This window comes from Lactuca saligna, chromosome 6, assembly GCF_052625555.1.
Source record: "Lactuca saligna cultivar CGN05327 chromosome 6, ASM5262555v1, whole genome shotgun sequence".
Classification (NCBI taxonomy): Eukaryota; Viridiplantae; Streptophyta; class Magnoliopsida; order Asterales; family Asteraceae; genus Lactuca; species Lactuca saligna.
In genome coordinates, this window is record NC_136422.1 from 49,321,290 (window position 1) to 49,393,378 (window position 72,089).

The 72,089-nt window shown below is 37.4% G+C and overlaps 1 protein-coding gene across 1 annotated transcript; it reads left to right on the forward strand.

The window, feature by feature from the left end:
- Positions 1–6,947: 6,947 nt before the first annotated feature.
- LOC145000301 (putative CoA ligase CCL7) lies at positions 6,948–16,383 on the forward strand. Its single transcript, XM_078959500.1, has 6 exons — positions 6,948–8,010; positions 14,776–14,965; positions 15,056–15,201; positions 15,309–15,376; positions 15,833–15,935; positions 16,004–16,383. Exons 1-6 carry the CDS (start codon positions 7,015–7,017, stop codon positions 16,115–16,117), a joined length of 1,617 nt encoding a protein of 538 aa, XP_078815626.1. The 5' UTR covers positions 6,948–7,014; the 3' UTR covers positions 16,118–16,383.
- The last annotated feature ends 55,706 nt before the right edge of the window (positions 16,384–72,089 follow it).

The following is a 72,089-nucleotide window of genomic DNA, read 5'->3' on the forward strand; positions in this document are numbered from 1 at the left end:
CCTCGGACAACAAGGTGATCACCTCAGAATATAGATTTGATGCGAGGTGGTGTCTGAAGCGATGCAAGGGTCTCAGATGTGAGAGGCTTCGGTATGGGAGGCCTCTTCAGACATAATGATTTTGTCACAATTCAACAGTAGATGACAAAAGATGTCAGAGCATTAAATAAAAAGGGACAAAATGCTGAAAATTTCATAAGTTGTCCAATCCCCATATCTCTCACATGTAAAAGTCAACCAATAGGACAAAAAATGTTTTCTATTACCATAAATGCATTTAATGTTCCTTTGATCCACATTTTGAACATGCATGCATAAACAAATTGTACTACATGATTGATCACCTTGTACACTCCGAGATCAAAGTCCGAAACACGCCAAAAGTTCATAAAATCCGAAATCACAACATCTGAACGAATCTTTTATCCCATAACACTTTTGTCTTATTCAAAAAACCTTTTATACGGGGATAACAAGAATCAAACACCACCTTTTTTTTACAAAAACTTCATCTTCTTTAGCATAGAATAAATTTATTCATAAACTCAAATTTAACTGTAGCAAAATGTAATGAACAGTAGCAGCAAAATATTTATTTTTCTAGCAACATCCCCAACAATACAGTAAATAACTCACAGAAGATTTTTTTCAACTGCGAAGGCTGAGAAATGCTTCAAGAATGACAAAAATCTTCAAGATAGCAAATCAATCGGGATCGTTCCCTTGAACTAATCGTGAGATCTTCAAGGTCTCGCTCTGATACCATTTGTAGGTTTCCATTTTCTTGTATGGATTGACGCTATGGATTGACGCGTAATAATAATACGAAGAAGATAATCGAATGAACGTAATATGAACAAGAACATGTGAGTAAAATTGTAATATGAACAAGAACATGTCTACATAGTACACTCATACAAACAAATAACACTCATCTTCACTTTATATATTAGTAGAGGGAATATGTTTTCCATATAAGGAAATATTCTAACCTAATAAACATTTATCATTGTAGAAGATTTTCATATTCTAAGAGAGAGTTTACAATGTTCAACAAACAGTAATTTGTTTATAATAAATAGCAATGACTGCATTCATTTGTTTATAATAAAAAAGTCGATTGCGTTCATTTGCTTATCATTAAAAACACGTGTTACTAACACATCTATAAAAGATTTGTTAATAACAATATAAATAATTCAAAAAAATAAGAGTCATTAAAAAAATCAAGAGATTAATAACCCATGCATTATTAGTGAATACCAAGGTTCTAAAAAGTTCGTCATGGCTCCGCCATAGCACGCCATGGCTCAAAGGCTTGTATATACCGCCAAGCTTTACCAAAACGCCGCCTTGACTCATTTATGTGTATAATAATGAATACTAGTAGAAAATACATATAAAAATATGAATTTTATACAAAATTGTTGCCTTAAGTCACGCCTTACAAACGACGTGGCTCGCCAAGGCTCACAAAAACTTGAGGCTTGACATTGCCGTCAGGTCACGCCTTACGTTATTTAGAACCTTGGTGAATACTAAGGTTATGTTCAAAAAAAAATCCCACTACTTTGACTAAATTAACTGAAATATAGATGATAGCAGATTAGCAGGTAAATGTGCCAACACTTTTACCCGGTATCATATCAATCTCTTCTAATAAATGAAGATTTTTTTGTCACTTGTCAAACTCTCATTAGTTTTGACACTTGTCATTTTGTAGTATTTTTGAAGTAAATATTAGGGGTGAGCAAAAACCGCACCGTAACTAAAATTAACCACAAAAACCACATAAACCGCAACCGCAATAAAAACCGATGGTGAGGTTTTCTGTTTTTCAAAAACCGCAAATTTGCGGTGCGGTGTGATTATTAGTTTCCAAAAACCGCAAAAAACTACACCGCACCGCATATATTATATACAATTTTTTTTATCAATTATTAATTTATTAAATATTAAAAATAAGACAAGTTTCATGAATGAAAGATAAATAAAATACTATAAGACAAAAGTGTTGCTTTTTTCTTTTGTTTAACTATGAAAAAAGGATGAAATTAGACAATTTTAAGATATTTATTGTTAATTACTATTGATTTGATATTTTTAAGATATTAGTTTTTTGTGATTTAAGTTAAATACTTAATTGCCTAATATATTATGTTTTTTTTTTATTATTACAAGTAATATGTTTAAACTCTTAAAACTATTTGAGCTCTAAATTGTAGTTAAAAAACCACACAAAATAACCACACCAAATCCATGTGGTTAATAAGCGCAAGATAGAAAAAACAAAACCGCACCGCAAAAATAACCGCACCATGCGGTTTTGAAAATGGATTAACCGCATTTGTGGTTAGTGGTGAGATTTTGGCTAATAACCGCACCAAACCGCACCACGCTCATCCTAGTAAATATTATCCACTTGTCAATTTCTGGTTTGTTTCAATTTTTAAAATCAAAGTCATATATTTATATTTACTATAATAAATGAATATAATTTTGTCACATGGCAATTTCTAATGAGTTTTGACACTTGTCATTTTGTGATATCTTTTAAATAAATAATATCCATATGTCATTTTATGATTTTTTTTTCTATTTTTAAAATTAAAAAGCCACATAATACTTATACTTATATATGTAAACTATCAAATCTAATAAATATTATACTAAATTGCAATTAATATGTTTATTATTTCAAATTTTCATTCTTTATTTCAAAATTTTATTTTAAAAAATACTTATTATTTCCATTTAATATTTTATTTTTTTTAATCAACCTGTGTAATACATGAGTTTTACATCTAGTTTGTTAAGAAAAATGATTTTTTTTCATTAATTATATCAAAATATTAGTACTTTTATAAAATAACCCTTTAATTAATATCCCAATAATATTCTCCATGTTATGAATTATTATTTAGTGAATGACTATGTGATTTTCCATATTCCCCATTACTCTCCATAATTAGTGAACATTATAGCAAACATTATTATGAGTTTTATGAGTGTAGTTATGCACCACTATAATAAGCATTCATATCATACATCACCTTTTATCTTCTTTGTCTAGTATAAATAGTGAATATTAAGTATTGTAAAGTTGGATGATTCCATCATAAGTATTGGAATAAAAGTTCTCTCTACTCTCATGTCTTTCTTTACTTTATAATTACAACTGGTGATGCATTATTTTTATTAAAATCACCAAGAAATTTATTAAGTTTTAAGGATATTCGGTCTAACGGATATCCTATTGAAACAACTAATGATGGTAATAAAAATTATCTCAACATTACAAAAATGATATCGGATAAGAAAAGCTTTTTGGAAAATTACTTGTATTGTCCTCCGGATTGTACTATACAAATATTACAATGATTCATGCTATTGAAAATACTACAATAATTCATGCTATTGAAAATAAAAAAAGGTATGATATTACCTTCATAGTTTGGCATGACCGGTTGGGTCATCCCGGATCAATTATGGTATGTAGAATAAATGAAACTTCAAGTGGTCATTCCTTGAAAAACCAGAAGATTTTTCAAAATAATGAATTGTCTTGTGTTGCATGCTCTCAAGGAAAATTAATTTTCAGTCCATCATTGAACAAAGTTGGGTATGAAAGTCTTAGTTTCTTACAAAGAATTCAAGATGATATATATGGACTAATTCATCCAACACCATGTGGATCATTTAGATATTTTAAGGTTTTAATTGACGCGTCAACTAGATGGTCACATGTGTGCTTGTTGTCTAGTCATAATTTGGTTTTTGCAAGATTACTTACATAAATAATTTGCCTAAGGGCACATTTTCCCGATTACCCAATTATGAAAATTTGACTTGACAATGTTGGAGAATTTACATCATAAGCTTTTAATGATTATTCCATGTCGATTAGGACAACTATTGAATATCATGTTGCATATGTTCATACACAAAATGGTTTAGCTGAGTCGTTAATTAAACACCTTTAATTAATTGCAAGACCATTACTAATGCAATATAAACATCCTGATCAACATAAGGGGATGAAATTTTACATGCAACATCACTTATATGCATAATGACAACTAGTTATCATGATTTCTCCCCTATTTAACTGGTTTGCGGTCAGGAACCAAATATTTACCATCCAAGGATGTTTGGATGTATAGTTTATGTATCCATTTCTCCACCTCACTTCACAAAAATGGGTCCTCAATAAGAATGAGAATTTATGTTGGATATGAATCTCCGTCTATAGTAAAATATTTAAAATCATCAATTGGAGATTTATTTACAGCTATATTTGATGATTATTATTTTGATGAATCATATTTTCCAACATTAGGGGGGGGGGGGGGGAAATAAAGAAGCTGGAAAATAAAATCTCTTGAAAGGAATTGTCACTTTCAGTTTTAGATCCTCGTTTAAGTCAATGTGAACTTGAAATAAAAAAGATAATTCCTTTACAAAATGTAGCAAATCAATTGCCAGAAGCATTTACTGACCGTAAGTGAGTAACAAAGTCTCATGTACCAACTATACTTACTCTAGTTAGAATTGATATCCCAGAAGGAAAAAAAAATACAACTGCAAATGAATCTTAGACACGCCTGAAGCGTGAAAGATCAGCCGGTTCCAAATATAAAAATCCTCAAAAATGAAATGAAGCAAATGCAATTGATGGTCCAAAAGAGAAAACATAATCTCTTGAAAAGATTAATGAAGCTCCAGAAGAGCCCAATGACATAACAAAAGAAATCGGGGTACCTAAAAAAATGAAAATGATTAGGTGTCAATAAATTATGTCATGACAGGAATAAGATGGAACCAAAATAAGATAGACATCGACGATAATTTTCATATCATGTTTCGCGCGCGATTATAAAGAAAATGAGGATCTTGAACCTAAATCTATTGAGAAATGTATGAATAGAAAATATTGGTCAAAATGGAAAGATGAAATAAATAAAGAGTTTAATTCTCTTAACCAACGAAAAGTTTTTGGACCTGTAGTCCGTACACCAAACAAAGTAAGAACAGTGGGATACGATGGGTATTTGTACGCAAAAGAAACGAGAAAATGCAGTTGTGAGATATAAAGCAATATTTGTTGCACAAGGTTTTACCCAAAGACCCGAAATTGATTATGAAGAAACGTATTCTCCGGTAGTTGATGCAATTACATTAAGTTATTTTATAAGTTTAACAACATATGCAAAACTGGTGATGTGTCTAATGGATGTATTTACCACCTATTTATATGGTTCACTTGAAAATGATATTTATATGAAAATCCCAGAAGGGTTTAAGGTGCTAGAAACACAAACTTCTAATTCTCGTGAAGTATATTTGGTAAAATTAAATAAATTATAGATTGAAACAATCTGGCCGTATGTGCTTCAAATTAAGCACACAAAAATGGATTTTTGTACATTAATATCTAGAAAAGGTGCTAAAAAGGTTTTATATTTATAACTCACATCCATGAGTAACCCGAATGTGGTAAGGCACTTAGATGCCAAAAATGACCAATTTCAGCATCATAAAAACATGAAACTCTTCTTGTTCCCGAAGAACTATATCTTAGTGCTATTGGTGCACTAATATATCTTACTATTAATATAAGAGCTGATAAATCTTTTGTCGTAAACTTATTAGCAAGATATAGTTCTTGTCCAATAAGAAGATACTAGAATAGAGTCAAACACATTCTTTGATATCTTTGAGGTACAATGGATATGAATTTATACTAATCAAATTCATAAAATGCGAAGTTAATTAGTTATGCAGAAGTTGGATATTTATCTAATCCATACAAAGCTCGATACCAAATAGGTTATTTATTTACTTGTGGGGTAACTTAATTTCTTGTCATTTTATTAAACAAACAATAGTTGCTGCTTATTCTAACCATGCAGAGATTATAACAATTTATAAGGAAAGTCATGAATGTATTTGGTTAAGAAATTTAACTCAACACATTTGCAAGAATTATGGTATAACTTCTAACATGTTCCAACCATACTATACGAAGATAATACAACTTGTACAGCTCCATTCAAGGAAGGATTTATCAAAGGAGACAAAACCAAGCATATATCACCAAAGTTTTTTTCACTCATGATCTTCAAAAAGAGTGTGACATCAACATCTACAAAATTCAATCCAGTAACAACTTTCCTAATTGGTTTACTAAATCACTTCCTACATCGAATTTTGAAAAAGATGGTACGAAACATTGCTATGCGGTGCTTCAAGAAAATCAAGTGATGTGCTAATCAGGGGGAGTTGGAAACATATTGTACTCTTTTCCTTAGCTATGTTTTCCCACTGGGTTTTCTTAGCAAGGTTTTTAATGAGGCAATTGTTTCCAATATCTATTATTAATCATGTACTCTTTTTCCTTAATAAAGAGTTTTTCCCATGAGGTTTTACCGATTAAGGTTTTAATGAGGCATGATACAATCGTCATTCAATGGGGAGTGTTATAAATTACTATTTAGTGAATGACTATGTGATTCTCCATATTCCCCATTACTCCCCATAATTAGTGACCATTATAGCAAACATTATTATGAGTTTTATGAGTGTAGTTATGCACCACTATAATGAGCATTCATATCATACATCACCTTTCATCTTCTTTGTCTAGTATAAATAGTGAATATTATGTATTGTAAAGTTGGATGATTACATCACAAGTATTAGAATAAAAGTTCTCTCTACTCTCATGTCTTTCTTTACTTTATAATTTATCTTTTTATTTGATCATATGTTGTAACACTCCACGATTATTAATCTATTTTCTTTCACGAAATTAAATAATAAATTATTTAAACTATAAGTTAGTACTTGGATATATATTATTTCAGAATTAAAATTTAGATAAAAAAATATGAGTGAGTACTCGTCACTAGCCAAGATTGAGGAGTATATAAATGTCAAAGATACGGAGGTGATGAGCACTTGGATATCATTTGGTGCTAATTGCTCACTTATCAAAACACATAATTAACGTTGATGGACAAATCCGGGTATGGCCGTGACGGAATATTCCGATCACTCCGACCACCGGTAGTCATCCCAGCAAAACCCCACACATCAATGGTTTCCTTCCTCTTCCGTAACGTTTCATCTTACCCAAACAAACCTGCCTTAATCGACTCAGACTCCGGCGAAACCCTCACTTTCTCTGAATTCAAAACCACCGTCGCCAAGCTCTCTCACGCCTTGAACACCCAACTGGGTATCTCCAAGAACGACGTCGTCCTCTTCTTCGCCCCCAACTCAATCCAATACGCCGTCTCTGTGTTCTCTGTCATCGCTCTCGGTGCCATAGCCACCACAGTCAACCCTCAGTACACTGTCGGCGAGCTATCCAAACAACTCAAAGACTCTAAACCCAAACTCATCATCACCATTCCAGAGTTATACCAAAAAGTTGAAACCTTTGGCCTTCCGGTTGTGTTTTTAGGATCAGAAAGTTCAAGAAAAGGATGTTTTTCATGCAAAGACTTAATTTCAAAGTCTCCATCAGTCTCAGAACTGCCTGATGTTTCGATTCAAGGAGATGATACTGCGGCCTTATTGTACTCTTCTGGGACAACCGGTGTTAGTAAGGGTGTCGTTTTGAGCCATAGGAATTTCATCTCAGTTTCACAGATGATTACTTCCGATCAAAGATTAATGGGGGAGAATGATGGCAGACACGTATGTTTCTTGCCGATGTTTCATATATCTGGACTTGGGGTTGTACTATATTCTCATTTACAGGAAGGAAATACCATCATATCTATGAGGAAGTTTGATTTTGAAGGGCTACTAAAGAACATTGAGAAATATAGAGCGACACATTTATGGGTTGTTCCCCCGGTTATACTTGCTTTGGCTAAACAGGATGTAGTAAAGAAGTTCGATCTATCTTCTTTAAAGCAAATTGCTTCAGGTGGAGCACCTTTGGGGAAAGAATTAATGGAGGAGTGTGCCAAAAAGTTCCCTCATGTTGTAGTTATTCAGGTAAACTTCCATTCCATTTGAATTGTTCGATTGTTTATGAATCATGCACATGGCAAATTAGTAATCATCAAATTGTTTTTTTCCCATGTGGGTCATGATATTTTGGTCTTCTCATGGGTGCCACGACATTTTAGACTTAATTTGGCACGTAATGTTCTTGATCTTCATTTTGACATAAATCAAAATAATGTTATACTAAATGTTTTTAAAACTATTTTTTCGGAGTTTCCAAAGTAACTTAATTTATAAGATTTTTTTTAAAACTTTTTCCATCTTTGAAGAAAAAAAAAAGCTTTTACAATATTTTATTAACTTTTTTTCCAACTTCTACAGTGTCTTATTAGCGAATCAATTTTCTTACCTGTTGTATGCACTTGCATTTAATGAAATAACAAATATTATACACTTGGATTTGATGAAATAACAAATATTATTTAAAATGATAAGAAATAATAAAACAGCGATTAATCATTGTTTTCCTTTGATTTTGAGTCATATATAATTTCATCAAATCCAAGTGTGGAATAAATATCGAGAAAAATTGATTTGTTAATGTATATGAGACAATATAAAAAACAGAAAAAAATTAAAAACCATTATAAAAGACTTTATAAAATGTAGAAAAATAAATTAAAAAAATAATAAATTTGGGGCAAATTTGTAACCAAACTTTAAATTCAAATAAAATTAAATTCTAGCTCAAAATTGTAAAATTTGAAAGATAGGCAACCTATTCAACCTGATATACCATGTGACTATACGGAAAACCTAAGATGGTTACCATTTTAAAACATCAAATCGGTTACTTCGTAACTTTAAGACATTTGTAAAGTTAAGTTCCAAAAAATAGAGATAGCCCGTCAAAACACGACAACAAAATCAATAAATCATTACCGACATCTTGAATAAAAAATCACTCTTGATTCTTCAATAATCGTTGAACTCAACATGGACCACTTTCCAAACATGTCAGCATGAAACATTCACCGAACTATGAGATCGATAGTTTAGAAAAAATTAGATACGCCGATTAGTAAAAATAATGGGAAATTCTATACGTGTATCCAATTGCTTTGTGTACCCCTATGTGAATGTAATAGTGCTTGTGTTTCCCATAATATGACGATTTATGTGAGTTAAGGGTACATATAGTAGCAGCCAAAATAATTAGTTTTTAAATAATCAATAAAAACGTCACTTTTAAAAGAAAAGTGTGACGTTGTCGATTATCAACGCCATGCTTCACAGTTCACAACGCCACACGTGGGGGCTGGTGTTTGTATGGGGATGGTGTTTGCGTGTTATAACGAGTGACACATATGAATACTCCACCTCAATTTATACCCACACCATATTGCTTAAGCATCCAACCTTTTACATAAACTTCCCCATTATGTGTAAAAGTATTAACCTTTCTGGTTGTATTTTGTAAAGGAAATCTCCAATAAAGTCCCACTATTTTGGAGGAATTTATGATTTAATCCCAAATTAAATTTTATTTACAAAAAATGATAGAATACCAGCTAAAACTTCAGAATAATCCTTCGTGACCGGTTTCGCAGATTTAGCCAGTATTCCGGGTTTTTTCATTAATTGATCAAAATTTTGGAGTTTTTCATTAGTTGATCAATTACCCTTAAACTTATTGTGAATTTTAGTCATCCGCATCTCAAACTACTACTCCTTTCTGGTTTTCACTATTTTTTATCCACCTCTCCGAGTCGTACTCTTTCAACTTATTTAGTGTTTTAATCTAGTACGAAATGACATACTTCTAAAGTCTATACTCTAAACCAATCAACCTGACACGAAAATAAATTGATTGACACGAAAATAAATGGCTTGAATCATGCACTTTAACATGCTCATGTTAAACCCGTACCTCAATTTGCTAACAACAGTAGCAACATCTTGGTAGCAGCTACTTTTGTCTTGGATAGACCATAAAACACAGATTCGTTTGAACTATGATACCTCATTTCACACATGCACACACACGTTCCAGATCAGAAACTTTTGTGCATGTCTGCACATAAAAAGGAAAGACAGTGATCTCTCTAAAGGGTGTGTGTATTTATCCCTTATCATATCATTCCCAATTTTGCAATAGATAAAAAAAAAACAGGAGAAAAAAGGCAGATGGATTAATGTTTTAAACAGCCAATAGAATGAAAAAGAAAATAAGTACTAACGAGAAATGTTATCTTATAGATTTAAGTATACATGATTAGTGTTATCATGTATGTTTTGTGGTTATCTCAATACTTAAACTAATGTTGAAATCAAAAGAAAATATACAATATTTTTGTATGAATTTCATCTTGTAATTATGGAACACTATCTTTAATAAAGTTTTTCAGACAAATTTATGAAGTTTGTTAGTTTTTTGGATTGTATAGATACTTTTTTTTTATAAATTTTGACTTTAAAACTACATATATAACGTTGTATAAAAAAGAAATGAAAAAATATACTCATTTAAAAAACAAATCATTTTTAATATATTGATAAAATGGTTATTCTGAAGTTTTAGCTGAATTAACGAAAAAGTCCCAATATTTTGAGGAATTAAGGAAAAAAGTCGGAATACCGGCTAAATCTGCAAAACCGGCCACAAAGGGTTATTCCGAAGTTTTAACCGGTATTTTGTCCTTTTTAGCAAACAAAATTTAATTTGTGATTAAACCGTAAACTGGTCTAAAATGTTAGGACTTCATTAGAGATTTCTCTATTTCGTAATGTTTAGCAAAAGTAATATATATATATATATATATATATATATATATATATATATATATATATATATATATATATATATATATATATATATATATATATATATATATATATATATATCGTTTAAGAACCAAAAGCTCATCGAAAGCTTTTTTGGTCTTATAGAAACACAATGAACACAATGAGAAAAAATTACCAAAAACCGTGTATATATATGAGAGGTGCATATATGCACCAACATAAAGAAGGAACAAATTCTTAAAAGTGCACATATGTATTTTTCATTAATGCATGTTTTTCTTGAGATATTTTTTTGCGATTGGACTTGTATAGGACTGACTTAATATCTTACGTTACCTTTTAGAAAAACATATCACACGAAACATTCAAGGGAATATATATATATATATATATATATATATATATATATATATATATATATATATATATATATATATATATATATATATATATATATATAGGACTAGGTTATACATGAATGACATCTATTGTGTGGTTATAAGAACAATTTTAGATCAATTGATAAAAAATAATAAATGGTTGTGATACGAGGAGATAGGATATTACAATGAAATAAAACATATCATATAATCATACATGTTTAATCACAAAGGGTATTTTAGTTAATTATACACTATCTTTAAAAATGGAATTTTTTGGATTTTAGGGGATAATTCATTCTTTTAATTTCAAATTCAATTTTTTTAATATTTCAGTCTAAATTTTAATATAATTTTTAATCGTAATTGGTTTTATTTTATCATAATGAAATTCTATTAGAATTTTATTATATGAGAATGTCATCCATAATCTAATAAATATTTTGAATCTTTAAAAGCATGGGTTTATTTTCGCTAAGAATGAATACTATATCATTATTCAAGAATAAATCTAAATAGTAAAAATATTAATGTAAAATAGTTTCTAGTAGAATTTGTTTACAATTCTATGAGGATAAACTTCAAATAAAATTAGAAACAAAAATAAATCTAAAGAATAAAAAATCTTTAAAGCATTCTTGAAATTCTTGAATGAATCCCCTCTCATTCTTGGTTGGTTCTCAACATATATTTTTATCAAGTACAAAAACAAAGCTTCATTTTTGAAATGATACTTTGTCATTGACCTGCAAACAGAATAAAAAGTATTATGTAAGAATGATATAAAATTCTTTTAATGTTTAATTTCAAAAAAAAAAACTCTAAAAGAATAAAACTATAAATTCCTATAGAATATTGTAGATATTAAAAAAATATAATTTATTCTTTAGTAAGCAACATAAAAGTTCTGATATAATATAATCCTCAAATCACTTGATTAGAAAATAAACTGCATAAACTAAAGAAAATATATACAAATATAATAAAAATTGATGATAAATCATAATATCTCCTGCTATGAACATGAGAATGAAAACATGTAACAAATAAACATGATTCTGCAACTCAATAGGATCATACTATCAAGAAAGACACATGTAGCCCTTGGTGTAACTTTGCTCAAATTCTACACAGAGATGTAAAAGGCATAATTCTACTTAGAGATGTAAAAGGCATAACTAATACATGCACTTATATTCCTTAAATTGAGAACAATATCCATTATTTCTCCTCTTTGTTGAGTCATATTACTCTTACATGTTATGAAAGTAGAATGAAGAAAGCTCTTTAACCCACGCCTTGAAGTCATAGTACTTGTAGAAACACCAATCACAACAAATGTAGTTAAAATCTAAATCATTAGATGTTAGGACGTTATTAAATCAAATTCTAGCAAAAATTAAGAACAACCAAATTGTTTTTACCTGGGACGTAACCCTAGCTTCCAAAAAAGTGAAAATCAAATGAATTTGTTCATATAGCTGTTGCAATCGTGAGTCTTTAGTGTAAAATAAGGAGAAGTTAATATTTTGAACTTAGTCTGGTAATAGATAAAGTCCATTGGAAAAGAACATGATTTTTGAGATAGACAAAGAGAAAGAGAATCGGTGTTGATTCCATCTTCATTTCCTCGTATTTAACCTTCCTCTTCAATTGATTTAAAGTTCTTAAAAGGAGATATCGAGAAAGAGAGAGGCCTAAGAAAAATAAGCATAGACATTAAATGGAGGTTGCGAAAATCGAACTGACGAAGGTTTTGACGTTCGGCCTGGGATTTTAATGAAAGAGATAGAGAAAGATAATTAAGCTTAGAAGAATTTGATTTTAGTGTTGATGAGTTGGATACTTAGGGTAAAAAGTAAGCGTGGGGCGAGAGGAAGTCAGTGGCACAGCCACAACACAGCTACAGGGAAAGAGGGTGGCGCCGGTGGTGGAGAATGAAAGAAGAAGGTACTAGTATTACCAATGAAAGTGAGATTCTTATCAGGTTACCTCCTGAATTATAGGTTTGATAAAAAATTAGTTACCATAATAAGATGATTTATTTAAATTAAAATAATTTATTGATTTGTTTGTTTAGCAAACTACCCTTAAATATTTGATTAATTAGCAAATCTTAATAATTGAAATGGTTGGTCCATATTAATCCTTACGTCCACAAAATATTTATTTATCCATATATGAACCTCTCTCTCTCTTTCTCTACATATATATATATATATATATATATATATATATATAGTTAGGATCTGTTGAGAGCTCAAAGATTTATGAAAACTCGAGACCTAACATAAAAGACACACACACACACACACAGATATATATATATATATATATATGTGTGTGTGTGTGTGTGTGTGTGTGTTTCGATGTATGTGTATAGTGAGGATTGTTTGTGAACCAAAAGCTTCTCGCAAGCTTTTTCGAGCTTACAGAAACACAATACGAAAAATCTCAAAAATTGTGCATATATATGAAAGGTGCATGTATGAACCAACATAAAAACCACATATTCGAAGAAAATGCACATATGCATTTGTCATAAATTAATGATTTTCTTCACAATGTATTTGTGATTTAACTTCTATAAGACGGACTTATTGTCTTACGTCACTTTTTATATATATATATATATATATATATATATATATATATATATATATGTGTGTGTGTGTGTGTGTGTGTGTGTGTGTGTGTGTGTGTGTGGTTAGGATGTGTTGAGAACTCAAAGATTTATGAAAACCTAAAAACTAACATAGAAACATACAAAAAAATATTTAGAGATATCTAATCCATATTTTTTCTTCGAAAACATAAAAATCATGTATATATATATATATATATATATATATATATATATATATATATATATATATATATATATATATATATATAGAGAGAGAGAGAGAGAGAGAGAGAGAGAGAGAGAGAGACTAAAGTTTAAATTGGATCAAAAATATTTTAGGATCTTTAGAATCGCTTTTTCAACTCTCATTTGAGAGCTTATAGTATATCGAAAAAATATCTAAATTCATCATTTTTCAACCTTTTTCCATATTGGTATTAAAAAAATTTACTATGAAAAATGTGCACATATGCATGTTTTTCATTAAAAACTCATTTTCTTGAAGATGTTGTGAGCCTGTGATACTTAATCGTATCTTTTATTATTCAAAACTATATAATTTAAAAAACATTATTATTTAAAACTTGTTATTAGACAAAATCATGATTTGATTGAAAATGTTATGATCCTAAATTGCATGATCTTAAATATTTTATGATTCAAAAACGTTATTTTCATCAAGTTTATAATACGTAATTTGTAATGATCTAAAAATATTTTTATTCACATGTCATGATCCTTAATTGAATAGTTTATAATTAAAAATTTATTGTGATCTAAAACTTGTTGTTAGACAAAAACTTAATTTGGTTGAAAAGGTTGTTCATCCAAAATCATATAATCCAAAATGATGTGACCCCGATGATCCAAAAGGGTGTATGTAAACTTTATACAAAAGGGTGGACAATATTATAAGCTTGAGTTTTGAACACAATTATGCTTTAATTTTACATTTTCTTTAAGAATCTTAAAATTATTTAACAAAATCAAAATACAAAATAGGGATATGGTATGACTGAAACAACCGGGATTGTCACAATGGAGAGCCCAATCATGGGCCCACGTCTCTCTGGTTCAACTGGGAGGCTAATACCTGGAGTTGAGGCACAAATAGTTAGTGTAGATACAAATAAGCCTCTTCCTATTAATGAGATGGGTGAAATACGGGTCCGAGGACCTACCATAATGCAAGGTATGCTCATCTTATCATTTTTGACACATAAAGCTCGAATCTTTAATATATTTTTATGACATATAAGCTTTTTTGGATCTTAATTTATAGGTTATCTCAACAATGCACAAGATACAAAGCTTATGATAGATAAACAAGGTTTCATGCATACCGGGGATCTTGGGTATTTTGATGATGATGGTCAATTATTTGTCGTTGACCGAATAAAAGAACTTATTAAGTACAAGGGTTTCCAGGTAAAACATGTTATGGTAATTCATATCTTCCGAAGATCCTATTTTGAGAGGGTTTTTGTTATCTTTTTTTCATGACATTAACAATCTTTAATCTTGGCTATATTAAGATTGCACCAGCAGAGCTTGAAGCACTTTTGCTTTCACATTCTGAAATATTGGATGCTGCAGTAATTCCGTAAGCAATAAGACAATCTTTACAAATTTTGAAGTTTATTCACTACACTTTTTACCCGTAAGCACCTTTCATAATTGTATGATCACAACATCATTATTTGAATGCCGCATAAGCAAAAAGTTGGAAAACAAAAGAAATTGTTACCTGTTACCTGTTACTTGTTTTTCTGGTTAAAAGTGTTGTTTCTACCATTAGTAGCAACACACTTTAACAATTACTTGCTGTCCACATAAGAAAAAAAGTAAATCAAAAATCAAAATCTAAAACAATTACTTTTTTTTCCAGGTTAAAAATTGTTGTATTAGGTAGATACTATAAGTAAATTGCAATTATACGTAAAACTTGAGGTATATAATTTCCCACATTGGTAAAAAGGGAAAGTGCATTGCTCTTTCCTTCAATTTCTCACTTTTAGATCCGATATGATGTAACTAATCGGTATAAGTACTCTGGTAGGTTTCCCAATATGGAAGCTGGTGAGGTCCCGATTGCATTTGTTGTTCGGTCTCCAAACAGTTCGTTGACCGAAGAAGATGTTAAGAAATTTATTGTTGAACAGGTAAAGGTTTGTAATATTTTATTTTAATTTTAATAAAAACAATACTCATGGGAATATAATTGATACAGGTTGCACCTTATAAAAGATTAAAGCGAGTGACATTTGTAAACAGTGTGCCAAAATCTGTTTCAGGGAAACTTCTAAGGCGTGAACTTATTGAAAAAGTTCGATCCAAAATGTAAGATTTTACGAAATCAAAAACTTAGAATGTTTTGTGTACAATAAAAGTTATGAACTGTTTTGGATCTGTTTTTTAAAATATTCATGTAAAAATTGCTAAACTTTAACCAACACTTTGGTAAAGTCAATAAGGAGAGTTGGTATAAACTAATTGGTAGCAAGGATGTAAACAAACCACATCTTTCCAACTATTTAGTGGTAAGTTCATGTATGATCCTTTATTTAATATGTGAATGAACAACAACAATGTTGTTGTTCGTTCGTTTAAGTTTGTTTGTGTTGATTTATGTTTGTATTTATTTTTATTTTCGTAACTCTTTTCTGGTAATATCTGTCTAAAGGGTTTCTTCTTGGTTGGTCTTCTCTATTATTAGAATACTAGAAAGCGTTTCAAAGAAGCTGTTTTGTTTAGTCGATTGTGCCTATACATTGATAGTATTTCTTGAACCCAAAAGGTTCTTTCTTGGTGACTCTAACTGCCAATATTATAATCGTTTTTTCTTGTTGCCAATAAACTTTCAAGCAATTGTTGTTATGGATTTTCTAAACCTATTAATTTGCCTCATTAATCCATTTCTAAAAGCTCAAGGAAACCACAAACCATATGTTAGCCACCATTGTTGTTTTTATCTTGAAGCTATCATACAAATCTCTTTATTGATTTTCTTAAGCCATTAAAAGTTGTGTTTATTATTAGTTGATTTTTTAAGCCGAAGTATCAGCCCTATATATCAATTTTTAAAAGATATATCATAGCTCATGCTCATTAATTGATATATAGAAGCTCCTCATCGTTTTTCCTTAAGCCTTTAAAGTAAAACCAACCGCAAATAAATATTATTGGCCTATTTGTATTAGCCGCTTTATTTAAATTTAAGAAAACAACATCCCCTTTATAATCGTTTTTCACCAATAATACCCTTTTAAATTTTTATCTTAAGCTTCATATACATGCAAGATATATAATCATTTTATTTTTCCTGAAAGCCATACACAATTTGATAGTTGATATACAATTTTTTCCCAGCCATATAGATAAATTTTTAGCCCTTATGAGTTGATTTTCTTGATTTGTATAAATCGATGATTAGCTGTATTACAAATTATATGTACATCATTTTTTTTTTCTCATGGCTACATTAAAATACGACCTTCCGCTCTAGATTTTCACAATGGCAAGTGAAGGTGAGAGATCATTTGGCTTCAACGGATTTCGCTTGTAGGTAAATCTAAAGCTACTTGGACTCCGAATGAAAAAAGAAAGGACCATCAACCTCTTGCTCGTATTTGGCTTTACATACCCAACAACATTCTTCAAAGAAGTACTCAAACAAAAGTCTCCAATTGCTCTTTGGTTAAAACTTGAATCATTTTTATGAAAAAAAAAATTCTCACAAACAAGATGCATTCGAAACAGAGGTTGTTCTTACACACACTTCAAAAGTTGGAGACTTCTTACCCATATATCTGACCTTAAAGAAATTATTTATAATCTGACTACATTGAAAATTAAGTATGATGAGGAAGACCCTAGATTGATCATTTTATGTGTTTTTCCGACATATTCCAACCGTGATAACATTCTTAATATTCATGATTCTCTTACTTTGAGTAAAGATTACGATGACTTGCACTCTAAAAAAATATGAAACTAATAGTTTTTAATGACATATGAAGCAGTTTACAAAGTAAAGGGTTATTTGTTTTGGTTCGTTCTAATGAAATGGATTTTTAGGGAAATTAAAAATATTTGATCCAAAACACAAGGTAAAGCCAAATCTTGCTGGTATTTTAAGAAAGATAGTCACCTGATTTTTATCGTTATAAGTTATAGAACGAGCAAAACAGGAAGGCCTCAAATAATTCAAAGGTGAATTTGCAAACCTTGCTTGTGACAATAACTTTGATGAAGAGGTTCTTACCATCGTTTCCGGAGTTGTAGATGATAATTAGGTTCTTGATTCAGCTTGCACTTAGCATATGTGCTCTCATAAAGATTGGTTTACTACTTTTAAACCAATTAACAATATCAAATTGTATTGTCAAATCGGGTATGTATTCACATCAGTGACTAGATCATTGATCAAAAGTATATAGTCAAATCGGGATATATTTTCTAAGGTTTTCATCTAGATAAAATGTTGTTAAATTTCAAACCACAAGACATGATAAACCTCCAAATAGATGATTTTGTAACCATCGATGCACCATACAGAGCAATACTAAGAATTACAACAATACTCTGAGCAAATTTACAGTTTCACTACAAGAGCAATGAATGAAAGTGGATTTAACGTTCAAGAGATGTTTCGTTCTAGGAGAATAAGAACTTGAAGTAGAGGATGGTATATTAGTCTATTGATCAAAATAATAATATGAAAAACTTTAAAACCGTTAAAACAAGGATTTAGACAAATATGACATTTTACAAGTTTATGTTGGATATTAGAAATTAGGCTAGAAAAATATGATATTTTGATGTTTAAAAAAAAGATATACAAAATTTGTCCTTATTTATTTGATTCAGTCTGAAAATAACATATAATAATGAGATGTTGTTGTTGGATTAGGTGTCTAAGCTCATAACTATAATTGGTATATATTTAAATTGATAGTAGCACAGTTCTTTTGGGTTGCCTTCAAACCTGACAATTGAATTGGATGACTGTTAGAGAGAGAAGAATGATTTATTAATTTATTACATGGTTAATAAATTAATTAGAAATCAAAATAAATAATTTATTAATGTATTATGGAAATAATAGATTGATTAGAAATCGTATTATTGAATTAATATTTAACTAGAATTTAATTTTGAATTAATTTTGAGATTAAAGGAATTAATTAAAATTGCAGGGACTAAAGGTGACAATGTTCAATAGTTGGACATTTGGGCAATTCTAGAATCTCCTTAAAGAGGGGGGGGGGGGGGGGGGGGGGACGAAATCTAAACTGCTCCTAGGGTTTCCTTGGGCACTAAGGGTGCTTTGAATGCCTTAGCGAGGAAGTTAACGATTAGGGTTATCTTCGATACACCTGCCATATCCAATAGCTTCCTAACACCTATATAAACCCTCCTAAGGGTTAAATTTCGGCAATGACTCCTCCAAGAGCCTAAGGTCCGAAATTTCTCTTCCATTACTCTCTCTCTCTCTCTCTTTCTCTCTATAGTATTCATTGGTTGCTTGAGTTTGTTTGTGAACCATTAGAGGCACGACACTTGTGACATTTGCTACCAAAGGTCTTTCAAGCAAAGATTCAAGATTGTTTACAATAACAATCTTAAAGGTATGAATGATAACCCTTCTTATGTGATTTTTGATTATTATCCGTAGATCTAGGGTTTATACTTTGTTGTTCATTATTGTATGTTCAATTAGAGAAAACGTAGATCTTCAATTTTGGTGTACATACACATAAGATTGTATGTTTTGCTCAAAACCCTTTAGTAGTATCAGAGCCTGGCTTAGTTTTCTATTGAAATGATACTAATATGAACTTGAATAAGGAGGAGAAAAGAGAATCGTCATTCTGTTCTTTGAACTCGTTGAGTTGTTCTTTGAAGTCGACATGTTGGACTGCAACACGGCGTGTTGGTCCTCCAACTCAGCGGTTTGTGTGTCAGATCCCGATTTTGGATTTTCTTGTCTAACTTGATTTATCTGGAGGATAGGAGCTTAACCTATTAAGATGGCTCAACAGACTGAAGAACTCGTCGAGTCCAAGGAGGAACTCAATGAGTTAGGTTGAAATGTCCTGATTCTGTAAAAGGGAAAACTTGACTAGTTTAAGGATGACTCGATGAGTAGAATGGGAAAGTCTCGATACCTTGGATAGGAGGAACTCGTCGAGTTGTGAAAAGAACTCGACGAGTTGGATCGTGATTTCGGGGTCTTCTGATTTATGGAACTCGGCGAGTTGATGGACCAACTCAACGAGTTGAGTCAACCAGCATGTTGACTTTGACCAGAGTGTTGACTTTGGCTTTGACTTGGACTTTGACCAAATTTGACCCTTAAGGGGTCATGTATATGAAAAGGAGAATTAATGGAATATTTCATGTGCAGGAGTTGAGTAAAGAAGATTTCAGAGCCGAGGACAGTACAGTTACTTCACAACATTTGAGGTGAGTTACCTTCCAGTAGAAGTGGGTTGAAGGCACCAATGTCGACCCACTAGTAGTTGATTATAGTTGAGATGATTATCTTTGTGATAATTGTATGGTATACCACTATCTGTTATGTGCTAATATGTTATGATATTTTATGAAAGTAGTAGGAGGGGTAGGATAGGCCCCAGTACCGGTTGAAAGGTGTTACACCCCCAAATCGGAACGACGGAAACGTTCGAGGGCGGAGGACGTCATGTTTAGTATCACAAGACATGCATCATAGTAATCAAAGTAGTAAACAACCATTTCATTAGAAAGAAATTGTTTACAAAGTATGTGGTTCACATAACATAGACTACACAGTAAATAACAAAACAAGACTTGAAGCTATACTGCTCCATCTTCTGAATCCCAATGCGCGTACATGTCTACTAGTTTCATGAGAATACAAGTTATTTTGAAAGAGTTGATCAACATTTAAGCTGGCGAGTTCATAAGATTTTAGTGATGTTAAGTAAGTTGTAAATCCTTTTCAGAAAAGTTCTTCTGTTCCTCCAGAAAATCCTATATTTCCTGCTTTGATGAAAGATAAGTAAAAATAACCCTACAATCCTTTCTATGAGTACTAAGTGGGTACAAGTTATATAAAACCTAGAGTAAACAAACAATCGATTGTGTGTATCTCCCCTAAGCTCACAACCAAACAAGGAACAGGGAATGATGTGAAAGGCACACCTCCCAATTGTTTGTTAGATCATTGTTGTATATAACCCTAGCGTATTCACTTGGTACTCACGGAGTTAATTGTAATAGTTCCTTTATATTTGATGAAAACATTCTTTAAAAAAACCCTAATTTCTTTTAGTAAAAATGGTAACCACGGTGGTTCCTTTTATAATCACTTAGTTTATACTAGCCATATATAATCTAATATTGAATAGATAGTTAATTGTGTGAATCTTCCCTAAGCCCACAACGAAACAAGGAATAGGAAGTAAGGCGGAAAACACACATCCAATTACCTATCGGGTATTAATTATATATAACCCTGATGTATAGACCAAGGTATTATAGAATTAACCACTTAAGGTCCTTTAAGTTATACTAGTTTAATAAAATGGATTAAACCCTTTAATGGTAAGTTTCTACTTTTGTCTACCAAATGTTCAACTTGAAAAGTATGTTTTTGTATTAGAAAACGATGTATTAACTTTGTATACTAAGACCTGACCCATACCTGGTACCCCTTATGATTATTTGGTGTATACGAAATATATATAAAGCTAAGATCATATAGATAGTAGACTGGGTGCATCTGCTCTAAGCCCACAACCAAAAAAGGAACAAAAAATGAAGCGGAAAGCACACATCCAACTATCTGCTAGACCTGATTCATATACATCCCTAATGTATAAACTGAAGAATCATAAAGTTAGCATTATAGGTCCCTTTCTACTGAATGTACTATGACTCGACTATTATGTGTGTCGCTTGTAAGAATGTATGTTTGCAGTTGTCTTTTCAATTAACACAACTGAGGTATTGAATACCATCAAACTAGTTCGTTTTATTACTGTCATAATGTGATGTGTAGTGCCCATACTATACGCTCTCCCTGCAAGAGATTCTGGTTACCAAACACGACTTCAGCAAACGAATTGCTATGTCGTGTTGATCGTACATTATAGTTATATGATCATGTATACCCAATATGTTATCACCTTTTGTTTAGAATAATGCATTAATGATTATTGGTATAATTAGATCCTGTGTTGTTATATGCTATAGCATTTAGTATGTTCTTTCAGTTATATTATCTTAGTATGTTCCTTCTGTTATCGTGTATTGTATCTACCTCCCTGTTTCTCTTTATAGTATGTTCTTGCATCTAGTATGAACTGAACTCCTAAACTATACTCATTATAGTTTATTGGTAACTTGAACTGTTATTGAAAAGACTCATTTATGCACTGATGCGACATCGGCTCCGACCACCTGCTCTGAGGATGTGTTTCTACGCCGGAGACGAATCTGCGAGGTCACAACAGATAAGGCCGTTAGAGCCGCCCTAGGGACTGTGCCCCGGGAGCAGACTCCGACGGTCAAGTTAGATCAACTGGAAGATCTGAGATGGTCCTCAATAGTTGGAGGGAACCATCTTGGTGCTGGTGGTGGTGTATAGTGGCTGACAGCGGCGGGTGGCGGCTGAACCACCCAGTCGGAGTATAGTGTGGTGGCTGAACCATGGGGAAGAGTCTAGAGGAAAAGTCCTCCTTCATGGAGGAGGCACTATTCTATTTATAAGTGACAACTAGGTCAAGGAGAATTAGGTCAGTCCTTAGGCCAGCCCAATTCAGGCTAGCTAGCAAGGAGCTGGGCAATGCCACCCGAAGGTGCCAAACGGAGCTGGTGGGCACGCCCTAGGCAAAGCTGGCTGGCGCGCACCAGGAAAGGCTGGCAAGGGAGCACCAGGCGAGGGAGCACCGGGTCGGGCCGGCAGGAGAGTCCCCAGCAGGACTGGCAAGGGAGTCCCCAGGCCGGGCCAACAGGAGAGTCCCCAGCAAGGCTGGCAAGAGAACGTCAGGCAGGGCTGGCAGGAGCGCGCCAGGCCAGGCTGGCGTGCTAGAGCAGTCTAGGCCATGCTAATGGACCATATATCTGTTGGATTAATGTCTAATTCCATAACTATTTTGGTATGTACTTGACCCGATTATAAGCATGGTCCTTTTGGGTTGCCTTTGCCATAGCAATATGTAGGATGAATTAAGGAGAGAAAGGTTTAATTATGATTTATTAATATATTATGATAATAATATATTAAAGGAGAAATCAAAATGTTTAATTAATATTAGTCAAAGAAATTAAGAATTAATTTTGTGGTTAAAAGATATTAATTAAACTTAAGGGACTTATTGTGTAATTATAAGATAATTACATAGATGGGCTAATGGACTCCATAGAAGTTGGAGTGAACGAATTCTATGGGGAAACCCATTAGAAATCGTCCAAGGCTTCTAAAGAGGAAGTCAATGGGCTGCTTACGGCTTAAGCAGTCAGATTAGGGTTTCCTAGCTGTAAACCCTAATAGCCAGCATATATAAGGAACCCTTATGGCCCCAAAAAATGTGGTGAATACTTCCTTCAGGGTTTCCAGCCGTTTTTTGTGCCTCATCTCTCCTCCTTCTTCATCCAAGTTGCTTCGTGGTGTTTGTGACTCCATTAGAGGTGCAACACTTGAGGCACTAAGTTTTCTGAAGCCGAGGATTGATTGTTATTGCTATATAACAATCAAAGGTAAGATCTAAACCCTAATTCCAGTTATAGATTATTAGATCTAGGGTTTATGGCTTTGGATAATCAATTACATGTTTATTAGACAAACTAGATCCAAAAGCTATTAGGGTTTGCATGTACACCATAGGAATGATGTAGTGCTTAAAACCCATCAGTGGTATCAGAGCCTAGGGTTGTTTGTTAGTGAACTTGATGCTTATTTGATCGAATTTTGGCTGAAAATCGAAATTTTTGGGGGTTTTTTGACTTGATTCACCAAGTCAACTGGGTGACTCACCGAGTCCATAGTGAACTCGACGAGTCCAAGCCTGACTCAACGAGTCAGAGGGTCAAATGTAGGATTTTTCGGGATTCTTGCCTATTTTTGTTATGGGATAATTACCAAAACGTTTTTTATTGGTAGAAATCAGATTTTTATGATATTGGGTGATTATCTTTGCCATAATTAAAGATATTTTCATATTAATTGAGTAATTGCTTCCTTATATGATAAAATTTAATTATTCGAATTATTTGGTGAATTATCTTGCAAGAAATTGGACTACGTCAAAATTAGATAATTGCCTTATTTGAATTGTTGATCTAGAATGTTCTTGACAAAGTTTGAATAGTTTCAAATTTTCCTTTTTAGGTTTTATAGTTTAAATTTGAACTTAAAAGTTTTGTTTTTGAAATTTAAATAGTTAAACCCTAATGTTTTGAAAAGTTTCAAAAGTTGCCCTCAAGTTTTGGAATTTAAATTTTTTGATTAAAAGTTTAATTTTGAAATATATTTAAATTCTAAACCCTAATGTTTTGAAATGTTTCAAAACTTGCCCTCAAGTTTTGGAATTTAAAAGTTGATTAAAAGTTTAATTTTGAAATGTTAAATTCTAAAACCCTAGTATTTTGAAAAGTTCAAATTACACCCTCATGGTTTTGTTAAATTAATTAAATGTTTAGTTAAAAGAGAAAGTTAATAAAATCACCTAGTATTTTAAAAGTGTAAAATACATCCTATACTATATATATGTAACATTAAAAGTCTAATATATATATATATATATATATATATATATATATATATATATATATATATATATATATATGAGTAAAGAGTCAATCTTACCGTTAGTAGGCCTCATTCACGAAGCTGGTCTATAAGGGGTGTTTAAGGAAATTGCCTATAAAATGGCGATTGAATGGGTATCCACTCTTACCCACTGCATTCTTGACTAGTGGAGGGTCGTTAACCGAACGGGTAGGATAGGACAGAAACCTTCCATTATAAGTATAATGAAGTACAAAGTAACTAAATGTTTTTACAAATTCCCAAATCATAGTTACTTTAGGCAAAATGTGAAATTGTATGCTAATCCATGGAATTGCACTTCATACCCTTGTCAAACGTTAGTGGAGCGTGTGTGGTTAACCGGCACACTAATTTTGGGATGGCATTGGTAGCGAAGGGTGACTCGATGTTTGTCATAGATCAATGGAGTGTGTGTGGCTAACCGGCACATTGATTAGGTGATGGTAACATGATGGCACCAAGTACATTCGCATGGTTATTCACACCTTATTTGTGATCCTCGGCATCCCAGTCACAAATAAAAGGGCATAATCGAGATTAAACATGCCATTGAAAAGTTCAATGAACTCAAAAGATCTAGTAGTTTCAATTCATTTAAAACTTAAATCTCATTTTTTTTTCATGGTGGAAATTGGTAAATCGTCATTTACCTACCTTCAAATATTCTGCAACTAGATTACGGCAACCTTCTTCTAGGTTGTAGAGTATTGTGTTGGATCCTAGCCTTAATAACTCATTTGAGTGTTTTATTAAGGACTCAATCAAATTAACTTGAAGTTTCTCTCATTTTGTAGATGTCTAGTTCTGACAATCATGGTATTCCCAAATCCCATAGAACAAGCTTTCCAAATGAAGATGATATTCCATGATATAATCGAGGAACAAGAAATCATGCTTCACTTCCTCCGCCTCCTACAATTGTTCTCCCTAACCCACAAGTTCGAAGACTTGAAAAGTTCAATCTCACTCAAGCCCTTTTGGCAAGTAAACACGAAGATGGGAAACCTGTGTGTGCTCACGCCTTAGAGATGAAGTCACACATTGATAGGTTAAGGATGTTGGGTGTCGAGATTTCAGGTGAGTTGGCTGTTGACTAGGTTCTTCAGTCACTTCCTGAATCATATAGTGATTTCGTTAGAGAGTACTATATGATGGATCATGATGTGACCCTCATTGATCTCACCTATTTACTTATAGCTGCTGAAATAGCAATGATTTGGGATGCTGGTCAAGCAAATTTGTCTGGTGAATCAAATTCCTAAACTTCAATGGACATTGAAAATGATGACATTGGAGATCCAGAAAAAGGTAAATTCTAAGATAGTTCCTTGTGACATTCCAAAAGAGTCCATTTGCTTTTATTGCCAAGAGAAGGGGCATTGGAGACGAAGCTGCCCTATTTACCTGAGAGATCTAAGAGATGGGAGAGTCAAGACGTATGGCTCTACTTCAGGTAAAATCCATTAACTAACTATTTTAAGTTCCTATTCTAAATTCTTAATACATGATGTGATAAGATTACATTTTGGTTTTTTGTAGGATCGAAGAAAAGAGAGGAAGCTTAAAGATTGGATTTTTGAGCTACTACTTGGAGTTAGAATAGATTGCTAAGAAATATGTAATAACATAGTTTTTCAATTGAATTGCATTGTAAGGACAAATTTTTCCGCAATAAAATAAATTTGGTTTTTTATCTTATTTATTTATCCTTGCAATGGCGTGTATGAAAAATTGATGTTTGAAAGTTTCTATTATTAGCAATAAAGGATTTGATTCTTAATTATGTTATTTGTGGAAATATCGAGAATTTACCAAATAGGGAGAGTTTTTCATCGCCCAAGTTTCAATTGGACAGAAACTTGAAATCATACAACTTGGTTGCGTAATGAATGAGAAACTTCACATTTGGAAATTAGACTAATTCTTTGACAAAGTGTCAAGTGAAAGGACTAGGAGATCGAGTACACTAGGTTATGTGTTGATCAAGTCCACCACAAGAGTGACAAAGATATTCGTCATGATTTACTAAAGTTTAGTAAATATGGTTATACTTATAAGATTAAGTATAATTTTGAGTTGGTTGAAAAAGTTTCAATGAATAGCGGAACAGATAAGAAGAATCAAGTAGGCAGAAAGATAAAAGTCTCTCCATTCTATGAAGAAGGGAGAGTACCTTTTATTGTGTTTTATAATAAGTCTTAATGATTAAGAACCATATCTAAATTGATCCTCTAAGTGAGTCTTAGTGCATTTGTATGTCTAAGAAGAGGAATCGAGAATTGTGGAAATGGTTAAATCAAGAAGTCAATCATACTTCATTCCAATATCAAGTCTTAGAGTTATACTCCAAGATTGTGAATTGAGTAACACATATTTAGTAGGTTTATAACACTCAACAAATGTGGAATTGGAAAAAGTCTTCTTATTCATGCACATTTGAGATTGGTAAGTTGTGATGTCTTGGATAAGACAAAGACCAACTAGAACCAATTATGTGAAGTGATAGTCTTGATAAAAACTACACTAACTTTTAAATATTTGTTTTGTCAAGGAATGTTTCTTGACAAGAGAATCTTATATGTCAATGAGTCAGTGGGAGTCTTAATGGTCTTGAAAGTTTTCCAGAACAAATCAACAGTTAAACCTAATTGATCATCACTAGCACACGACTTGAGGTTTATAACCTATCGTGTTCACATAATTTTGTTTCTATGCCGTTCCACTTAGTCAATTATGCATATGAGTTCTATGAGTTCTCATTTGAATGTATAAAGATATAGCGCCTTGATCAATGAAAGTACATTGATATGTAAGGGAAAGTTGTTGAACTACTTGGAAGACATGGTGGGCACTCGTGTTACCATAAGGCAAGAAATAAAGATTAAGAAAGTTCAATCCATATGGTTTTGGATTTGTCGCAAACCTTGGTTTTGGCAAATTCACATGGATAGGAATGCATACACCACAAAAATCTAAGTGTCATAAGATTCCCTCCTTCTTGAAAATGACTGTGAGGAAGTGCTTTCACTAAGAGAGATTTTAAAAAGATAACAATTGTGAAAATTGTATTCTCAAATTCGATTATGGTTACGACATCCCTTTCCATCTTTCGAATTGTGAGATTTGGAAATTGGTCTGAACATCTGGGACTTAGTAACATAAGTTCTGAATTTGTTTAGACACACATGTGAACTTTCTAAGGTAAAGGTGTATGAGTTTAAGACGCTTAGATAAAGGCTTATCAAAGCATCAAGTATTAGAAATATGAACTTAAGGAATTCAATAAGCATTGTTTTTTGGAAGTTCAGTTGTTTTCTGAATACATGTCAAAGCTAGTGTGTAACATCCCGAAATATCAAGAGTAGAGTGGAAGGGCTAAAAGAGTAAATTGGGAAAGAGTGACTCGGCGAGTCCATGGATGGACTTGGCGAGTAGAGTCACGATTTGGTCGCGTGCTAAGTAACCGACTCGGCGAGTCAATGAGGTGGACTCGGCGAGTAGGCGCTGAGTGGAGAAAACCCTAATTCTCGGGGTTGAACCCTTTATAAAGAACATTATGTGTTCCTCCCAGCCTCTTTATCACCCCTTGAGTCCCAGGAACCCTAAAATCGTGGAGAGGCACTATTGTTGAGCAAATTAGAGCTTGGAGAGGTGGTTATTGAAGAGATCTTAGAGAAGGAGAGGCTTGGAGCAAGGGGCTTTGCATGGATTCAAGTTTCATTGCAGTTGGGGCGTTATTTTGAGGTAATATCTCGTCTTTGAGCTGCTATTTCCTTGGTGCATCATTTTGGGGGTATTAGAGATCATATAATTGGATATGTTGGAGTTTAGAAGTTAGATCTGAGGTTGGTACCTCAAATCTGGAATAGAGAGAAGTTGGAATGCATGAAAGTCCCTGTGTTGAGTGTTGGATGAAGCTATCATGTCCCAAACCTTAGCACTAATGTGCAAAATGCATAGATCTCCTTGGATTCACGTAAAGTTTGCCACTTTACGTGATGGATGGGTTGTAGAAGGCTAGATCTATGTTTTGGAGCAATTGCATGGCCTGGAATGCTTCTGTATGGATTCAGACCGGTGGTACTTGGTGAGTTACATGGGTGTACTCGACGAGTTGCTTGAAGGTGAGCTGGAACTCGACGAGTTGGAAGAACAACTCGGCGAGTTGGATGAAGATGGCCTGGAACTCGGCGAGTTGTATTAACAACTCAGCGAGTAGGTTGAAGAAAGCCTTAGACTCAGCGAGTCTATTCTTGGGCTCGGCGAGTCTTGTCGAAGAGTCCTAATATTTTCTGGTCGAGTTAAGAATCGGTGAGTCAAGGGATGACTCGGTGAGTTGTGTGCGAGTGGACTCAGAGTTGTTGAACTCGAAGAGTCTCGGGGTGACTCGGCGAGTTAGGTCGCGGATTGAGGGAAGTGCTGAGTATGGGGACTCGGCGAGTCATCGGGATGACTCGGCGAGTAGAGTCAGTCAGGGGTTGACTTTGACCTTGTCTTTGACCAAGGGTTGACCAGTGGTTTCCAGGGGCATTTTGGTAATTGTTGATTATTGTTTTGAGTTCAGTGCATTGGTGGTTACCCAGTGGTGGAGATCATATCAGTGAGCGGAGCAGCTTGGGTTATCTGTTCAGTTGGCAGTTTCAAGGTGAGTTATCCTCACTATATCGATAGGGTCTACGACACCAAGGCCGACCCTTTTATCGGATGGAAATCCGGATAGTTGTTTTGTATGGCATTATGATATGGGCCGGAAGGCGTTATGATATGGGCCGGAAGGCATTATATATATTATGTGGACCGGAAGGTCATGGCCTGGAAAGGCGTATATGCGTAAGTAGTATTTTGGCTGAGACGTAGGGTAATGCTATGTTCGTGACCTGTTAGGTCGGTATCATGGTTAGGATTATGATATGCTATGTGATCTGTTTGATCTGCTTGTTGACTGTGAATTTCTATATGATTGTATGTATATGTGCACATGGTTGTTTGGACTGGAGTTGGGTTGAGGCGGGTCCTGCTGTGTGCTGTAGGCCAAGATACCCAGGGCGGACCGGTTGTCCCGAAGGCCCAGCGAGCGGCCTGGATAGGCTGTAGGCCCCGAAGAGGGCGGACCAGACGTGCTGAAGGCTCGGAGAGTGGACCAGATAGACTGAAGGCCCGATGCGGGCGGACCAGTCATATTGTAGACTCGATGTATGTGGATAGACTCAGAGGGTGGACCAGGTGGACTGTAGGCCGGTGTGGTGGACCAGTCACACAGTAGACCCGAAGTGCATGGTTGTTCTATGATCGGATATGTTGTAGCATGTTATGCGTGTATGGTATATGTGGTTGGTATTTTAGGGATATCTCACTAAGCTTTCGGGCTTACAGTTGTGGTTTTATGTTTTTCAGGTTTTTCAGGTGATCGTGGCAAGGCGAAGGCGTGATCGTACCGCTCCTCATGATTTTGTGGTGTTGTGATTCTGTAAACACGTTAAATGTTTTGTACTGAAAACGTTTTTGTAAAGATTTTATGGTATCGAGATGTTTTTGAAAAAAATTTAAAATTGGTTGTATTTTTCGGTCGTTACATAGTGGGAGCATAAATGTTATGCTTGTAAGGAAATAATCATTGTGTTAGTGGGAGCATGATTATTTTTTTAAGTATTGCAAGTTAGCAATATTAATTACAGAAAAACAAAGATTCAATTTGCAAAGTTGCATGGATTGAAAAGTTGTTTTCGTATAATTAAGGGAGAGAATATTATACTTCATTTCAAAATCTAAAGCTTAGATTGAGAAATTTTAATAAATATAGTCAAAGGATACATAGTGTGTTCTCAAATTTTGATTATGATTACAACATCCCTCTTCATAGATCGAATTGTGAGAACGTGACACATAAAATATTATGAAAGAAGATTGATAAAGTATCATATCTTTATGTAAGACATTATGCATCATGTCCCATACGCTTGGGGTATAGGATCGATTGCAAATGCTATAATATTTACCATTCTAAAATTTTCCAAATGGCTAGCGCATTAATAGGGAAAAAGGAATAGAATTGTTTTTTAAACAACTATCAAAGGACGATCCAAAGTTCGCTGAGGATTGGTCGCTTGTGAGTAGTTGGAAGTATGGTATTGGATGGACCATATCAACATTTTTATGAATAGATAAGGTTCTATTAAGAATGAGTTGTCATATGGAAAATATGGAAATGTTTCCATATTAGGATTTAGATATTGAGAGTCTATGTCTAGATTAGAAACTTTTATGCAAGAAGGATGTCCAAAGGAATGTACTTTGAATGTGAGACTTCGCGTCTATGGAATTGTCTTGTAACGATTTCTGATAGTGTAGTTGGTAATTTCATTGGCCAAGTCTTGGTGACTTTTGTGATAGGACTTTGCGAAAGGATCGTTGCATAAAATGTTAGAATCCAACATATTCTAGTAGTGATAGGAACCTTGTGCTCTTACACTAATGATAAGGATTGGGAATTGTGAAATGAGCATCATTAGAAAAGTTTTTCAATTGATCTATTTCACAAAGTAAGGACCCTAGGAAACATAGTGTGCATGCTTGGTGCATGGGACAACTATTGTTGTAATTTGAGTAATAAGTTGATTTTCTAAAACAATAAACAATGAATAATGAGTAATCAATATGGTGTTTAAATAAGGGTGTTTTATTTACGCTTAAAAGTTTTGGGGCCATATAGGATTAAATATTATCATTGTGTCTCACTTTGCATGTTTTGACTTCCAGAATAACCTAGTTATTCGAACCTCCACAGTCGGTCATACGTTGGAAATAGGTATGAAGGAAGACTGTCATGAAGAGTCTGTAGATTGTCTGAAGAGTTTAGACATAGCACAAGTTTGCTGCAGAGTTCATAAGAGCTTTGATAAGATTAGAGTATTGGATTAAACCCACGCTCACATGAATCACTTCATGGATTATATCGCGAGTGATTGTGAGTCGATAATATTGTATATTCTTGAAACCGAGACATGTGAGTTGTTATTTATTGGTCGGTTGCACATTGATAATAAGTAAATGCACCAGTAACTTGGTGTTATAAAACTTATTGTTGTGTGTAATTCGATCAGTAAATGCAAGCGAGCATTTAAGTTAAAGTTTATCCATTCCTTTTACCCAAAGTGGGATAAAATCAATATATGTGGGCCCCTCAATGATTTAGTGATGACACCTAATCGCTTGGCCAAGCCGAGACTAAGTTGATGTTTTCAATTGTATTCTGTTGCCAGTCGTCATAAATTGGAAGTCGAGAAACATTATAGAGAGAATGATTAAAATTCATGTCTTATGTCTATACGATATCTTGAGAATGGGGGAATATATGATCCCTTATCTAAAGGACACGCGTATCTGATAATATCAGAGTTGACAGCGGCTTTTGAAAGCTATGATTGCTGATCAGGTTCTGAAGTTATACAAAATAGTTATTAGACTTATCCAAGTGGGAGACTGTTGGATTAGTGTCTAAGTCCATAACTATTTTGGTATGTACTTGACCCGATTATGAGCATGGTCCTTTTGGGTTGCCTTCACCATAGCAATATGTAGGATGAATTAAGGAGAGAAAGGTTTAATTATGATTTATTAATATATTATGAGAATAATATATTAAAGGAGAAATCATAATGTTTAATTAATATTAGTCAAGAATTAATTAAGAATTAATTTTGTGGCTAAAAGAGATTAATTAAACTTAAGGGTCTTATTGTGTAATTATAAGATAATTACATAGATGGGCTAATGGACTCCATAAAAGTTGGAGTGGACGAATTCTATGGGGAAACCCATTAGAAATCGTCCAAGGCTTCTAAAGAGGGAATCAATGGGCTGCTTAGGGCTTAAGTAGTCAGATTAGGGTTTCCTAGCTGTAAACCCTAATAGCCAACATATATAAGGAACCCTTATGGCCCCAAAAACGTGGTGAATACTTCATTTAGGGTTTCCAGCCGTTTTTGGTGCCTCCTCTCTCCTCCTTCTTCATCCAAGTTGTTTAGTGGTGTTTGTGACTCCATTAGACGTGCAACACTTGAGCCACTAAGCTTTCTTAAGCTAAGGATTGATTGTTATTGCTATATAACAATCAAAGGTAAGATCTAAACCCTAATTTCAGTTATAGTCTATTAGATCTAGGGTTTATGGCTTTGGATAATCAATTGCATGTTCATTAGACAAACTAGATCCAAAAGCTATTAGGGTTTTCATGTACACCATAGGAATGATGTAGTGCTTAAAACCCATCAATATCATCAAGTCCCCCCCCCCCCCAGTTTGATGTTATTGGTACGCGGCCAATGACATCAGACTGGACTTAGTCATATAAATTGTGTGTCGTCATGCACTAAGTTATGATTATACTTTTAAAAACGGAGTTTTATAAAATATAAAGTAGCATAACTTAAAAAGAGTTTTTAAAACGTTTTGATCACTTATAAAAATATAAGCAATCCTTTGAAAGATGTTTATAACAAACATTTACACAATTATCATTGTCTTCAACTTGTATTCCCCCCCCCCCTAAAAGTATTTAGAATATTTTAAAAGATTCATTATAGGGGTATGAACTCACCTTATGTTGGTGATTCAAACAAATATGCGCATAAGGATGAGAAGTTCCACGAGTGAAGTCCCGAGACACAAACGAGTCCTAAATGACATATAATGGCATATATTGGCATGAATATAGTGTTTAGAAGCAACCACGTGTAAGGAAACACCTTTAGGGACTAGGAAACACTTGGACCAAGTGTTAGAATCACATGTGATTCATCTAAGGGGAGTGTACGACCACAAACAGAGTGTTTACGGCCCTAGAGTTCACGGTCAAGGGAGTTTACGGCCAGGGAGTTTACGGCCGTAAACTCCTAGAAATCATCCACAAATCGTTTGATCTAGGCATTAAGGCTAATGATTCTATTAGATACCAAGTATATGGAAGGAATACTCACGATTTAGGAGCCTTAGAAGGTGTTTTCGGCCACCAAGAACAAGTGTGTGTTCATGGTGAAAGATGAAGATTTGAAGATCTAGACAAAAAGGGGTGCTTTCATGTATGAATCAAAAGATGATACATGATTAAGAAGGATAACAACAACTAGAGGGAAGAACACTTATGTTTTTGGAGGATTTGGATGAAGAACTTGATGATACTTGAGAGAGTTTGAGGAGATTTCGGCCAAAGAAGGAAAAGAATGAAAAAATGGAGTGCTCTCATATATATATATATATATATATATATATATATATATATATATATATATATATAGGAGGGGTTTACGGCCATGGTTGAGTTTACGGCCGTAAACTCCACATGACGGAGTTTATGGCATTGTTTAATGGTTTGAACTTCAGTAGCTATACCCTAACACTCCTTCCTTGAATGTATGAGACTTAGAACACTCAAACAGACTCTAAACAGTGCTAAAAGATAGCAGGAGCGAGTCTGACTTAAGGTTTATTGGCTAGACTTATAAGGCAAAAAATTTCAGGTTGTCACAAAAGGACTGAAGGGGTAGGCTAGCACCCTAGTATGCTAGGTAGTATGTGATTATATGTTAGAGATCACCTGGTAGAAGTAGGGTGTGAAATAGTCCTCAGTACCAGTCGAAAGGACCGAAGAGGTAGGCCAACACCCTGATATGCTAGGCAAGATACCGGCCGACAAGAGCGAAGGGGTAGGCCAGCGCCCTGATATGCTAGGCAAGTTACCGATCGAAAGGACTGAAGTGGTAGGCCAGGACCTTGATATGCTAGGCAGTTAGCGGTTGAAAGAGACCAAAGGGGTAGTTCAGTACCTGAATATGTTAGACAATATGTTTGTAGTATGGTATGTGGTATGATGGGGAAACTCACTAAGCTTCGTGCTTACAGTTTTTAGTTTTTGTTTTAGTTCCTTCTTCTTCGAAGGGAAAGGAGCCAGCACGATAGCAGCGCATCACACATATGATTTTTCGCATTCTTCGGATTTGCACTCTAACATTATTTTGATATGATATGTTTTTGAGATGGTTGACTTATGGTTTTCATGATATGAGATAACATTGATGGCATTTTCAGTAATCTGCTTTATGAATCATTAAATTAAAAATGAAAATTTTGGTCTTGAAATTTGCAATGTTACAAAACCTATGACGAGAGATTTTGTTACATCTATCACGAGAGTCATGGGTCTAAAACCACAATAGAATCGCTTAGTGATGGAAACCCAACTTGACATTTGTAACATCCCAAAATCGAGATCCAATTTTTTTTCTTGTTTTGAAGTATATTACTTGTAAAAATAGTTAACGGAAAACAACATTGAAATCATTCTAACCATGAAGTCACAATCATAAGTCTCAAAACCATATTAACAAATAGTATAATATCAGAGTACTATCCCAAGTTTCTCAAATGCGGAAAATCATGTGTGAAGGTGTGATGCGTTGCTACCCCACCGACTCCTTCCCCTTAGATGAAGATGTACCTGAAACCAAAACTAAAAACCGTAAGCACAAAGCTTAGTGAGTTCCCCCATCATACCCATACCAAATAATGCATAATCTTTGGTATCTTTCAGCTGGTAATTGGAAACTAACCTCCCCTTCAGTATCTTTCAACCGGTAACTGGGAGTTACCCTCCCCTTCAGTATCTTTCAACCGGTAACTGGGAACTAACCTCCCCTTCGGTATCTTTCAACCGGTAATTGGGAGTTACCCTCCCCTTCGGTATCTTTCAACCGGTAGTCGGGGACTATTACACCCCTTCTACTACTAGTACATATCAAACACAATATTTATATCAAGCACAGTAATCATATCACGTATCAATCCTAGTTGATTATCACAAATACAATCATCTACCCATCACTCTTACTTGTGGGTCGGCATTGTGACCGTAGACCCACCCCTACTAGGAGGAAACTCGCCTCAAAGTCGTGTAGTGTCTACAGTGATCTCGGTATGAAAACCAACTCTCCTTGAATCCTTAATTCCTACACAACAACCTTGCTAACTTAGAAATTCACACTTACAACCCTTATAAGGGTCAACTCAAGTCCAAGGTCAAAGTCAACATCCAATTGACTCGACTCGCCGAGTTGGCCCGCCAACTCGTCGGGTCCCCATGTTAACCGAATAGCTAAAATCTCGTCCCTACTCGTCGAGTCTAGCAAGAGCTCGACGAGTTCCCCTTCAACCAACTTTGGGACCTTCTTCATCTAACTCGTCGAGTTTGTCCTTGAACTCATCAAGTCCATCTTCATCTGTATGAATGTGTTCAGTCTTCGACTTGCCGACTTCATTCTTGAACTCGTCGAGTCCACCTTCATGCGGTTGGGACATTGCCTTGAACTCGCTGAGTCTGTTCATCCACTCGCCGAGTTCCATGAATTCTAGGCCCCAAATGAGCCTAGACAACTGGGTGTCCTTTATCTTAGTGTTTGGCCCCTCAACAGAAAGGATTTGATGAGGAACATGGCCCGACTCGCCGAGTCCCATGAAGAACTCACCGAGTCACTCTATGTCCAAAACTACACAGTCGATTATAATGGGTCTTAATGCAAAAAAACCATAGATCTAACCTCCTAGGGTCTATTTCATATGTAAAGCTACGAACTTGATGTCCATGCATGGAGTTTTTGACCCAAAAGACCATAAAAAGAAGTCCACAAGGTGCATGGGGTGATTATGGCAACCAAGTTGGCACCTTTATGCCATAAGGACCCCCAATGGTCCCAGATCTAAAGTGCAACACTAATCACACATGCACAATCCGATTATGGCTACACTATCCTCATAAAAAGGGTAGAAATGGCCCAAAATCAAGATCTATACGATAAGATCAAGGTTCCAGCTTTTTACCTTGAATAAACTGAGAATGGGGAAAAACCTCTGGATCTTCTTGATTCTACTAGAACTCCCAAGCTTTCTTCCTCCTTTCCAACTTCAAAACACCAAAAGAAAGCACCAACAAGCTTGAGAACACTCAACAATGGCTAGGGTTTCGAGTTAGGGTTTTCTCTTGGTTGGAAGGAAAAATGGGGGTAGAGTTGGGTGTTATAAGTTGTTTAAATAGGGTGCGAACCCTCAATTTTTGGGTTTCATCCAGCACAGATCCTACTCGCTGAGTCGGTCTTCCGACTCGTCAAGTAGGTCACTTAAACCCCCGATCAAAAGTCGAGTCTACTCGACGAGTTGGGCCTTCAACTCGCCGAGTCCCAGAGTAAATTACAAAATTACTTGAATTTAAATACATACCAACAACCAGGTGTTACAACACTAGTGCTCCTAATGCTCATGTTTAAAGGGTAACAACAAAGTCACTAACGATAGAAGGTACTATCATTAATGATAGATCTATGTGAGGTAGGATAGTACGTTGCTGCTGAGATCAAGGTTAAGTTACGACTCTTAACAAAGTTTTAGAGACATCTAAGCAACGAAGATGTTGTAAAACTTTGCCTATATGATCTAGAGGTGGTGGCGCCTCAAGTGAAGATTAGTGGTTTATCTTCTAAAGGGTCATGAAAATGATTTATAGCACATGGCCATATTAGCGCTCAGGGAGAACACAAAGACGACTTATGATGTGTGGGAGTAAACCGGAGAGGTGATAAGGTTTGTGGTTTAAACATATAAGGAAACCATCGAATTGGTCTCTCTTTGTTTGTTCTCATTAAACTAGGGTTTTATCTTCGTGACACCCAAGTGACATCATCTATCTGAATGAAAGGAAACTTTCCAACTTGGTGGGGGATTGTTGGAAATTATAGAGAAAAATTTTCAAGTTGGTATGTTCCCTCTATCCCACATTGGTGGGGGAAGAAACTTTTAATGGTTTTATAAGCATAATCCCTTGATATGCCTTCAAAGGCTTTAGTGGATCAAGGAATGGGCCAAGCCCACACGCGCGCCTAGCCTAGACTAGCACTAGCTAACACTGCGAGTGCGTGAAATGGCGCGATTTAGGTGCAGTTGGTACTTTGCATGACGCATCGGTCGCTGGGAGCTGAGGAGCTTTCATTTTTGGCGAGTTCGGGTCAAGTTGGTTTGACCGATCTGGTCAAATGGTTGACCAGCGTTGATTTCGTGGATAAGGTGGTAGAATATTCTGGAAGGCTCTGAAAACGGATTTCATGGAGAGCAAGTCATCGCCCTAGGGTGTCTAGGGGTCGGCCTATGAGAGCCTGGTTCATGCCACCTAGGGTTTCGACACCTATAAATATTGCTCCCTAGGAGCCGTATTGACTACTCACGAAAATTGAAGCTCTCTCCCACTCTTTGTGTTTTTTCTTCCAGTTTTCGAGTATTCGTTTTGTGTTTATCGATTTACAGTGCTGTTGGAAAATCGATAGATTTGCATTAAATCCTCGGGTTTTACTCTATTGCTTACAGCCAGTAGACACAAAGTAAAAACCTTTAAGGACAGGTGTAACACCGTAAATTTTCAAACAAATTTTTCATTATTAGAATCGTATAGTTCTCATAACACATTTCACAAAAATCCCAATTGACTAATTTACAAAACAAAAACTCATATTTGTTTGATTAGTAATTTAGGATCCTCAAAACATAACTCTTTTTCTCTCGTGTGTACAATCAAGTCGGTACCTTTCCACGATCCTGAGAAGTACCTAAAACACATATGACCTAACATGGTAAGCATGAAGCTTAGTGAGTTCCCCAAAATACCACATACAACTCAGTAGCTACTCTAGGCTATAACTCAGTAAGACCCTCTAGTCAATGCATCTCAGTGGGACCATCCGGTCCCACAGCTCGGGTGGACCCCCGATCCTAACTCAGTAAGATCAGAATAATACACAACATAAATCACATAGACATAATGCAGGATATCACAATACTCAATATAAGCACATAAGACCCTCTGGTCACACAACAGTTACCACTCTATGTAAAATACAGTGAGAAGACTCACCTCGGATGATGAACAGCTCCTAAAGATGTTGCTGCTGCACCAACCTCTAACATTGGACCAAATATCTACAATTACCCCCATTAAAATCTATGCCCTGAATCCTCACTCTTTAGGTCTAAAGGTAATCCACTAACTAGCCCATCAACAACCTAAAACTCATTGGGCCAATCAAGGCCCAATAATGAATGGGCTCTCCCGAGGCCCAACTCTCAAGTCCAAGTGACAAGCACAACTCAAGGGCCTATGGCATAATTATAATATTTCTCTACTCAAGTCTCTAGTACTCAAGCCCAAAGATCCATGCCAAAACCTTAAGGCTCATTATATGATCTAACCCAAAAAGCCCACTGTGAGGTTATGCGGGGCGTACCTCCCTTGGTACACTCAACGTACACTAGCATGCACGAATCTGATCGGGGACACCAACCCAGTACGCGGGGCGTACTGGAATTACGCCGAGTGTACGCTCAATTTTGCTTAAACCACTCTATTGGTCTTACCCCTTAAGACCTTAGCTCATATCTCAGATCAGGACTCCTTAAAGGCTCTAACTCCATAAAGTTCATGACTTTAAGCCTTTGCATGGCTGTTAAGGTCACAAGCACCCAAAACTCTCATTTTCTCATCTCAAAATGCACATATCTCATGCATGGGTTGATTCAAACGTCCAAGTCTCGATTTTTATGACTCTACACCTCTCAAAACACTTAAAGGAGCTGATAATAAACTCTGAAGCTCAATATCTCATAATGCATCAGACTTTGGGACCAAAACCCTTAAATAAACTAAAATGATACACAAATCAAAAGGGAGAGAAAGCTTTGTGCTTTATACCTCTAACTGAAGCTCCAACCATAGATAAGCTCAGATCCAAAGCTTGGATTCCCACTCCTTCCTCATCAAAGCTCCTTCTTCACTCCAAAGAAGCACAAGAACACTTGATAGCTCAAAATGGACACATCAACTCAAAGGACGAGAAATTAGGGTTTGAGGGGGTTGATGTCTGGAAATGGTGGCTGGATATGAAGACATAATGTTGCTTAAATAGGTCACTCCAAAATATTAGGGTTTCTTTCTGGACCTAGTATGTCCAGCGTATCCTCTGGTACCCCCAGCGTACAGGGTGACTCCGCTTTAATTTCACACACATAAGTATGCTAAGTGTACACATACGTACGCCCAGCGTACTCCGCTGCCACCTTTCTCAATTAAGGGACTTATCTTGCCTAATCTTCAAACTGTCATAACTCCCTTGTTATATGTCCGTTTCCCATGAACCTCATATCCCCAGAAAGGTGACGAGAAGCCCAACGCTTATAGCAACTTGTCATAGCCCCGAGACTTCCTCATGCCCGATTTGCAGCCCACGAACTCTAAATCACAGACGCTCTAAAACAGGATGTTACAACAGGAGTCCGATCCGTGCAGTTATTTGATGTTCAATATCAACCATCAACAGGTCGGTTTTACTTTTCTATCTTGCGTTTAATTTCATCCAACAACAAGACAGTCTTCTTCTACCTTTCTTATAATCAGATCTAATCGAGAAGGATTAATATGGTTTTGGACGAAACTTGGTAAATATAATAATAATAATTGGATCTATTATTTGCAACTAATCGATATATAATTTTCAATATTATTTTTCGGTTTCCTTACGTGTCTATTAATTTGTTTCTTCAACATTTTTAACATCCAATATATCTGCTAAGAGCTTATGAACGATCATCTTCCTTGGTGACAAGCTCACAACTAAACAATTCATCAACAATTTCTTCTGAAATAGAAGTAAACCCTTTTTGGCTCTCATATCCAAGCATTGCTAACTCAAGTTCATAGCTTATATACAAGATTTCAAAAGGGATTACAAGTGATCAGTGACAAAGAAGAGATCCAACACCCTGTTTGTCATTACTTTCAAGCTTTTGAATTGTGAGCTCAAGTTGACAAATCACTTTTGTAACGTCTACAAAATTGGAATTTTATATGTCAATTTTAGTTTCGGAAGGAAGAAGAAAGGGAAAAAGACGGAATAGTGGTAGTGGTTACCATGGATTAATCATTTTCGATCAAGGGGGAAGACCTTTAGCACATAAAATAGAGGTGGTTTACAAGAATCAAGTAATTGATTGAGATGGTAATTGACTAAAACACAGACAAAAACAATGGGCACCAAGATAAAAGCCATGTTTTTAACCGGTGATCCTATGAAGACGGCCAGAAACCTCATCTCAAAGGATTCCTACGATTTACGCTTTTGAATAGATAAGGGTATTAGGGTCTAGATAAGGGTATTATTGTCTATTTTATTATTATTATTTTTTTTCAATTTTAATAATTTTCAAATGATTATTAAATAATAAAATCTGTTTAAAAAATAGATTTTGACAAATCGGATATTTTAAAACATTAGAAATGATAAATTTGATATTATAATTTAAATCAGATAAATAAGATATTTAAACGTTTAATAAAGATAAATGGTTTATTGTTTTTTACAAACCAGCAGCAACACGAACAAAGATAACTTTATTTTATTAATAAGAGAAATATGAGCAACTGATCTTGAATATTGGCAATAAGTAAGACGAATCAATACATGCATAAAAATAAATGCTTAGCGATGAAAACTATAACGGCGACATAACTACATCATTATATGGTAGTCTTGTGTGATGACATCATGACACGTATTTATTGAAAGATTTTCAAAATTGAAACTTTCAACCACAACATGCTATTAGTCTACGCGTACAGCACATAGAATTAAAAGTAGCAGAATTTTCTTCCGATCTTTGCTAAAGCTACTCAAAATTAATTGGGATGTCCTAGGAAATTTATTACCAAGTTTTGTATAGATATATTTAAAAAAAAAAAAGAGAAATAATTAATCTAAAATCTAATTTTCTCATTCAAACAAAATCACTATAAAACGTTATTTTTTTCTCACACAAATTAATCTATAAATATTCATCTTTATCTAATTCAATATTCAAAGTTTACTTAGGACGTGTTCGGCAAAATTAGCTGGTAGCGGATAGCGGGTAACGTTTAATTTTAGAACGTTGTGTTGAAAGCTACTTCATGTATCTTTTTATGTTGGAGCGTTTTGTTTAAGTTAAAAGTTAAACGTTTCAGTCGCCGAACGAGTCTTTTTCTTTTTTAGTAGCGTTTTCTTAAAAGCTAGAAACTATAATCTTCCAAACGCTGCGTGCCAAACATGTCCATAATGGACGTTTTATGTTTTCAAAATTAAATCTCCATCGATTTTCCTAAAAGGATTAAACCACATTGATATATATATATATATATATATATATATATATATATATATATATATATATATATATATATATATATATATATATATATATATATATAAAAGTGAATATAAGGCTTTAGGTATGTAATCTTACATATAAAACTTATAAAAAACTACATAATTTGGATTAAATCTTTCATAATAATAGCATATTATTTGTTTTTTAACATATTCTCCTAGTTAATCTCCAAAGTAGGCATCTTGGTCTTCAATTCTATCTATTCACTTTCTTCATGTCTTCATCTAATATATACACTAAAGTCCCAACATTTTCATCGATTTGATAAGAAAGTTTTAAATTTAATTTTTTTTTACAGTAACATCCTCACTATTGGCAGTTGTTGACACATTTACCATTTTTCCGATTAGCCGGTAATTACAACTTTACTGTAAAAAAATAAAGTTTAAAAGTGTTTTGTCAAATTGTGAATTAAGATTTTACTGTCAAAAACATAAAGTTTAAGACTTGCTTGTACAATCCTTGAAAGTATTGTGACTTTAGTTTATTTTCGTATCTCAAGACCTTTTAATTGTGATTTCCTTCGCAACACCACTGCTTTTCTTATCATTATCATTTTTACCATGATACAATCACGATCGGGGAAACATATGTGATGACGCACCCCTCAGAGCTGGCCAGAAGCAATCGAGCCCCTGGTGAGACGCGCACAGCGAGATGTTGGGCCAGCGACCCGACTACCTTAGCGACCCATGACTCCCACGAGGTGATCGCGCAGGAAGTCCGTCCTCACCAAGATATTGTCCTTTAGCTATAGTCAAAGGATAATGACTCCAGGCGACAAAGGACAAGACTAAAGCATTATCGCATGGACCAATCGTTGAGCCGGACACAAACGTGGAGCATGATCCTCCATTAAAAGCAGCAGATCCTGTCGGAACTGCAGCCTCTGTAACTCGTACGGACCGAGGAAGATCGTTAGTATAAAAGGCCGATCATTTTGCCTTGGGAGGGAAGCTGTTCAATACCAATCACTCACCTTTATACCCCATATTCGCGTCACTAACTTGACCATGGGAGCGTTTTTCCGGGACCTCCTCCCGGAGAACGGATGACGCTTTTTTTTTCTCTGTGACCTCTCAGGTTCTAGCCGGACGCCGTTCATACATAGCTCAGGTGGTTCAGCTCCATGTCGCATCATTTGGCACCATCCGTTTGTGCGACAGTAGATACGTAAACCCTTTCTCTTTCGTTTTTCTCGTAATCACACATGATGAAGAAAACGAAGGATGAACCATCGAAGCCACCACATAGCCCGATACATACGATGGGGTCGTTGGAAGTAACCAACACTCCGGCGGCACCGTCCTCCGGTGTTCAGCTACCAACATCAGAGGACCAGCCGTTGTCCTTCGAAGCAACGCCGGCTTCTGGTGGCCCGCCACCATGTCTTGTGGTCGCCTTGCCGCCAAATTCACTCCCAACTACCACGGTTGCGTAGACCGCCCTACCCCAGAACCAAACAATACCCACCATAACTCCCATACCCTTCCCACCATTACCAAACAGTAGCACACTCAGCCAATACGCCATAAACACCTCGCCACCCCTTTTCTTCAACACCGTCGGTGTAATGCCTGTGTTTCTGGGCTTGCCATTTTTATCAATGTAATAGTCTAGGTTAACCTTTGTAACCCGTTTTGAAATAATAAGATTGTATTATTTGAGTATTGTGTGTTTTGTGCTTAATTGCTTAATTATGTGGTTTGATTAATTAAGAATAAAAAATAAGCGTCAAAATTTAAGTGTAAAATAAACTTAATATCTTTGATTTATGTTGTAGTAGTTGAAACGAGGTTTCCGAATATATATAGAACGCCCAAATCTGACTTCGTATGAGGAAGTTATGATTTATCGAAGTTTCGGCTTAGCGGTATGCAGCCTGTTTTACTCGATTTGAGATCGAGGGGTTTTTAGCCGAAACAATCTAAATGAGAATCGAAGATCTCATTGTTGGTATCGAAGCGATAAAAAGTTAGGCGAGAACGGACGTCAAACGAAGAAGTTATGAATTTATAACGAAAGTTTCTATCCCGGCCTATTAAAAATAATTAATAAAAATAAAATCAAAATTAGCCGACGGAGTCTAAATGAAAGCTGTAGAGCGTGGTGTCACCTTTCCGGGGATATAAAGAACGTCGAAAACGGAGTTCGTATGAAGAAGATATGAATTTCCGAAGTTTATTTAATATTTTGTATTTATATTTAAATGGAAATTCGGAAGCATTATCCGAAGGCGAGTCAGCAGTCTGATCCGAGGTACGCCCCGCGTAAGCGAGTACGCCCTGCGTACTCCGAAGAGTGTCGACACTTCGGATGACGCATGCCATGACGATTTCGGAAGCAGTACGCGCTGCGTAATGCAGTACGCCCCGCGTACTCCAAGCCTCTAGCCTCCTATAAATAGGATGCGAGGGCAACCGACCCATTTGCTCATTTTCTCTCTTCTCTCTCCCGTTTTGCATCGTTTTGCGTGCCAGAAATTTCCCGAAGCCCCGGTAATAATCCAGAGCCCCGAGGTAAGTCCCGAGATCCCGAAGATCCCGAGAAGTGCGGTTCCCAAGCCGAAGCTCTGCCCGCGAGAAGTTCGATTTTTGTGAAGATCTTCCAGATCTGCTGAGGATTACTACTTTTGCAAGTCGTAGTGCTGTCCGATCATCTTCTGATCAAGTGAGTGTATACTACCTTTCATAAACACGATAATAATACAAGTTTGGTTCGAGTGTATTAAGTATATTGTTGTTTATAGGTGTGAGTGTGTAGTTACTTTCTTCCAAATACAATAATATGAAGTATTTTATATAAAATACGTGCTATGTGTATATATTTGGTTGTGTTATGTGTGAATGTGTATTCACTCTCTTCTATCTTATAGATCTGATTATTTCTCTATGAGATATGTGTTATGTTTGTGTGTGCCGCATCTGTTATGTGATATATGTGTTGATTAAAGCATGCTATACAGGTTTTTAAACTATGTATAAAAATGTATATTTTTATCTACTAATATGTTGGGTAGAACATGGGTAGATAGTGGGTGTGTAATAAACAGATGAGAGGCCTCGTTGTTGTTTGATTTAGTCATCTAGCGGTGTTTAGATGACGACCACATACTTTTCTAGATAGTCTTGTGGAAACATTAGCAGGTTCGCCACCTGTAGGTGTTAATGAACTTGGGTGTTCATTCGCTGCACTCCATCCCCCTCATGGTTGCCTTATTTGACTTATATTGCTGAGGTACCCCCGAAGCATGTGTTGTCGCCCCGATGAAATATTCTTAGACTAAGTCCCTTATGTTAGTTGTTTTAGGGACATTAAAGTGAGAATAACGGGAATGGGTAATTGGGTTATTGTTGGTTGGTGAAAATTAAATATGATATTTATTGTGGGTTGAAAACCCTATATGCTCACCAGGCTCCGAAGCCTGACCCACTCAGTTTTAATTGTATTACAGGAAGTGGCGTAAGGGCATGAGATGGATGAACCATCAAGTTGTTTTGTTTGCAAGTCTGCATATGTTTATATTTGCTAAATGACTTGTAATGTATTCGTTTATGCTTATTGGTCTGTATCGGAACATGACACCCCGAGTTTTGATTATAATGAAACTACATTTCTTTTATGAAATGCTTCGGTAAACGTTGTTTTATCATGTTTTGTTTTTGGGAACAAATTCCGCAACTCTTTCAAATCAAAAGGATTTACTCTGAAAATATTTAAAAGCATAAATGAAAATCGATCTTTTCTGGCCGAGATTTTGGGGATGTCACAGTTGGTATCAGAGCATTAGTTTAAGCGAACTAGGAATTTGTAGGATTTCTAGACTTAAACTTGGAATGCTAAGTGAAATTTTGAGATGTGTGTCTGTTGTGATTTAGACACGAGCACTAGTTTATTTTAGGAAAGTTGCCTAAAATGCTTTATGTGCTTAAATGTTATATGTTGCCATATATGATATTATTTGTTCGGATCTATGGTCTGTTGCCGACCGGATCTAGAAACCTTATGTGTGTAGGATTCAAAGCGTAAGTCTACGATATTAGAACTAGCATGTAAACGTTTCGGAGTAATAAGGATGATTTGATTATCTATCATGTTTGAGGATCTAATTTCACCTTATTCAGTGTGTAGATCAAAATGGTGAGAACAAGAAGTGGAGTTGGAAATGCTGACGAAAACAGGAATCAACCACCAGTGATTGAGCAAATACATGTCGTAGCAGCAGCGCCTGAGCCAATAACCATGGCTGGTGTGCAATTAATGATTCAGACGATGTTGGATCGTCAGATGGATGAAACTAGACGGCTGCTTCAACAGAATCATGAAGAACTGTCGATTCGTGTGGAAGAGCCTGAATTAAATGAAGGGCACTCGGAAGGTGGAAACTTCAGTGGGTCTGTTGGTCCAGCCAACCCACCGATAGTTAGGCAAGATAACCGCGATGGAAGGAACGATGGAATGGGATGCAAGTACAAGGACTTTTTGACTTGCAAACCATTGACCTTCAATGGAAAGGAGGATCGGATTGGGGTTATGGATTGGATCTCCGAAATGTAGCTAGCCTTCATGACGTGTGGTTGTAGAGGTAAGTTGCAAACTATCTATGCAGTGCGTCAGTTTCAAGGTGGAGCCGTTCGTTGGTGGAACACTCTAGGGAAGACTTTGAGCCCTAATGAGCCACTGCAATTGTCATGGGCAGAGTTCTTGGTGCAGTTCAAGCGCAAGTTCTGCTCGGCTCAAAATCTGTTGGAGTTGGAGAACAAGTTCCTGACATTGACTAAAGGCAGCATGTCAGTTGATGAATACACCAATAAATTCACCGATAAGATGGAGTTTGCCTTGCGTATCGTTCCAGACAAGCTGACAAAGGTGGATCGGTATGCGAAGGGACTTCCATGGGAGTACGAGGTGCCAGTACGTCAAACACTTACTCTAGAGGCAGTTATCTGGGCTGCCAAGTCTGTGGAGAACATGATCAAGGGGAGAACCACCGACAAGGTTGATGTTGGTGAGAAAAGAAAGTTTGAAGGAACATCTGGTTCTGGTAAGAAAGGAAAATTTTTTAAATCTGATTCGAAAAAGTTTGGAGGAAAAGGAGGCGAAGCAAAGTGGTGTGATAAGTGTAAGAAAAAGCACTTTGGGAAATGTAGCGACGATGTGACCTGCTACAAGTGTGGAAAGGTTGGATATTTTGCCAATGAATGTCCGATCAACAAAAGGATGTGTTTTGGGTGTAATGAAGAGTGGCACATTTTGAAGGACTGTCCGAAGAAGAAGGAGGCAGCAAAGCCCAACATTCCACCAAAGCCGAAGGCGAGAGCCTTCCAGATGACACTTGAGGCTGCGAAAGATGAAGCTGATGTCACTTCAGGTACCTTTCTCATAAACGAATTACCTGCTCATATATTGTTTGATTCTGGAGCCAACTACTCCTTTATTTCGCATGAGTTTGGTAGAAAGCTAGCTTTGCCTGTTGATAGACTAGATAATGCTTTATTAGTCGAAGTAGCTAGTGGCAAGTTTGTACCTGTTAGCCATCGTATGAAAGACATCTTAATCGACCTTAATGGGAATAAGTTTCACGAGGCGTTATTGCCTATCGAACTTAATGGTTTCGACATCGTCTTGGGAATGGATTGGTTTAGCGCCAATGATGCCGAAATTTTATGCAAGAAAAAGATAGTTAAAGTAAACCCTCCTGGAGAAGATTCGTTTATGGTGTATGGGGACAAACGGCGAGTGAATTATGGGATCATTTCTCTAATGAAAGCCAGAAAGTGTTTGACCAAGGGATGTACATCATATTTAGCGTTTGTGATTGATGCTAAGAAAGAAAAGAAGGTGATGCAGAGCATTCCAGTGGTGTGTGATTATCCGGAAGTATTTCCCGAAGATCTTCCTGGATTGCCACCTGATAGACAAGTGGAGTTCATAATAGACTTGTTACCAGGAACCACGCCAATAGCAAAAGCACCTTATCGATTAGCACCGACGGAGATGAAGGAGCTGATGATGCAACTTCAGGAGTTATTGGACAAAGGTTTCATTAGACCTAGTTCATCGCCTTGGGGAGCTCCGGTGTTATTTGTGAAGAAGAAAGATGGAAGTATGAGAATGTGCATCGATTACAGAGAGCTGAACAAGGCAACAGTAAAGAATAGATATCCGTTGCCGAGGATTGATGACCTGTTTGATCAATTGCAAGGTTCGAGCTATTTCTCGAAGATCGATCTTATGTCAGGATATCATCAGCTAAAAGTAAGAGAGCAAGATATCGAGAAGACTGCATTCAGAACTAGATATGGACACTACGAGTTCTTGGTTATGTCGTTTGGACTAACCAATGCTCCGGCAGCGTTCATGGATTTGATGAATAGGGTTTGTAATCCTTTCCTTGATAAATCAGTGATAGTGTTCATAGACGACATTCTGATTTACTCCAAAAGCTAGGAGGAGCATGGCAGACACTTGCGAGAAGTGTTAGAAGTTTTGAAGAAGGAGAAGCTGTATGCAAAGTTCTCCAAATGTAATTTTTGGATTCGTGAAGTCCAATTCTTGGGTCACGTGGTCAACCAAGAAGGGATAATGGTTGATCCAGCGAAGATCGAAGCTGTGATGAAGTGGGAACAACCGAAAAGTCCCACGGAGATTCGAAGCTTTTTAGGATTAGCCGGATATTACCGCAGGTTTATCCAAGGCTTTTCTTCGATTGCTAGTCCATTAACAGCTTTGACCCACAAAGGATCTACTTATGCTTGGAGTGATAAGCATAAAGAAGCATTCGAGAAGTTAAAGAAGAAGCTATGCGAGGCACCGATACTTTCTCTACCCGATGGACTTGAAGACTTTGCTGTTTATAGCGATGTGTCTGGGGTTGGATTGGGTTGTGTTTTGACCCAAAGAGAAAAGGTGATAGCATATGCGTCTCGACAACTGAAGGAGCATGAAAAGAATTACCCGACTCATGATTTGGAGTTGGCAGCGGTAGTTTTTGCTCTGAAAATATGGAGGCATTACCTCTATGGCACGAAGTGGAAACTTTGTACTGATCATAAGAGTCTCCAATATCTCTTTAATCAGAAGGAATTGAATATGAAGCAACAACGCTGGCTAGAATTACTCAAAGACTACGAATGCGAGATACTTTACCACCTCGGTAAAGCTAATGTTGTTGCTGATTCTCTCAGTCGGAAAGTCAATCTTGAAAGGAAAAGGCCAAGAGCATTTAGAATTGAAGTGGTCTCGACCATTGTGGAAAGTATAAAGAAAGATCAAGAGGAATCTTCTGAGAAAAATGACCGAAAGGAGGAACATTTGGGTAAAACGTTGGTGTTTGGTACTAACGGACATGGACTGAAGGTATTCCAAGATCGTATTTGGGTACCTAAGTCAGGAGGAATTAGGGATCTTCTGATGGAAGAAGCTCATAAAACCATGTACTCGATTCATCCTGGTAGCACTAAAATGTATAGGGACCTGAAACCCTACCACTGGTGGCCGACAATGAAGCTTGATGTTGCAAAGTATGTGGCCGAGTGTGTGACTTGTGCGAGAGTCAAGACATAACATCAGAAACCGTACGAGAGTTTAGAACCTTTGCCTGTGCCTATGGGTAAGTGGGAAGACATTGCTATGGATTTTGTCACTAAACTGCCCAGAACAAAGAATGGTCACGACATGATTTGGGTGGTCGTTGATCGATTCACTAAGAGTGTGTATTTCATAGCAGCCAAGAAGAAATGGTCTATGGAACAGCTTGCGAATTCTTACGTGAAAGAAATTGTGAGGCTTCACGGTGTTCCGTTAACAATTGTATCGAATCGTGATAGCCGTTTCACCTCAAGGTTTTGGAAAAGTCTACAAGAGGAAATGGGTACCAAGTTATGTTTAAGTACAGCTTACCATCCGCAGACTGATGGTCAGAGTGAAAGAACAATACAAACACTTGAAGATATGCTGAGAGCATGTACCTTGGAATTCCTAGGTAATTGGGATGAACATTTACCATTGGTAGAATTTTCCTATAATAATAGTTTTCACTCGAGCATTAAGATGGCACCTTATCAAGCTTTGTATGGACAGAAGTGTCGTACGCTGTCTTGTTGGCTTGAGGCTGGGGAAAAGCAGTTTATGGGATCGGAGATGGTTCATCAAACTGCTGAAAAGTTGAAAATAATTAGGGAAAGAATGTTAATAGCTCAGGATCGTCAAAAGAGCTATGCTGACAAGAAGCGAAGACCGATGACTTTTGAGGTTGGAGATTCGGTTTTGCTTAAAGTCTCGCCATGGAAGGGACTTATAAGATTTGGTAAAAGGGGAAAGTTGAGTCCAAGGTTTATTGGACCGTTTAAAGTTATTCAGAGGGTTGGGAACCAAGCTTACAAGCTCGAATTACCCGAAGAACTGAATGGAATTCACAACACTTTTCATGTGTGTTATTTGAGGAAGTTCACGGGAGAAGTTCCCGACATAATTCCAATTTCCGAATTGAGAATTGATGAGAACAAAAGGTTGATTGAAGAACCAGAGGCAATTGTTGACCGAAAGACTAAGAAGTTGCGACGCAAAATGGTTGGGTTAGAGCTTGTCCGATGGAAACACACGAATGGGCCGAATCTCACCTGGGAGACGGAGAGTGACATGTTGAGTCGCTATCTGTATTTTTTTGTTGATGTGTGATTCTGGGGACGAAATCATTCTAAGGTGGAGAGAATAGTAACGCCTATGTTTCCGGGCTTGCCATTTTTAGCAATGTAATAGTCTAGGTTAACCTTTGTAACCCGTTTTGAAATAATAAGATTGTATTATTTGAGTATTGTGTGTTTTGTGCTTAATTGCTTAATTATGTGGTTTGATTAATTAAGAATAAAAAATAAGCGTTAAAATTCAAGTGTAAAATAAACTTAATATCTTTGATTTATGTTGTAGTAGTTGAAACGAGGTTTCCGAATATGTATAGAACGCCCAAATTTGACTTCGTATGAGGAAGTTATGATTTATCGAAGTTTCGGCTTAGCGGTATGCAGCCTGTTTTACTCGATTTGAGATCGAGGGGTTTTTAGCCGAAACAATCTAAATGAGAATCGAAGATCTCATTGTTGGTATCGAAGCGATAAAAAGTTAGGCGAGAACGGACGTCAAACGAAGAAGTTATGAATTTATAACGAAAGTTTCTATCCCGGCCTATTAAAAATAATTAATAAAAATAAAATCAAAATTAGCCGACGGAGTCTAAATGAAAGCTGTAGAGCGTGGTGTCACCTTTCCGGGGATATAAAGAACGTCGAAAACGGAGTTCGTATGAAGAAGATATGAATTTCCGAAGTTTATTTAATATTTTGTTTTTATATTTAAATGGAAATTCGGAAGCATTATCCGAAGGCGAGTCAGCAGTCTGATCCGAGGTACGCCCCGCGTAAGCGAGTACGCCCTGCGTACTCCGAAGAGTGTCGACACTTCGGATGACGCATGCCATGACGATTTCGGAAGCAGTATGCGCTGCGTAATGTAGTACGCCCCGCGTACTCCGAGACTCCAGCCTCCTATAAATAGGATGCGAGGGCAGCCGATCCATTTGCTCATTTTTTCTCTTCTCTCTCCCGTTTTGCATTGTTTTGCATGCCAGAAATATCCCGAAGCCCCGGTAATATTCCCGAGCCCCAAGGCAAGTCCCGAGATCCCGAAGATCCCGAGAAGTGCGGTTCCCGAGCCGAAGCTCTGCCCGCGAGAAGTTCGATTTTTGTGAAGATCTTCCAGATCTGCTGAGGATTACTACTTTTGCAAGTCGTAGTGCTGTCCGATCATCTTCTGATCAAGTGAGTGCATACTACCTTTCATAAACACGATAATAATACAAGTTTGGTTCGAGTGTATTAAGTATATTGTTGTTTATAGGTGTGAGTGTGTAGTTACTTTCTTCCAAATACAATAATATGAAGTATATATTTTATATAAAATACGTGCTATGTGTATATATTTGGTTGTGTTATGTGTGAATGTGTATTCACTCTCTTCTATCTTATAGATCTGATTATTTCTCTATGAGATATGTGTTATGTGTGTGTGTGTGGCTCATCTGTTATGTGATATATGTGTTGATTAAAGCATGCTATACAAGTTTTTAAACTATGTATACAAATGTATATTTTTATCTACTAATATGTTGGGTAGAACATGGGTAGATAGTTGGTGTGTAATAAACAGATGAGAGGCCTCGTTGTTGTTTGATTTAGTCATCTAGCGGAGTTTAGATGACGACCACATACTTTTCTAGATAGTCTTGTGGAAACATTAGTAGGTTCGCCACCTGTAGGTGTTAATGAACTTGGGTGTTCATTCGCTGCACTCCATCCCCCTCATGGTTGCCTTATTTGACTTATATTGCTGAGGTACCCCCGAAGCATGTGTTGTCGCCCCAATGAAATATTCTTAGACTAGGTCCCTTATGTTAGTTGTTTTAGGGACATTAAAGTGAGAATAATGGGAATGGGTAATTGGGTTATTGTTGGTTGGTGAAAATTAAATATGATATTTATTGTGGGTTGAAAACCCTATATGCTCACCAGGCTCCGAAGCCTGACCCACTCAGTTTTAATTGTATTACAGGAAGTGGCGCAAGGGCATGAGATGGATGAACCATCAAGTTGTTTTGTTTGCAAGTCTGCATATGTTTATATTTGCTAAATGACTTGTAATGTATTCGTTTATGCTTATTGGTCTGTATCGGAACATGACACCCCGAGTTTTCATTATAATGAAAATACATTTCTTTTATGAAATGCTTCGGTAAACATTGTTTTATCATGTTTTGTTTTTGGGAACAAATTTCGCAACTCTTTCAAATCAAAAGGATTTACTCTGAAAATATTTAAAAGCATAAATGAAAATCGGTCTTTTCTGGACGAGGTTTTGGGGATGTCACAGCCGGTCCTTATCATGCTCAAATGACACTGGTGGCACCTTTCGCAAGTAACATACACCCAAACAACGCTATGATTGGCACAGGTATTGTATCGCAACCATAGAGCCACCAACTACTGATGACGGGCAATACACCAGTGCCGTCACTCACGTTCTACCATCAAACACCCATGACCCAACAGCAGACACCCATAGTCCACCACCAAACACCCATGGCCCAACAACAGACACCCATAGCCCAAAAACAGACACCCATGACCCAAAACCAAACACCTGCAGCCCAACAACAGATACCCATGTCGTAGAACTTTCTCACTCTGTTTCAACTGCCTAGCCATTATCACCTAGCAACACCAGATCTTACTGCTTACAACAATATGCTAGTTCAACCATTCCTGGCGAAGCAATTAAGGTACCATCTCAACTAGCAGGTTCCAACCCAAGACTACTCATCGCGAAGCGTTACATCACCATTTGTCAAAGAAATATTTGAGTACGAAATCCCCAACACCACTAAACTACCCCACCTTAAGACGTACAATGGAACTACCAACCCAGATTGTCACATTGACACGTATGAGTGAGCCATGACGTCCCTCAAATTAGATGAGCGGTTTGGTGTACATACTTGCCCACCACCTTAGACGGCAACACCGGAACATGGTTCAAGACGTTGCGTCCGGTCAGCATCAGCAATTTCAGCCAGCTGAAGTATCTCTTCCTCACAAACTTCATGCACCTCATGAAGTACAAAGGTGACTGCCATTCAATCATTGGGTGCAAACAAAGAGAGGGAGAGACAGTCAAAGACTACTTTGCTCGGTTTACCAAGGCAACGTTAGATGTCCCAGGACATGATGAAGGTTTAATCGTGGGTGCATTCACCTGGGGGCTGTTACCAGGATCGTTGTCCCAAAACCTTAAGGGAAAACAACCGAAAACGAGGGTCGAATTAAAAGAGCGAGTGGAATGTTTTCTATGCCAGGAGGAGGGAGAGGCATCAAAATAGGCGTACCTCAATGCGATGACAACCTCCACTTGGAGGCGGAATAGCTACCCTCTGACCCACCCCGACTCTCGGGGGAACACCAGGTTCACAGGGCACGATATGCGACCGCCAGGGCATTTCCGACCCTACGGCAGAGACGATAGGCGAGGAAGGCGAACAGAAGTCTGCATGGTCAACGAAAGGTCAACAGCCAAAGGCACCAAAACACGATACTGCAAGTATCACAAGAGCAGGACACACGACACAATCAACTGTGCGGTTCTAAAAAGGGAGATCGAAGAGAAATAACTAAAAGGCAACATGATAGAAATTGCTAAATGCCTACGGGCTAAGTTTGATGTAGGGAACCCAAAAGACGTCGCCGGAAAGGCAGAGCGCAAGCTGGAAATTCTGACAATCCACCATAAGAAGGGGAAAGTGGAGTATGCAGAAGACACATAGAATATTACAAAAACAATGCAGGGGCTGACATTCTCCATGCGTGACCCGATTCCAGCTGGGTGGAACAGAGACAAACCCCTCGTCATCCAGGGGTCCATCCGGGATGTGATCATTCACCGGGTATACGTCGATACTGGAAGCTCAACGAATATCATCTACGAACACTGTTTTCGGCTATTACCAAACACATGGAAAGAGGGACTGAGACTAGCCACAAGCCAACTCACAGGATTCACCAGAAACAGCCTATGGATGCTAGGTACGATCCACTTACCATTCACGCTAGTTAGCCAAGACAAAGCCAGACAACGGCACTCTAATATACTTCGTAGTCATACGACACCCATCGGAGCACAACATCATATTGGGTCGCACAACCCTGTTTAGATTTGGGGCAGTCCCATCAACAATCCATGGGATAGTCGAATTTCGCACAAGCCAAGGACCAGGCACGATTCTAGCCACACCCCTAATGGAACTCAGATGTTATGAGGTCATGCAACCAAAAGACATCTCGGATTAGGCCAAAAGACCAAGACCGGACCCATCAGACGGGGGAGAAGTGATTAACATGAAGTATCCCGATCAGCGAGTGACCGTGGGAACAACCCTCCCTGCAAGAACGAGAGAGGCGCTGGTCCAACTATTGTAGAAGTACAAACATGTATTTGCTTGGACACCTACAGACATGTTGGGGGTCGACCGAGGGATCATAGAACACAAGTTGATGATAAAACTAGGAACCAAGGAACTGAAACAAAAGAAGCGGGTTCAGGGAGGGGACAGAAACAAAGCAATCAATGCAGAAGTGGCAAAGTTAACCAACGCCGAAATCCTCAGAGAAGTGATTTTTCCCACAAGGATCGACAACCCAGTAATGGTAAGAAAACATGACGGTAGTTGGCGGATGTGTATTGATTACTCGGATCTAAACAAAGCGTGCCCCAAAGACAGTTACCCGCTACCATAAATCGACCAAAAAGTGGAATCTTTGCAAGGATTCTAGTGGAAGTGCTTCCTAGATGCATACAAAGGATATCATGAAATCCTGATGAGTACAAACGATGAAGAAAAGACAACCTTCTACACGGATCATGGCACCTTTTGTTATACAAAGATGCCATTTGGGCTGAAAAACGCGGGGGCGACCTATTAGCGGCTCGTCGATTCCTTGTTTGCCCACCAGATTGGTCGAAATATCAAAGTTTATGTCGTCAAAATGGTAATAAAAAGCCCAAACGAGAGTAAGCTTCTATGAGATGTGGAGGAAACACTACAAATGTTGGAAGGGGCAAGATGAAATTGAATCCCGCCAAATGCACGTATGGGGTCGAAGAAGGCCAGTTTCTGGGATATTATGTGACGAAAGAAGGAATTCAACCAAATCCAACCAAAGGGAACGAGCTTGAAGAAACTCCCTCACCTTGTACGCTTAGGGACGCATAAGGCTTAAATGGAAGACTGACAGCGCTTAGCCGATTCATCTCCAAGTCGGCTGAGAAAGCCATGCCTCTATTCCACACGCTCAAAGGGTGCATAGAGAAAAATAATTTCCAATGGATGATAGAGGCCGAGTCGGCACTGCAGAAGATAAAAAAGGCACTTCACGCTCTCCATACTCTGGCCAACCCAATTCCCGGCAAGACGCTACAAGTGTACTTTTCCTCATCGAAAGACGCTATCTCATCAGTGCTGGTAGTTGAAAGACAAGGACGCCAGCTGCCGATCTACTTTGTGAGTCGGACCTTACAAGGACCCAAAATGAACAACCCAACCATCGAGAAACTGGTGCTTGACCTAGTTTACGCGGCACGAAGGCTTCGCCGATACTTCCAGGCCCACCAAATAGAGGTACTGACTAATTGCCCGATCAAGCAGGTGCTCCTAAAACTAGAGACATCCGGGCGACTCGCAAAGTGGGCCATAGAGCTAGGGGAGTAGGACATTAGTTACCACCCTCGGGTAAGCATCAAGGGGCAAGCATTAGCGGATTTCTTGCTCGAAATCCCAGGAGAAATCCAACAAGAAATAACCAACGCAGGTCAACAAGGCCGCTCGGCAGAAAAGAGCAACCACCAGTGAACCCTCTATACAGATGGGGTCTCCAGCATGGAAGGGTCGGGCGCAGGGCTAATCTTAACTAGCGCCTCGGGAGAGGAAGTCACATACGCCCTACGCTTCGACTTCCGTACTTCTAAAAACGAAGCTGAATACGAAGCCCTGCTAGCCGGCCTCAGGCTAGCAGTACAAATGGGGGCGGAAAGACTCACAGCCTTGACGGAATCGCGCTTATCAGCCAACTAGGTATCGGGGGAATGCGAAGCGAAAGACGAACGAATGGAGAAGTATGTGAAAGCGATGCAACGAATCACGAGCTCCCTAAAAAGTTTTGTAATAAAGCAAATCCCGAGGGGAAGCAACAGGCGAGCAGATGCCCTCAACAAGTTAGTGTCAACATGTTTCGAACACCTTTTGAAAGAGGTGCTGGTGGAAGTATTAAAAGAAAGGAGTATCGACGAGCGGCAAGTTGACTCTCTATCAGTGGCACAGCCCAATTGGATGACGCCCATCATGGACTATCTCCAACAGGGTATCCTCCCAGACAACCACGCAGAGGCCTAGAAAATGAGGGTGCGAGCCCCCCAATATGCAGTCCTAAAAGGGACGTTGTATAGAAAAGGCCACACAACCCCATTGCTCAAATGCATAAATGGCATGGAAGGGAAACTGGCTCTAAAGGAATCCCACGTAGGGTCAACTGGAGCCCATGAAGCAGCGCGGGCACTCACAGGAAAGTCTTGTGCATGGGACTCTACTGGCCAGAGATACACTAGGATGCGGTCGAGCTAACAAGAACTTGCATGGAATGCCAGACTTTCTCACCAGCGCAAGAAGTGCCACCATCCAAGTTAACAACCATAATCAGCCGTTGGCCTTTCTACCAATGGGGAATCGACATTGTCGATCCTTTCCCAGTAGCGACGGGGAAGGTAAAATTTCTAGTTGTAACGGTTGACTAATTTACAAAATGGATAGAAGCAGAACCGCTGGCGTGTATTACCAGGAGGTAGATAATCAAGTTTGTCTGGAAGAAAATCATAACACGGCTTGGAACACCTAAGATCCTAGTCAGTGACAACAACCTAGAGTTCACAGAGAACCCCTTCAAGGAATGGTGCAAAGAAAAGGGAATAGAACAGAGATTCACATCTGTGGCTCACCCCAAGCCAATGGGCAAACAAAGGTGTCTAATAGGACGTTAGTGCAAGGGATCAAGAAACGGCTGGGCAAGGCAAAGGGAAATTGGGTAGACGAACTACCAGAGGTCCTTTGGTTATATAAGACCACACCACGGACCAGCACAAAAGGAACGCCATTCTGTTTAGCCTATGGGGCCGAAGCAATGCTACCGGAAAAGATGATGATAGGGTCAATACGAACAGAGTACTGCCCGAAGAAAGGAAATAGCAAAACTCTAAGGGAAAACCTAGACCTCCTGGAAGAGCGACGCGAATGTTCAAGCATGTGCCAGGCAGCCTACAAAAATACAGTAGAAAGATACTACAACCAATGTGTTAAAGACAAAGCATTCTGAGTAGGAGACTTTGTCCTGCAGAAAAATGAGGTCAACCATGCACAACCCCGCGGGAAATTAAGCCAGATGTGGGAAAGACCATACAAAGTGGTCGAGGCGCACCGTAACGGGTCGTCCTCCCTCGAAACCCTGGAGGGAAGGCAGATACCTAGAACATGGAATGCGAGGAATTTGAGGAATTTCTATGTCTAAGCAACGGTAGAACCCTATGCAGAAGGGAAGACGAAGCCACACAACCCTTAAGCAAAAGCGTAAACCCCTAAACAGCAGGGAGAGCAAGGAAAACACCTCATGGCCGGACTGATCACTCGGCCCGGCAAATGGACTATTAGAGAAGTCCAATATGAAATCATTGTATGAAACAATCATGTATCAGGATTACATAAATAAAAGAACATGCATTGTCTTTAGTACGTAATGCAATGAGCACATCTAACATTCTAACAAATATAGCATAAAGGATACTCAGTGAGTCCAATACGCAATGTACACAAAAACAAAAAATAATATAAGAGAAAGCATAACATATAACCAACCTACATAGAAGGTTCGATACGATTGATAAATAACATAACGGTTCACGGACAAAGATAAAACCATTGTTTATTTACAAACCAAAGCCTTAGAGGCCACATGAAGGGTCTAGTTTACGGTTTGGGCTAGGCTATCTGATGTATAGGTCTTAATAGGTCTTTTGTCATGTAATAGATTTGCTTGGATGTGTTTACGGCCAAGAGTCTATTTACGGCCGTAAACAGGTTTACGGCCGTAAACCTGTTTACGACCAACCTTTCCCCTATATATAAGGATGTCACATTCTGTCATTAGTTGTTGTCAGTCGATAGAGTTTATGACTGTGACAACCCGGAATTTCAATCTTGTACAATTAATCAAGTCAATCAATATTCAACTTGTTTCGTCAATTTCCAGTGCTATCCAAGGGGTCATTTAAGTGTTCTAAGCTTGTATATATAACCAAGGTTGAGTTTAGGAATGAGTCGGGTGTTGAATAGTGAAAAATTGGGCCATACACACCTCTTAGAGGAGTGTACAGCCGTACACACAGGTGTGCAGCCGCACACCCACTCCCTTGGCAGCACCTTTACCCCTATATAAAGGGTAGCCCCCTTCCTTTCATTCCTTTAACACCTTGGAAGCACACAACATCATTTCCTCTGAAGTTTCTCCAACTTTGAACCTTCCAAAGATTCAAAAAAAAAACGTGAGTAATCCATCCCTTAGCTTGTTATACTTGAAGAACGTCTTGATCTAGGCCTTGAATCATGAAACTCCCGTCTTGTTCTTCATCTCATTGAAGCAGTGCGAACACACACTCGTGTGTGCGGAAGCACACTCCTGAGTGCGACCACCCGGGGTGAGTTCATAGCCCTACATTTTTCCGTATTTTAATGTTTTCATAGGGGGGGGGGGATACAAGGTAAACATAAATGTTTTCAAAACTCATGAAATTCTCATACTTTAACCCTTTTGTATTGTGTTGAGCATAAGGGTTGTTTTTCACTGAAAGTTCATAATTTTCTGAATTCGCTATTCACTACGTTACTCATGCAAACTATAATCGGTATAGTTTGGGCTTTTTCTAAACATAACAAGTATAGAAACTTTCACTACTAAATGTATGCACTAAGACAGAAGTAGTTTACATTTTTGCATCACTACTTTATCATGTTTTCATAACTGTAATGATCACTACGAATGGTATACATTCGGATTTTCGCTACGGTAGAACGCTACTACACTACATGTAAACTAGATTGTACGATACTGTGAGGCACTACTTAACTACTGTATCCTTAGGTGTACATGGATAAATCCTATCATAGTATAACCAGAGTCTCCTGGAGGGAGAGCGTGAAATTTGTGAATAGATCTATTTGGGACTGACAATCCCACACCCGAACTGCTAGCTACAGTTAGGCAGGAATGCCTAGGGTGACAAATGTCATTTAACTCGACGCCTAAAGAACGTTGGAAAGGTCTCTAGTCATATCAAGTATGGTTATACGACTCACATTATGTGTAAATCACCTTTAGTTTACAATCTGACACTCTTCAATGATTTATTTATACTAAATAGAACTAAAACCCACTACGTATACTAGCTAAAGCCAGGGTTTTCAAACAGAACCAATTATGCAATGGCTTCACATACAAAATACTTATACGTCATGACTAGCTTTAGCTAGTCACATGAGGTAGTATTTGCGCATATCACTACAGTTTTCAGTAATGAACATTCATGGTTTTATACGGAATCGATAACGCTACATCTTTACTAAAGAAAATATTAGATTTTCTTGGAAACACAAAGATATTCATGGTTTACTACAAAACTGATAACGCTACATTTTCACTAAAGAAAATATCGAATTTTGTTGGAAACATACGGATATTCATGGTTCAATATGAAATTGATAACACTACATTTTCATTAAAGAAAATATCAGATTTTCTTAAAACTATACAAACACTTCTGCTAGCTCATTAACAAGTTTCATTACAAACTACTGCTTATGAACTCACCAGCTTTATGCTGATACTTTTAAACTGCTTGTATTCTCAGGAAATCAGTAGACATGTACCTGCTGGGTTTTTGAGTAGTTGGAGCAATAAGAGTTTAATGTTTATATTCTATATATATTCTGTATGATGAAATCCAAACAAGTTTCAGACAATTTCCAAATTGATGTAAACATTTTTATTTAAGTATTCAATGTAATGGTTGCGATGCTATGATTGTTATTATACATTGGTTATGATGCTATACATGACGTCCTCCACCCCAGAACGTTTCCGCTATTCTGGTTTTGGGGTGTGACAGATTGGTATCAGAGCCCTTGTTTATAGCGAACTAGTATACCGCACCTTACATGGTATACAACTATAAACACTAAAGGGGCCTAAGTGCTCTACACTAAAAATATACTTTAATCTCAAAAATATAAGTATATTTATAAAATTATATGAGCATGCATACTTAACAGAATTCGTGTCATTAGTGGCACAGTACAAAAAGTATTTTGATGTTGGGACACTGCGGTCAAACCTGGACAGTTATGTAATCATGTTTCGGGTGAATATAGCATGATCAACTATATTCAATCGAGACATGACCAAGATGTGTTTGGGAGTGACTGTGGTGCTACAGCAGGCCTAAAACTTACCAGAATCATCTGACATAAAATACTATAGGATTATTTTCGCTAGAGCTAAACTTAGTATGCAGATTCACTCTAAGTATTGCTACCTTTCATTCCTTAGAGCGATAACTTACTTGTGTTAGTAACCTTTCTATGATTATCGCTCGGTAGAATCTTTCATTATCAGGATGAGATATATTTTGTTCTTTTATATATCTCGAGGACTTACCATCCTCTTCTTCTTGATTATTTCTAGAACAAGATGCCCCCGGACCAAGACCCATCAGAAGGAAAAACGACACTCTGCCACCACCACCACCTCCTCAGTTCTACCCCGTCATGTTCCAGGCAGCAGTTACCGCCACCGTGACTGCATAAATGGAACAAGTAAACGCTGGAGGAGCTGGAGGTTGAACCGACCCACAGAGACAAGATGGAAGTTAGGGACATCAGAAATAGTGTTCCTACAAGGACTTCATGACTATGAAACCCAAGTCCTTCAATGGAAATGGAGGTGTCATCTCCCTGACTCGATGGTTCGAGAAGATTGAATTCATCTTCGAAATTTGCGTCTGTTCTGAAGCCAACAAGGTGAAGTTTTCCGCCTGACCTTCACTGACAGAGCCTTGACCTGGTGGAATGGTCGAGTCAAAACCCTAACCCTGCCAGTGGCTAATGCCATGGGTTAGGAAAGGCTTAAAGAGCTCATGCTAGCGGAGTACTGCCCGAGGGGCGAGGTGCAAAAGTTAGAGCACGATCTTTGGAACTTGAAGATGAAGTTTTTTCACATTGCTGCTTACACTGCTAGATTCTGTGATCTGGCACTTCTCTGTCCGGGAATGGTCACCCCGAAAAGCAAGAAAATCAAGAGGTACATCTGGGGGATGACACAACCCACCAAGGGAAATGTCTTGGCTGCTAGACTGATTACATTTGAGAGCGCCAAGGATATGGCACAAATTCTGATCGATAATGGGGTTGATCTAGACGAAGTGGCAACTGTTTCTGAGCCACAGAAGGAAAGTGGTCGGAAGAACAAGAAATCATGGAAAAAACGCAAGGGTCAGTCTTCGCAGGAGCCCTCCAAGAAACAACAAACAGTGGTAGTTCATGCTGTTACTACTCCTACTGCTGCCCCAGCTACTGTTCCAACCACCCAAACTCCTACTAATGTTTATGCTGGGAAATTACTTTTGTGCAACAAGTGTAACTTCCATCATCACGGACCCTACCGTGAGTTGAGTTGCAACAGCTATGGGAAGAAGGGTCACACAGCTCGATACTGCAAGGTGTCAGCCCAACCCACCAACCAGACTACAGGAGTAGGTGCTAGTCAAGCTTGTTATGGATGTGGAGAGGTTGGGAATTTCAGGAGAAATTGCCCCAAGGAAACGGTCGCTGATCCTACCATTGTTATGGGTATGTTCCTCCTTGACAACTCTCATGCATGCATTCTTTTCGATTCTGGTACGGAAAGGAGTTTTGTTGGTAATGCATTCAAACATCTACTCAAATGTAAATCCCAAGCTTTAACCGAAACGTTCACCGTTGAGATGGCTAACGGAGAGAAAGAGAGTACGAACGACATATTCCTAGGATGTACTCTTACCTTAGGCGATCATTCCTTCCCTATCGATCTTATGTCTGTATCTATCAAGAGTTTCGATGTCATTATCGGTATGGATTGGTGGAGCCCCAATCGTTCTGATATCCTTTGTTTCGAAAAAGCTATTCACCTCAACCTTCCCTCTGGCGAAGCCCTCATGATTTATGGTGACACACTTAGTTCGAACCTTCGTATCATCTCGTGCATCAAAGCTCAGAAGTACCTACGGAAGGAATGCCATGCATTTCTAGCTCATGTTGTTGATGGGACGCAAAAAGTTAAAAACCTTGAGAGCATCCCCGAAGTCTGTAACTTTCCTAAAGATCTCCCAGGAATTCTTCCCGAACGTCAAGTCGAGTTTTGTATCGACTTAATCCCTGGAGCTACTCCTATAGCTAAGTCTCCCTACCATTTAGCGCTAGCAGAGATGCAAGAATTATCTAGCCAGCTTAATGAGCTGATCAGCAAAGGATTCATAAGGCCGAGTTCTTTACCCTAGGGAGCTCCGATCTTTTTCGTGAAAAAGAAAGATGGATCCTTTCGGATATGCATTGACTATCGAGAGCTGAATAAGCTGACCATCAAGAACCGATATCCCTTGCCCAAAATCGACGATCTCTTTGACCAACTTTAGGGAGCCAGTTATTTCTCAAAGATAGATCTAAGATCAGGGTACCATCAGTTGCGAGTCCACGAGAATGATGTGCCTAAGACAGCATTTCGAACTCGTTATGGACACTACGAAGTTGTAGTAATGCCCTTTAGTCTAACCAATGCACCGGCAACATTCATGGACCTGATGAATCGAGTGTGTCGCCCTTTCTTAGACAAGTTCGTGATCGTGTTCATGGATGACATACTTGTCTATTCGCGGAGTGAGAGTGATCATAAACACCACTTGAGATAGGTGCTGGAAACATTAAGGGCGGAAAAACTATATGCGAAGTTTTTGAAGTGCGAGTTTTGGATCAGGAAGGTAAATTTCCTTGGGCACATGGTTAGCAAGGAAGGTATTCACGTGGACCCTTCCAAGATCAAAGCGATAGGGAATTGGTCTGCACCTAAAACACCCACAGAAATCCGACAATTCTTGGGCTTCGCAGGTTATTATCGTAGGTTCATCCAGAACTTCTCTAGAATCGCTAAGCCCTTAACTACTCTGACACAGAAAGGTGTAACGTTTATTTGGGGAGTCAAGCAAGACAATGCATTTCAAACATTGAAGCAGACCCTGTGTAGCGCACCTATCTTGTCCCTGCCCGAAGGAACGGAAGACTTTGTGGTCTATTGCAATGCAATCAATCATGGCCTAGGCTGTGTGCTCATGCAGCGAGGAAAGGTCATCGCCTATGCCTCGAGGCAGTTGAAGACACACGAGGTCAATTACACAACTCACGATCTAGAGTTGGGAGCAGTTGTCTTTGCATTGAAAATTTGGAGACAATATCTCTATGGAACCAAGTACACTATCTTCACCGACCATAAGAGCTTGCAACACATCCTTGATCAGAAAGAGTTAAACATGAGACAACGACGATGGGTAGAGCTACACAGTGACTATGAGTGTGAAATTCGCTACCGTCCCGGCAAGGCCAATGTGGTAGCAGATGCCCTCAGTCGAAAGGAGTATTCAGGGCGTAAGGTGAAGGCACTAACAATGACCATCCATTCCCATCTATCCGCACAAATCAAGGAGGCTCAACGGGAAGCCTTAAAACCGGAGAACGTGACAGATGAAGCTTTGCAGGGGATGAACAAGAACTTAGAGGTCAAAGGAGACGAAGTGTACTATTTCATGAACCGAATTTGGACCCCAAAGTTCAGTGGTTATAGAGAAGTTGTCATGAATGAGGCACACAAGACTAAATACTCCGTTCACCCAGGTTCAGATAAGATGTATCTGGATCTCAAACAACTCTATTGGTGGCCAAACATGAAAGCAGAGATTACTACCTTCGTGGGCAAGTGTCTGACTTGTGCCAAGATGAAGGTTGAATATCAAAAACCCTCAGGTTTACTTCAACAGCCAGAAATACCTGAGTGGAAGTGGGAAAGGATAACCATGGATTTTATCACCAAGTTACCCAGGTCTCCGAGTGGGCACGATGTCATCTGGGTAATTGTTGATCGGTTGATGAAGTCCGCCCACTTCCTGCCAATCAAAGAAAGCTTCAAGATGGAGAGACTCACATGGATCTACATGCAAGAGATAGTTCGCCTTCATAGTGTACGTGTATCCATTATCTCTGACCGACATAGCAGGTTCACCTCAAGGTTCTGGCAATTGCTTCAGAAGGCACTTGGAACTAAGTTGGATATGAGCATTGCTTATCATCCTTAGATCGATGGACAAACTGAGAAAACAATTCAGACATTGGAAGATATATTGAGAGCCTGCATCATCAACTTCGGCGTGTCGTGGGACACTCATCTTCCTTTGGTCGAATTTTCCTACAACAACAGCTACCATACTAGCCCTCTACGGCCGCAAGCGCAAATCCCCTCTGTGCTGGGCGAAAGTAGGTGACACACAGTTAGTCAAGGGTCAAGTCCCTGACAGCACTCTCACGGGTCCTGCAATCATCCGGGAGACAACAGAAAAGATCATACAAATCAGAGAGCAACTAAAAGCATCTCAGGATAAAAAAAGAGCTACGCCGATAAGAGACGAAAACCCTTGGAATTCCATGTCGGTGACCGCGTCCTTCTGAAGGTCTCGCTCTGGAAAGACATGATACGTTTCGGAAAATGTGGAAAGCTAAACCCAAGGTACGTTGGACCATTCGAGATCCTTGCTAGGATCAGCCCCGTAGCATACAAACTCCAGTTACCTCGAGAGCTTAACAACATCCATCATGTCTTCCACGTGTTGAACCTAAAGAAGTGTCTGTCCGATAAGACACTTGTGATTCCTCTCAACGAGATCAAGTTAGACGAGGGGCTACACTTCGTGGAGGAACCTGTCGAAATCATGGATTGGGAAGTCAAGCGTACAAAACAGAGTCGCATCCCGATAGTGAAGGTCCCCTGGCATGCCAAGCGGGGTCCTGAATTCACTTAGGAACATGAGGATTCAATGAAGAAGAATTACCCCCATCTCTTTCCGAGTTCATGATTGTACTTTATCCTTGAATTTGGGGATGAAATTCCCTCTAACGAGGGGATGATGTGACAACCCGGAATTTCAATCTTGTACAATTAATCAAGTCAATCAATATTCAACTAGTTTCGTCGATTTCTAGTGTTATTCAAGGGGTCATTTAAGTGTTCTAAGCTTGAATATATAACCAAGGTTGATTTTAGGAATGAGTCGGGTGTTGAATAGTGAAAAATTGGGCCATACTCACCTCTTGGAGGAGTGTACGGCCGTACACATGGATGTGCGGCCGCACACCCACTCCGTTGGCAGCACACTCACTTTTGGGTAGCACATTTACCCTTATATAAAGGGTAGCCCCCTTCCTTTCATTCCTTTAACACCTTGGCAGCACACAACATCATTTCCTCTCAAGTTTCTCCAACTTTGAACCTTCCAAAGCTTCAAAAAAGAAAACCATGAGTAGTCCATCCCTTAGCTTGTTTTACTTGAAGAACCTCATGATCTAGGCCTTGAATCATGAAAGTCCCATAATGTTCTTCATCTCGTTGAAGGAGTGCGACCACACACTCGTGTGTGCGGTAGCACACCTGTATGTGCGACAGCACAACCGTGTGTGCGGTAGCACACTCCTATGAGCGGCCACACACTCATGTGTGTGGCAGCACACTCATTTGTGCTACCATACACACACACAAACACCATAGGACCAAAAACCCATTTCTAAGACCCTAAACTTGTACTACAACCAAGTATGGGCCTAGAACACTTCATGGATGCAAGTATGGACCTTGAAAACACCTTTAAAGTGGCCAGACACCTCACTCATGCAATCCTTTGAGGTCCTAACACTTAGTGCAAGTAGTCCCAAGTTCTTAGAATGGTTCTTCCTCACATCTAGTGGTGAAATACCATCATTTGACTCCTTTATGTTTCATTACTTGTTGATTAGGATCAAATCGTGTTCAAGGTTTCACTTGAACATCCCGCATTTTGTATCGATCCTTCATTCAAATCACCCGAGGTGAGTTCATACCGCCTACATTTTTCCGTATTTTAATGTTTTCAGGGTGGGGGGATACAAGCTAAACATAAATGTTTTCAAAACTCATGAAATTCTCATACTTTAACCCTTTTGTACTGTGTTGAGCACAAGGGTCGTTTTTCATTGAAATATCATAGTTTTCCAGATTCGCTATTCCCTACGTTACACATGCAAACTATAATCGGTATAGTTTGGGATTTTTCTAAACATAACAAGTATAGAAACTTTCACTACTAAATGTATGCACTTAGACAAAAGTAGTTTACATTTTTGCATCACTACTTTATCACATTTTCATAACTGTAATGATCACTACGAAGGGTATATATTCAGATTTTCGCTACGGTAGAACACAACTACACTACTTGTAAACTAGATTGTACGATACTGTGAGGCACTACTTCACTACTATACCCTTAGGTGTACAGGGATAAATCCTATCATAGTATAACCAGAGTCTCCTGGAGGTAGAGCGTGAGATTTGTGAATAGATCTATTCGGGACTGACAATCCCACACCCGAATTGCTAGCTACAGTTAGGCAGGCATGCCTAAGGTGACAAATGTCATTTAACTCAACGCCTGAAGAACGTTGGAAAGGTCTCTAGTCATATCAAGTATGGTTATACGACTCACATTATGTGTAAATCACCTTTAGTTTACAATCTGACACTCTTCAACGGTTTTATTTATACTAAATAGAACTAAAACACACTACGTATACTGGCCAAAGCCAGGGTTTTCAAATAGAACCAATTATGCAATGGCTTCACATACAAAATACATATACTTCATGATTAGCTTTAGCTAGTCACATGAGGTAGTATTTGCGCATATCACTACAGTTTTCAGTAACGAAAATTCATGGTTTTATACGGAATTGATAACGCTACATCTTTACTAAGGAAAATATCGGATTTTCTTGGAAACATACAGATATTCATGGTTTACTACAGAACTGATAACGCTACATTTTCACTAAAGAAAATATCGTATTTTCTTGGAAACATACGGATATTCATGGTTTACTACAGAACTGATAACACTACATTTTCATTAAAGAAAATATCAGATTTACTTAAAACTATACAAAAATTTATGCTAGCTCATCAACAAGTTTCATTACAAACTACTGCTTATGAACTCACCAGCTTTATGCTGATATTTTTAAACTGTTTGTATTCTCAGGAAATCAGTAGACAGGTACCTGCTGGGTTTTTGAGGAGTTGGAGCAATAAGAGTTTAATGTTTATATTTTATATATATTATGTATGACGAAATCCAAACAAGTTTCAGACAATTTCCAAATTGATGTAAACATTTTTATTTAAGTATTCAATGTAATGGTTGCGATGCTATGATTGCTATTGTACATTGGTTGTGATGCTATACATGACGTCCTCCACCCCGGAACGTTTCCGCCATTCTAGTTTTGGGGTGTGACAACGACCATTGTCCAAGTTGTACCTGATGTTTCTTTGATATAAACGTGTGCAAAGCTTGGTTTAATCTTCTTCTACTCCATTCTTATCTTGTTTGATTGTTATTTATTTGATCATTGGTTCGGATCCTAGATTATAGGGCCTTACAATTGGTATCAGAGCGAATCCAGCATCAAATCATCTTACAATCAAGTTCACGGTCAGAGGAACCTAGTTTCGTCATTGTTTGAGGCCTGATTTGGTGTCTTCGTAGCAAAAGGTGATCAGATCTGCTAAAAATTCATGTTTTCGTCAAAATCTGGGCATTTACGGTCAAGAGGTCACGGCCGTAAACTCCTATTCACAGCCGTAAACTAGCAATCTTCTGTGATTGTAAACAGTGTATCTTCAGAAACCGTAAACTCCTCAACCAGAAACTCAAATTGTAAACTCCTCAACCGGAAACTCAACCATAAACTGTGTTTATGGTCATAATCTATTGGGTTGTAAACTAGTTTTTTGGTGTTTTAGTTTATTTTTTAAGTCATTTTCAATTAAAAAAATTAAAAAAAACTGAAATAAATAAAATAATTTTTTTTTAAAAAATTTCTAAAAAAAAATGGATTCTTAAAGCCCAAAAATTCATCATGAATTGGATTTAGTCATGGGAACAACCACTCGCATTCCATTCTTGTTATCTGTAGAAGGGCTCCCGGAATGGAAATACCGGATCAAAAAATACATCAAGATGAAAGACTTTAAGGTTTGGCGAAGCATTCTCAGAGGACCAGTCAGAATCACTACTACTCTTGCGAATGGACAAATAATTGAAAAAGTGTACGCTGATTACACTGATGAAGACTTCGAAAAGGTTGAAGAACAGGAAAGGGCACTGGCTACTTTGACTATGGCTTTATCTCCTGGTATAGCTCAAGGTTTCAGAGAATACACTTCAGCCAAAGCACTGTGTGAAACTTTAATTGAGGTCTACGAGGGAAATGAAGACATGAAACAGAGTCGTCAGGATATATTAAGACAAAAGTTCAACATGTTCAATTATATCCTTGGAGAAACCCTAGAAGCTCAGTTAAAGCGATTTACCACACTTACTACTGAAATGAGTTCAACTAAGATTTTTGTGACTAAGTCTGAGATAAACAAAAAGCTACTGAATTCACTTTTGAAGGCATAGGATATGAACGTGGCTGTCATCAAGAAGACGAAAGATCTCAATCGTCACAGTCTTGCTGAAACTATGGCAGTCATCAAAGCCTGTGATCTTGATGATAAGCAACGAGAGATCAATCATGTGAATTCCTACTCGAAAGCAAATCTTGGGATTTCTTCAAATAATGCTTTTTCATCTTTTACCTCCTATCCAACTCAATCTTTTACCGTTCAATAACCTCAGAATCAAAACTTTGTTGCTCCATTAGTTGCACCTTTTGTTGCTTCATCATCTATGTCTCATCCATAAAGTCAGTTTTTTGTTGTTCCAAAAGTTGTTTCCGCGTCCAAAGCACAAGTTATGGTTCCTGCTCCCAATCCCAAAGAAAGCGATGAGAACTTAGCTCTTTCCAATGGACTTGTCAATTGTTACAATGCTTTTGTAGCTGGAGAGCTTCCACCTCAACTCTTATTTGTTGATCCAGATCAAATTCATCTAGAAGATGTGGAAGAAATGGATATTACTTGGCAGATAGATGTGGCAGTCTTCAGGGCAAAGCTATTTGCAAAGAAGACAGGAAAGAACAACTGGGGAATGAATTTTGACCAGAAGGTATGGTTTAACAAGGGAAAGTTGCATTGCTAAAACTGTCACGAGCTGGGTCATTTTTCTTGTGAGTGTCCGAAGCCAGACAGAAGGGTAAGCAAATGATAGAACAATGGTTCCAGTGGGAAATAGTCGTGGAAGTGCTGCTATCAACAGTGAGACTGCTAATCTGACAGTGGTTGCTCAATCCTTTAACTGGGAGGACTAGATTCAGGCACTGAATATTTTAGGACCTGAGAGTGCTCACTTTGCTCAAATCGATGATGCTCCAGAAGAGAAATCCGAGGTTGATCCTGAAGAAGATATGATGGAGTTGCAGTTTTCCTTTATGGTATCTTCTACTCCAAAACCTGAGAAGAAAAAGGTAAGTTGGTCTTCCTGTTCTCAAACATGCATTGATAATCTCAAAATTTTACATGAGCATATAGAATTGTTGCGTAGAGAGAACGAGGACCTAAAATATGAAGGGTATCAACTTAGGAAAGGAGAAAAACCTCTAAAAGCACAACTAGAAGCCAAAACAAAAGACTTTAGGAAACTTTAGGAAGAGTATAGAAATAAGAGTGCCAATTATAGATATGTAACTGAACAACTTGCTGAGTTAACTGCTGAGCTTGATACATTGAAAAACAAATTTGAAAATGCAGATTTTAATTTTAGAAAATTTGATGTGTCAAGTGAAGTAGTTGCGTCCATGATAGAACATAATTTGCAATTCAAAGATAACCAGTAATAGGGCTTAGGATATGATATAGTGCCTCCTCCTTATAATCATAATTATCAGTTTAAGCCATTGACTGAAGAAGAGATGGACAAAGAGTCATTTCTTAAATATGGATTTGTGTCAAGAGGTAGTATTAATGTTGAAAATACTAATTTTTCTACTTCCTATGTAGATCAATCTTTAAGTCAATCAAAGCAAGAAGCTGAAGGATGTGTTTCTGAAAGTAAAAATGTTTCTGAACCTGCTGTTTCTATTTCAAATGATAATACTTTTGTTTCTGATGGTAAAATAAATGATGGATCTTGTGATGATTCTGAATCATAAAATGATAACTCAAACTTTTTTGACATATTGGATGATATTTTTAGACAATACCGATGTTTCTGTTTCAAGCACATTCACTTCACCAATCACACAACCTGGTTCACCCTCACCTATCATACAATCTGATTCTTGCACATGTTCTTGTGGGAAAAGTAAGGGTGTCATTAAAGAAAATATATCAGAGAAAGGCAGTACCAATTCCAATAAGAATAAGCAGATCTGTTTCAATTGTGGTACTGCCGGTCTCATCGCTAGAAATTGTCCTAATAGGGCATTTGTGCATTTCTTATCACCAAGAGGAGAGAACGAGTATAGAGGAAGGTCTTTAACTAGAAAGTCCTCGAGATCTCACCCTCGAGATGATGATTGGAAGGCTAACAATAACAAGAACATGGCAGTTTTTCAAAAGAACAAACGGGTTTTCAATAATAAAGTCACGAATAATTTTCCGAAATCGAACAAGGCTAAAGAAAAATGTTTCAAAATCACCCGTGATTTTTAAAAAACCTAAATACCAGTGGGTGCCAAAATCTACTTCCAACCAGTCATCATCATCCTTTGAAAGTGTTTTAAATGATGATTCAAAATCAAAAAGTTCAAAAGATAAATCTGTGATTGTAAAGGGTCAACCCAGGAAAGTAATGACCTGGGGTCCCCAAATCTAAATGATCCCGCACATTTTGCAGAGACAGTTGCGGGGGAACGTCGTTAGACCTTGGTATGTCAACAACAGTTGTTCCCAGCATATGCTAGGAGACATCTCCCAGTTGAACGACATTCAAACTTTTAATGGGGGATTCGTTTCCTTTGCGGGTGAGAAGGTGGAAAAATCACTCAAAAAGGAACTGTGTCAAATGGAGTGCTGAGTTTTGAGAACGTCAACTATGCTCCCGAGTTAAAGCATAGCCTGTTGAGTGTCTCCCATATTTGTGACAAGGGTTATTCAACTCACTTCACGGATAAGGAATGTCTGATTCTGAAGCCAGGCATTGTCATCCCGGATTAGTGGATTCTTGTTAAATCAAAGCGGGAGGGAAATGCATATATCATCGACATAAGTAACAACATTCCTGAAGAAGTCATCTGCCTCTTTTC

Excerpts from the sequence above, each read along its gene's own strand:
- LOC145000301 (XM_078959500.1), top strand. The coding sequence starts at position 7,015 with ATGGACAAATCCGGGTATGGCCGTGACGGAATATTCCGATCACTCCGA. Across the intron at positions 15,202-15,308 it reads TTAAGTACAAGGGTTTCCAG|ATTGCACCAGCAGAGCTTGA; the intron begins GTAAAACATGTT and ends GGCTATATTAAG. Across the intron at positions 15,377-15,832 it reads TTGGATGCTGCAGTAATTCC|GTTTCCCAATATGGAAGCTG; the intron begins GTAAGCAATAAG and ends GTACTCTGGTAG.